At 49.2% G+C, this 71,753-nt stretch overlaps 1 protein-coding gene and 1 non-coding gene across 2 annotated transcripts; both read right to left on the minus strand.

Moving 5' to 3' along the window:
- Window positions 1-2,512: 2,512 nt before the first annotated feature.
- On the minus strand, window positions 2,513-2,585 carry TRNAV-UAC (transfer RNA valine (anticodon UAC)). Its single transcript has one exon. It is a non-coding gene; the product is annotated as a tRNA-Val (tRNA).
- Window positions 2,586-3,168: 583 nt separating this feature from the next.
- Window positions 3,169-5,512, minus strand: LOC127329352 (cytochrome P450 87A3-like). The gene is made up of 9 exons (XM_051355880.1): window positions 5,313-5,512; window positions 4,897-5,221; window positions 4,655-4,801; window positions 4,280-4,549; window positions 4,072-4,173; window positions 3,871-3,949; window positions 3,609-3,715; window positions 3,363-3,493; window positions 3,169-3,259 (listed from the first exon to the last, which is right to left on the minus strand). Exons 1-9 carry the CDS (start codon window positions 5,510-5,512, stop codon window positions 3,169-3,171), a joined length of 1,452 nt encoding a protein of 483 aa, XP_051211840.1.
- Between the last annotated feature and the right edge of the window lie 66,241 nt (window positions 5,513-71,753).

Consider the following 71,753-nt stretch of genomic DNA (forward strand, 5'->3'; position numbering starts at 1 on the left):
TATGTGTCTCTCAGTCGGCGGTGGTGTTGGCGCTGGCAATGAAGCTTTCAGGAGACGATGTTTGTTTTTTCGATAAAGGGAATATATTAATATCAAAAGATACCAATTACACTCAGCCTCTGCAACAACACACCACCCTAATGGCACTACGGATGCACATAGCCAAAAAATAGAAAAGGAAACTAAGAAACAAAAGTCCCGCTACAGTATCTCGGGCCTAACAACATCAATACATCCACCACCAAGACAACACCTGAAATACAGACTCTCCAAAAACGACGCCTTCAAGAAGGGAACAATGCTCTAACACCGTCATCGCCCGATCAAAGATCTTAGGTTTTCACCCTGAATATAGTCCCCGCTCTCAAAACAATGCCTCCAACAAAGTCATTGCCAGGCACAACCAGTTAAGGCCAGACCTTGGGTTTTCACCCTGAAAGGTAGGACTCTGAACTTCACCTGTGTTGTCGCCCCCACTTTCATACCGCTGCTGTGAAGCCCGGAACACCAAGCAAGTCCATCAACAGCGCGGAGACTTGAACCTCTCTTAGCTAGTCCTCCCATTTGGCCTTCATGAAATTCTCTTCTTCCGACTTTCATCATGGATCCATGGTCACTTGATGTCAACACAGAAAAAGAGCTTCGCGCCGCTCCCCCCCAGAACCAAAACAGTCGGAATAAAAGCATGGGTGCGCGCGACCGAATACCACCCGATCCAGCAAACTACATGCAAAAGATGCGCTGATGCATTCACCGGTGGAGCCTTCCGAAACTCAACACTCCGGCTAGATGAAAATGATCAGCTTCCGGTAGGTCTTCATCTTCGCAGAAGAAGAACCCTAGGACCACCACCTTCAAACCCGAAGCAGACGAACAGGTCCCCACGCGGCCACGCCGCCATCCGCTGACCAACGATGACGAAGGAGAATTCGATGGATGGCGGAAGCCGCAACCACACCATCCTCGCCCCGCACCTCTTCGCCCCTTCCTCGCGCTGCTAGCAGAAGCCGGCGATGGATCTCGGCGGGCACAAGATCCAACAGCCGCCGCCACCACCATCCATTGCCGGAGGCCGTGGAGGAGGAGCCGCCGCCGCACATCCAGGGACGCCGCCCTAGACGCGGAGCATGCCGAAGCCGGAGGTCGCCGCCCCAGCAGCCACCGCCGATCGCCGCCTCCAACAACCCCCGGGCACTTTTGCGCCGGGGCCCGCCGCCACCGTGGCCAGAGCCGACGGCAGCGTCAAAGGTAGAGAAACAGGGGGAGGGGGCGACGGAAGGAGGGAGATCTGGGGAGCGCCACGGGAGGGGTTAGGGGGGGGGGGGGGGGGGGGGGGGGGGACTTGAATGCTCGTATGTACCTCTGGCTCAGAGACGATGTTTGTGGTGGTGGTGTATGTGTCTTGGCCGCGTGCATCATATGTTGGTGCGCCGGCTCGGGTTCTAGGATGAGCTTTGCCTCGCCGCTGATGGTATCTCTTGCTTGTCTAGGGACATGAGTTCCCTCCGCTGACAGCGAATCCAAGATGAAAATGCTCTGACGTACATTGTGTTACTCATCTTCATTGGCGTAGTTCACCTTACGAGTTTCTTGCTTTCTATTTGGCGCTTCGGGTTAACCCGGTTTGCTTACGGTGTTTGCTGCCGGTGTCTAGTTCACTCTGCCCTCCTAGTCCTAAGGTGATGGTCTTTGGTCAAAGTGTCAAAGGTCAGCTTCGCTATACATGCGTGCAGGTAGCTAACGAGGCTGGTCAACATACTTGCACTACTCAACGTACACATACCTCTGCGTATATGTAGGCACTCTGCGTTCCACACGGCCAACACATTCATGTGCGCCGAAAACGTACACGCAAACACGGTGGAACGGCCTGAATTGTGTTGCAGGCCTGCACCTTTTGCAGATGGAGTCTCTTCACGACCAAGCTGCTACATCGGAAGTGTCCAGTGTCCACGAACATATCGATGGAGTTCTTTTTCATCTTTTTTGACCGGATTCTTCGAGTGAAGATTAAGTCTTTGACCGTATAAAATTCAGATGAGTTACCTTGCTACAGTCGCATGACAGGTGGAGACAAGCGATACTGCCATCATACGTATGTTTCATTGACTAATATTCATTGGGTCCGGGAGTGTTTTACTTTATTTATTCATTTATTTTTTGCAGGAAGGAGTGTTTTACTTGTTGGGTCCGTGACAAGGTTCGTCATCAATGGATGAATGGAACTCATCTCTGCGGAGTGTGGCCATCTGATTTTTTTGTTATGTTTTTGTTTTTATTTTGTTTTTTTAGGGCATGTTTTGTTTTTGATGAGGGGCTTTTTTTTTTTTGAGAGAATGTTTTTTGATGAGGGGCTCTGAACTTTTGTGTGCGCGTGTGCTTCCAGGCCTGACCAGGGACCAGTCAAAAAAAAAAGGCCTGACCAGGGAGACGTAACTCCGAACAAAAAAGAGGTCCAATGGGCCTGGCAAAGACTGTTTAACCGACTAACCTTAGAAGCGAAAAAATAATTTGCTGCTGCCCAGGATCGAACTGGAGACCTTCAGTGTGTAAGACTGACGTGATAACCACTACACCACAGCAGCTTTGATGTTTATTTTAACAGTTTTATTTATATGTACTATGAATTACATGTGACATGTCCGTGAGGTGATGATTTTAACAACTGTTACTAGAATATACTGGCCTATGGATATAATAGGTCCGACACCATGCCTTAATGCGTCCATGCCTTGATGCTACTCGGAGGAACTTTGATGACTTGTGTGTTAACTGATTCGTGAAGTTGTTCAAGCCACTAGCGAATAACTGATGACAAGGCTGCAATGGAGTGTATCCAAGTTATTCAATAGGAAGAGATATAATATATTTGGTTCATACTTTGTTTTGTGTCACCCTCTGCCATTGCTTCCGTTTGCACAAAAACGTTGGCATCCCCAATTTTTCATTTTATTTTGATTTTTCTGTAAGCTATTTGTTGGTGTTTTCCTGGCATGTTGAGGATTTTATTAACGAGCCCTCCATCTCCACAGGATCAACAAAAAAATGTGTAATTCTTCGCAACTGTTATTTTATCCGACAGTATACTAGAGTTGTACACCTGTGATAATAACTGATAAAAGCATCAAATGTTTTACTAATGCTATAAGGAATTCAAGCCAGCGCAGATTAGTTTTTCTGTCTGATTTGGATGTGGTAACCATCAGGAAATTCTAGCCCAGGAGTCCGTACTATCTTGCCACCACCTAATTGTATCCACCTGAAATATTTTGAAGAACACGGTGACAAGAGAATGGAAGAGATGTGAACAAGTAAAAAAATTTGAACCCTATGTCGGGTCGTATGAAAAACAACATGAGCACCTATATTTGGTGACAAGAAAATGGAGGAAAATTGCCATTTGTAGCTTGCTGAAGTCTGCTCCAACACAGAAACGGATACCTCCTCCGAATGCCATGAAGTTTCTTGACCCACGGTTTATCTCCATTTTGTCCTGTGTGCATATGGAACCCCTGTTAGCTAAAGTACGAATAACTTGTACGTGGTACAGTACCCTGTATGTGCATACAAGGGTGAGGCTGTTTGATCCTTCACGAATTGAGCGTTACCTTAAACCTTGAAGGGTTGAAGGTGACGGGATCTGGGTAAATTTCTGGATTCAAGTGCACTGCTAGAGGGCAGACCATCACTCCCCATCCTGCTGGTATTGTATATCCTGTCGCCAGTTTTTGCAATTGCAAAGCACTCAATTACTGTTCTATTTCTTATTTGGCAGAATGCATGATTTAGATCGTAACATCGGAATAAAATGTTTTGGTTTGTATACATAATGCATGATATATCGGTCTTGTGCAGTAAGGACGACCTCACCTCTGAACTGAACATCTTTCAGAGTCTTTCTGAAAATGCCAGGCGCAATGTTGGCTAATCGGACCGTCTCGCTTATGACCTGTAAAAAACAGGAGTTATAAATCAGGAGTAATGGTTTTGAGTGATTAGCAGAAATACATTTTTTTGTAAATGTCTGAGAGGAAAATGGATGGCATGTATCAGCATCAGGCTGTCTGCTACCTGGGATGTGAAGGTCATGGATTTGTACTCTTTCCATGTGACTGTATCACCATCAGACTCATTGCCTGCCTGGCGCTGGTTCAGAATCGTTTCATGCTCCACCTGCAACCAAGCCAAATTCTTATAACACGCTGCTGCTCTGCTAGGAAAATCATGCTGACCACGCGAGCATGCGGGGGCACACACACACACACACGTAAGTACTCACCGTGAGCTCATCCAGCACGTGGGGATGGTCGGAGAGGAGCTTGACGGCCAGCGTGAGCGCCAGCGACGTGGTGTGGAAGCTCGCGAAGAGGAGCAGAAACATCAGGTCCAGCGCCATTCCTTCCGTCAGGACCGGCTTCTCCTTGGTGATCTCTTGGACGACATAGTCGAGGAAATCGCCGTGGGGCCGTGCCCCTCCTCCGAGCGCCTGTGCCGACTGCTTCCTCTCCTCCAGAACTTGCCGCAGCACCTCCATTGCGCTCATCCGTCCCTGAAATTGATCCCGAAATTCCTTAATTAATCTCCAACTTGTGCACATATATATGGACTTCAAGAATCCAGATACACAAGCGAGTATAGTAGTTAGATTGATCACCTGCATGCATGCGTAGTAAGCAGTCCCTGGCAAGTAGAGCGGGAACGAGATGAGCCCTCGAACGAAGTCGAAGAAGCTCTTCCGTAAAACCTTGGACCTCGACGGCTCCAAGCCGAGCAGCTTGTTCGCGGAAAGCTCGAACACCATCTGCAATTAAACACCGTACGTGAGGAAGCGACAGGTCAGAGCTGAAAATTGTGTACTGGCGATCGAACCATAAACGAGATGGACAGGGGACTTACCGTGGAGACGGCTTCTTTGAGCTCGACGGCCGGCAATGTGGACCAAGTGCAGAGTGAGCTGCAGACGGCGTGCTCGACGTCGCGGAGGATGGACTCCCTGAGGCTCTCCGGGCCGAAGAACCTGAGCACCATATTCTTGAGGTACTTGAACATGGTGCCCTGCTGCTCGCCAACGTTGTCGCGGCCGAGGATCTCCACGAACGAGTCCGGGTACCAGCTCTGGAACAGCTCCCCCTCCTGCTGGAACACCATGTGGTTCAGCTCCTCGTCCGCCGACACCACCACCGGGTGCCCCACCAGGCTCGTCTTGAAGATCGGGCCGTACCTATCTCACACCCCAAAACGGAAATTGACATAAGAAACTGGCCAGCTAAATTCTCTTGGGCCTCACCCCAACAGAGAACGTGCAGGTGTACCACGCGAGCCGTTGCCGGATGAAGGGAGGAATGTCGAAGGAGGCGTCGGGGGAGAAGAACTGGAAGGTCTCGCCGACGAGCGGGAATCCCATGGAACCCGGCGGGAGGCGGCCGTTGCAGCGAGGGTTCCTCCACCTGTGCACCGCGTACAGCAGCAGCAGCGCCGCCGCAGTAAGGGCAGCCGCCGCGTAGTCGATCATCTTTCTAGGATGGAAGCGCGCGTGCTAACGAGGACGATCTATAGGCATGCCTCAAAGTTGTATGGTTTCTGCATTTCTCTTGTGATCCATCGATCGATCGGAGGCCAACCGAATCGGGCAACGGAGAGACACTAGCTAGCTTAGCGAGCACGGTGAATGGGTATGTAATGCGCGCGGGGCAGGATTTCGGGCGTGGTACAGGGAAGCCGTACAACGTAAAGGTTGTGAGAAGAACAGTGGTTGCTGAACTAGTTGCAGTCGGTGGGTGGCAAGGCTCGAATGTTCGGTTCGGCAGTAGGTTTGAAATCCAGTGCTCTTCCTATACGGGCTGGTAATAAAACTCTCCGAGTGTAAATGTGTAATGCACATGGGCTCGTTTGGACTGAAAATCCGACCTAGGCCGCAAGAGAACTGACCGAACTAGGCATTTTAAAGGGGGAATCCTACGCCATTCCTATACACCGACCGGCACCACACACCCTGATCGGGTATTGGGCCTGGCCCATTTCACCTTCTTTCTTTTTTTCGTTTTTCGTTTTTTGTTTCTGTTTCTGTTTTTTTCTTTTTTCTTTTTTCTGTTTTCTTTTTTGTTTTGTTTTCTTTTCTGTTTATTTTTCTTTTTGTTCAAAATCAAAAAAGTTCAAATCTGAAAATAGTTCAAATTTTAAAAGTGTTCAAAACGAAGAATGTTCAAAGCTAAAAATTGTTCTTATCCGAAAAATGTTCATTATCGAAAATGTTCAAATTTAAAATATGTTCATTTAAAAAATAGAAAAATGTACAAATTAAAAAAAGTTCAAACTAAAAAATGTTCAAACTTAAAAAACTTACAATTTGAAAATTGTTCAAATAAAAAAAATATTTTAAAATTAGTTCAAATTTTTTAAAAAAAATATTTTAAAATTTCTACAAATTAAAAATGTTCATCTTAATTTGTACATATTTTTTTAAAAATGTTCAGATTAAAAAAAAATTCTTACAAAAATGTTCAAACTCGAAAATTGTTCAAGTATGAAATTTTTAAAATTCAAAAATTGTTCAAAATATAAATAAATTCAAATTTAAAAATCGTTCAAATTTTAAAAAATGTTCAAGGTTTGGAATCAGTAGACAAACTTAATTTATGTGCAGAATTAGTCTATCATGCTCACCGAATAAATCTGTAGCCAAACAAATATAACGCCGATCGAACGAAATGCAAACATAACAAGCCCGATTGGAGATAACAACTTTGGGCCAAGCCCATGTACGCTCGCCCGGGGGTGTGCGGCACCTACGCTGTGCCGACCAGGTCGGTGTTAAGGAGCCCCCTTTTAAAGGGCAAACCTATTCAACGCTTATTGTGGGGGGGTCCTCCTCCCTCGCGCCCGCGCGCCCTCTAACCTCTACTTCGCTGAAGGATTTTCTTAATTGGGTCTCTATTGGCGGCCCAACTCGTTCCCGCTGGTTAGTTCTGTGCGCGCAACTTCATTCTGGGCCCTGTTTTGCGCTTTCGGGCTTCTGGTGCCAACATTGGAGGTCGCTCGGTATATAAATCGGTCGGAATTCATCTCAGTTTCCGAGGTGGGACTATTCTTCCGGGATGTGATTGGTAACAGCTGCCCCAATTCGGGATTTGTTGATTGGGCCCCGATTCGGGATTTGTTGATTGGGCCCCGATTCAGCACTTTGGTAACAACGGTTGATTGGGCCTCTACATGAAAAAATAACACGTAAACGCACGCTGGCTACTCGCTCGCTCTAATTTTTAGAAAAATACAAAAGCATGCATGCTCACGTCTCGTTAGACTGAAATAAAGTGCTGCTGCAGCGTACATGCACTCCATCATGTGCAGCGTATCGTACTATTTTTTGGCTGCTGTGTATCGGAACATGCATACAACAGCTAGCTATTACTTTTTTTTTATGGTAAGCCAGCTATGATTTAAAAATAACACTTGCTTCCTCGAAACGAAACTAGTGCAGCGCGTGTGTCGTTTTATGTAGCGGACCAGATGTACCTGATGCTAGACTAGTGCAGCGCGTATGTTGCCTAATAGCAAAATAATAGTACGATACGATCTGTTTCAAAAAAAAAATAGTACGATACGATCACACGCGGCGACGCGGAAGTATAGAAAAGAAAGACATATCAAGAATGGGACGCTACCGTGCAGATCTGACTACATACTTAATGATCTGGAGAGATTAACGCATATATAATTTTTACACACATGGAAATAAAAAAAGCGTGGATAGCTAGCTAGGCTAATCTGAACCAAATGAAAAAATACAAAAAATAGAAAGACCGGCATAAAACAGAAAAATAAAGCTAGTAAGTCTACATTAAATATTGTTCAACACATGAATCTCATGGAACGAGAATTTGTCGTCCGGAAAAACAAATATTGTTCAATATCATAGACGGTGGGGAACATGAGCCTGAACGGAGGGGAACAACTGCCTAGACGGAGGGGAACAAGATCGTAGAAGGTAGGAACAAGAGCCTGGATGAAGGGGAACAAATACCAAGACGGAGGGGAACAAACATCGTAGACGGTGGGGAATAGGAGCCTAGACGGAGGGGAACGACTGCCTAGATGGAGGGAAACAACATCCTAGATGGTGGGGAACATGAATCTGGACGGAGGGGAACAACTGCCTAGACGAAGGGGAACAACATCGTAGACGGTAGGGAACAGGAGCCTAGACAGAGGGGAACAACATCGTAGACGGTAGGGAACAGGAGCCTAGACGGAGGGGAACAACATCGTAGACAGTGCGAAACATGAGCCTGGATGGAGGGGAACAACTGCATAGACGGAGGGGAACAACATCGTAGATGGTGAGGAACAATAGTCTGGACGGAGGGGAACAACTGCCTCGATGGAGGGGAACAACATCTTAGACGGTGGGGAACAGGAGCCTGGACGGAGGAGAACAACTGCCTAGACGGAGTGGAACAACATCGTAGACGGTGGGGAACAACGACCAAGATGGTAGGGGAACAACAATCTGGATGGAGGGGAACAACGGCCTAGACGACGAGGAACAACAACCTAGACGGTAGGGAACAAACAGTTTAGACGGTGGGGAACACACCCTACCTAGACGACGAGGAACAACAACCAAGATGGTAGGGAACAACAATCTGGATGGATGGGAACAACAACCTAGAATGGCGGGAAACAATGACATAGACCGAGAGGAACAACGACCTATACGGAGGGGGAACAATAGTCTAGACAGCGGGGAACGACGACCTACACGGAGGGGAACAACGACATAGACGGCGGGGAACAACAACCTAAACAGTAGGGAACAAATAGTTTAGACGGTGCGGAACAACATTCTAGACGACGGGGAACAACGACGAAGATGGTAGGGGAACAACGACCTCGAATGGTGGGGAACAACGCCTTACACGAAGGGGAACAACCACATAGATCGAGAGGAACAACGACCTACACGGAGGGGGAACAACAGTCTAGACAGCGGGGAACAATGACCTACACAGACGGGAACAACGGCATAGACGGCGGGGAACAACAACTTAAATAAAAATTAAAAACATGAAAAAGAAAATTAAAGAATGTAAGAAATAAGAAATCAAAGAAAAAACTATAGTGTAGAAAAAGAAAGAAAAAAATAGCCGAACTGATTAATAAACATGTAAAGGAATAAAAAAAATTAGAAAAAAAAGTTAAAGAAGAAAGATAGAAAGAAAAAAAGAGTAAAAGAAACATGTATAAAAATAAAAGGAAATGGAAAACGAAAAAATCCTATCCAAAACTAGAAGAAAAACATACCTAATAAGAGGAGAAAAGAACGCTCAGGTCACAAAAAAACGAAGAACGAGCAGCCAAACGCGGCTACTAGAAACCAACTCACCCTACTAGCGCCTGGACACGAATAAATAAAATCACTGTGCTCAACCAACCAACATGGTGTCATCGTCCCAACGGCTAGCAGCTCTCTCGCAGCCAGAACACCCAGGATCGAATCCTAGGCTCCTCCGATATGAATCTCCTTTTTACGACCATACACTGCTTGAATGGGCCGGCCCACGATCGCGAGCCCTTCAGCGAAACGGTGCTCCGCAGCGCGCGTGCGCTAGCGATTCGCTCCCGCCTGAAGCGATCAGCGGCTGGGCCGGCCCATTAGCGAAGCAACAGTAGTTGGTTGTCAGCCGGTTTTCTTTTTAATTCTGCCGGTTTTGGAATGTTTCTATAAGCTTCTAACCCGGTTTTCATAATTCAGTGGTTTCTTCCGGTTTTCTGGGTTTTACTTGTTTTGTTTTTTACTTTCTTCTTTTCTGGTATTTTCTGTTTTCTTTTTTCTTTTTACATTTTCGAAATTTAAAAATGTTCAATGTTAAAAAGTTTGAAATTCAGAATTGTACAAATTAAAAATGTTTGAAATTAAAAATGTTCGAAATTAAAAATGTTCGATTTAAAAAATTTTGAAACTAAAAATATTCAAAATTTAAAAATGTTCAAACTAAAAAAATCAAAATTTAAAAAGGTTTGAATTTTTAAAATGTTCAAATTTTAAAAATTATTTTTAAAAATTATTTTTAAAAATTTCGAGTTCAAAAATTGTTTAAATTTAAAATGTTTAATTCTCGAATGATTTTTTAAATTTTATATTTTGAAAATGTTTTTCAAAAGGAGAAAACAGAAAATAGTAAAACGAAAAAGCAGTACCTTTTTTGGGCTGCGTCGGTGCGGCCCATGGTCACATGCTTCATGCGGGAGAGACCATTGCTCCCGCTTAAAGTATGGATTAGGCGCTCCCATTTTAAAGGTAAATCTTATTTGATGCCTCTGACTTCGGCAGATCCTATATGCCGCCCTGGTCAGCGGTTACGAAGCCCCCCACAAAGATGATGGGCCTGGCTTATTTTCCTTTTTTCATTTTCGATTTTTCTTTTATTTTGCTCCTTTTTTCTTTTATCTTTATTAATTTGTTTCTTTTCATTTTGAGATTCAAAAATATTAACATTTAAAAAAGTTTAAGTTAATAATAGTCAAATATGAAAAATGTTTACACTTGAAACTAAACTAGATTATGTTTGTTTAGAAAGTTTAAATTTAAAATATGATCATACTTTTAAAATATTCAATGTTGCAAATTTTTTATTGAAAAAGTTTAGTTAAAAGTGTTCAAATTTAAAGGAAATATAAAAATTAGAAATAAAAAGGAAGGAAAACCAAACAAAAGGCTAAAAATATAGGCCGGCTCAATACCCAGCCCAGGGTATGTGGGGGCGTGGCACTTCTTGGCCAAGTCACATGATGCTTACACGCAGACACATTGTGGGCCTCAGCTTTTTTATGTCGGAAAAACAATTAGGGAGGAAGAACATGATGCTGAAATTGTTAAAAAAAGACCAACATTTGTGAAGAGAAGATAACTCGCTCGCTCCGTACGCGATAAGTGGCGCGCTGTGGTGGCAGAAAATCCCTGAAAAATGGTCTCTCTGCTCGCCACGTGTCAATAGGGTAAGCAATGCGGGGACGAGGGAGGAGAGAGAAGAGAGGGGAAGGCTGAGTGATGTCAGTTTTTTTCTTTTTTTCCTAGATTCATTTTTTAAAAATGAAATATCGTGAGAATCGTAAGTCCAAATTACAAACCGTTTCGACTTTTGAGATCCTCTCGTCGAGATGTTCAGAACTAGATCGCATGTTGATAGGTTTCAAGATATTTTTTTCGTACTTCCTATAATACTATGGTTGTACTCGTGGTGTGTACCTAATCGTACTCATGTTTTAACTGATAATTAGTTCTATTTTTGGTGTATTTGATACAATTTTTCTCTTTACTCGGTAATTGTACTTACTCTTATGCGCTATTGTACATGTACTTCTGCATCAATACTTACTCGTGTGCGAATTGTACTTCTGTACCAGTACGTGCTCGTGTGCGTGATTATACTTCTGTATCAGTACTTGCTCGTGTGCGCAACTGTACTTCTGCATAAGTACTTGCTCGTGTGCGCACATGTACTCGCCCGTGTTTGCAGTTGTACTTGTACTCACTCATGTGTATTCATGTACTCGTTTCTTCTACGTACCTATAACCGTGTCTTATATGCAACTGTACATGTGTCTCTTTCTAATTAGTACTTGTACCTCGGTGTGCATGTGCTGGTCAGGCATGTATGCAACAGGTGGAGACACGCTACATGCTTCATACGCAGTGGCGGACCCAAATCAAAATTGAGAGGGGGCAAAAATATATTTATAGGTGAAAATTTTCTTTTTAAGTGGGGGCAAATCACCCTTTAGGAGTACTATTACAAGGAAAATTAGCAATTGGGGAGGGGGGGGGGGGGGGGGCAGCCGCCCCTTGCCAACAAGGTAATCATACATCGACGTCGTCTCCTCCACCGCCGTCTCCTCCACTCCCGGACTCGCAGTTCGGCATCGATGTCGCCGCCCGGGAAGAGCGGTGGCGCGCACACCGTCAGCAGCGGCGGGAGGCAATGCAGCAGCAGGCCCGCCAGCAGCGGGAGGCGGCGCAGGCGGCGGATCTAGCGGCGTTCTGCGCCCATGGCCCCGGCTGCGGCCGAGGCCGCGGCGGCAGCAGCGTGGCAGAGCAGCGAGCGCCACCGTTGCGGCGTCTGACGCCTCGACGGGACAGAGGCGTGACGGTGCGATGCGGGCGGAGATGGAGCGACGGTGGGCCGACGAGCGCCAGCCGCGTTGAGCGAGATGCGCTGTCCGAAATCGGCGGGAGTCGATCGAGCGCCGGCGGCGGGAGTCGATCGAGCGCCAGCAGCAGCTGGCGGCGGAGGAGCGTCGGCAGCGGGAGGCGGCGCTGGCGGCGATCTGGGGGAGGCGGGCGGACCAGTTGGCGGCGGAGGCCGACGTGTTGGCGGCGGCGATGATGGAGGCGCCAACAGATGTGGAGGACGATGCGCCAACGGAGGAGGAGGACGCCGAGGCGGAGGAGACCGAGGTGGAGGACGACGACGACGACGAGTTCGAGTGGTCCGACGACGACGGGCTGCAGCCGGACGAGACGACCGATCAGCAACACGCACTCATCGAGTCCTTCGAGTCGGAGAAGAAGCTCCAGGACAACGCCCGTGCCCGCGAAGAGGCGCAGATTCTACGCGCCATCGAGCTCTCCCTCCAGACGGCGCAGCAGGGGAGGGCGGAGGAGGACGCGCGGCGGGAACGGAGCCGTCGGGCCACCGCCGAACGCAAGGAGAGGAGGCGCGCGCAGGAGGAGCTGCGGCGTAGGGGAGGCAACGACGGGGCGGGGCCGTCGAACGCACCGTCGGGCGGTCAGTAGTGTAGGTTTAGATGAAATCTAGCAGTTTTCATTCAAACTTTGTAATATATAATCAAAATTGAATGAAAACCTTTATTTTCGTGCACCAAAATTCATTTGGGGCGGCGTTTGGGGGACGCGGCTGGGGAGCGACGTCCCCCAAAGGCGGCACGAACAAAACATGTCCCCCAAACGCTCAATCCAGCGCGGTTTGGGGGACGCTTTGGGGGACGTGGCTGGAGATGCTCTAAGTACATCAATTTGAAGGAAAGCCCCGCTGCATGGTTCATACGTACGTAAGACTACCCATAGTGGGAGTAACATAGCTAGTAACATCACACACCCCTAGGCATTTTGGTAACATGGCATGATAATTAATGAAGAAAGAGAATGTGGTGGTAACTAGCTATGTTACCATAACATCATACTTCTCAAGACAAGATGAGTCTACAATCTAATAAATATAACATGCATAATACTACACCCTACTATGACTAGTCTAAGTAACTATCCACTATGGAGGTACTAACATAGGGTAGTAACATGCACCATATTACTACTCTATGTTAGACCCTACTATGACTAGTCTAAGAGCATCTCCAGTCGCGTCCCCCAAACCGTCCCCCAAACCGCGCCGGATCGAGCGTTTGGGGGACGTGTTTTGTTCGTGCCGCGTTTGGGGGACGTCGCTCCCCAGCCGCGTCCCCCAAACGCCGCCCCCAAATGAATATTTGTGCACGAAAATAAAGGTTTTCATTCAATTTTGATTATATATTACAAAGTTTGAATGAAAACGGCTAGATTTCATCTAAACCTAGACTACTGACCGCCCGGCGGCGCGTTCGACGGCTCCGCCCCGTCGTCGCCTCCCCTACGCCGCAGCTCCTCCTGCGCGCGCCTCCTCTCCTTGCGTTCGGCGGCGGCGACGGTGCCGCTCCCGCCGCGGCGTCCTCCGCCGTCCCTCGCTGCCGCGCACGGAGGGAGAGCTCGATGGCGCGACGAATATGCGCCTCTTCGAGGGCACGGGCGTCGTCACGGAGCTTCTTCTCCGACTCGAAGGACTCGACGAGGGCGCGTTGTTGATCGGCCGTCTCGTCGGGTGCGGCCGTCGTCGTCGGACCACTCGAACTCGTCGTCGTCGTCGTCGTCCTCCACCTCGGTCTCCTCCGCCTCGGCCTCCTCCTCCTCCATTGGCGCCTCCTCCTCCACATCTGTTGGCGCCTCCATCATCGCCGCCGCAAACGCGTCGGCCGCCGCCAATCGCCCGCCCGCCTCCCCATAGCGCCGTAAGCGCCGCCTCCCGCTGTCGACGCTCCTCCGCTGCCGTCGCTGCTGGAGCTCGATCGACTCACGCCGCCGGCGCTCGATCGAGTCACGCCGTTCACGGAACAGCGCCTGCCGCTCATCGCGCTGGCGCCGGCGCTCGTCAGCCCATCGCTGCTCCATCTCCTCCCGGTACTGGCGCCGGCGCTCGTCAGCCCATCGCTGCTCCATCTCCTCCCGGTACTGGCGCTGTCGCGCCTCTTGTCCCGTCGAGGCCGCAACGGTGTCGCACTGCTGCTCCTGCCACCTTTGCTGCCGCCGCGGCCTCCTCGCTGCGTGAGCGGGGGCGGAGAACGCCGCTAGATCCGCCGCCTGATGCGCCTCACGGCGCTGGCGGGCCTCCTCCTCGAGTGCCTCCTCGAGTGCCGCACGCCGCTGCCGGCTCGTCAATGGAGGAGACGGCGGTGGAGGGAAGTGGCCATCGCCGGGGCGGTTCGCCATTGCCACTGGTGATGGAGGAGACGGCTGTGGAGCGACGAGGGCTGTGTTTGTTGCCGGCGGGGTGTGGTGGCTACCATTGATGAGCCGGGAGACCTTTTATAGACGCCGGCGTCGGGAAGAAAGCGCGGGAACAGACGAGAAGAGGCGGGAAGATCGCGCGGGAACGGGCGGTGGCGTGCGAACGCCGGCGACGCGTGGAGGCTGCGCAGCACCGACGAGACGTCTCGCCTGCCCCTCCGTCGCCATTAAGGCAAAGATGCCGGCTAGCAGCGCGAATAACTACCGTCGCGAGGTAGGCGACGGTTAGGTTAAAATTAATCGTGCGGCCGACGCGTCGGCCCCGCGTCGGTTGGCCTCGCTTTTCGTTGTGTCCGGCGTCCCCGGAGCGTCCCCTGTGGGACGGGGACGGGCTCGGGGCGCCGGACACCGTATTGGGGAGCGCCGGACAAAAAATGGCTTTGGGGGACGCGGCTGGAACGCTTTTTTCGTCCGGCGCGCCCCAAATCCCTTTGGGGGACGCTTTGGGGGACGCGACTGGAGATGCTCTAAGTACATCAATCAATTGAAGGAAAGCATGGACCTCGTACACACGTGAGAGACCTTCGATTCGTTCCTTCACGCGTAGTCGTAGGCTGGTAGATATGCATACGTATTTGTCAGGTTGCATCGCTTTCGAGAGTACAGCGCTTAACTGGGTGGAGTACCACGTGTGGCTGCCTTGGATCGGTTGTGTCGCTCTTCTCCAGCTAACACGTGTCGAGGCGAGCGCCCGTTCGCTCGTGTGAGGAGTCCTTCGCGAAGGTTGGCCTCCATACAGTGATACCCACATGATGCACCATAGAACATGAAGAAGAGCATATTTAGAGTGAAAGAATCTAGCGATTGGGTCTTATGATTTAGGGTGTGGGACAGGGATCGGTAGCATCAGAAAATAAGGGTGGACTTGGGAGAGGCCGAGGCGGTAAAGGTCTTTTTCTACTAACTCCATCACAAATATAAGATGTTTTAGCTTCTACTGGATTTATCTATTTTAGTATGTATTTAGTCTATTCTTAGACTGTAGATACACTAATTATGATGTGTATCTAGCTTAATTTGCTATGTATAAGACGTCTTATATTTGTGAATAGATGGTGTTATTGTTTTTAGTCTATTTTATTTTATTTTTGTTTTTATTAGAATTTTCTTTCCTTTACCTTTTTTCAGTTGCGCTTTTCCTTTATTTTTATAACATAAGTACATGAAGTATTTTTCGATCATTTGACTATGCATTTCCGAAAAATGTTTTTCTCAAACACATTAATCCAGGAATTTATAAAATGGAAATTTGAAAATTATACTTGCTAATGGGCTCCGGCAAAATACCTTTCTGAAATCTATTAAATTCGAGAATCGGGGAAAAGGTAAAAAATTAAAACCTTTTATTGGGTTGTGCTGGATGCGACTCATGTTAAAAGGACTCCAACAGTAAGCCGAGCTCCCACGAGAGATGCAGGAGCTACTATGCGGTGCGGGTGAGATCTATCGCCGAAGAGTTCAGGGGCCGAATAAGTCACAGAACAGAGCCCGAAAACATGGGTTGGTCCGTAAAAGAAGTTCACGGGCCCGAGAAACTCACCGCATGCCCCATATTAAAAGGGTTCGCGGAGTGGGTTCGGTTCGCAAACCCTACTTCCCTCCACCGTTCCTCTCCCTCCACCGCCGCCACTCACCGTTTCCGGCGAGCAATCCAGCTCGCTCCAGGCAGCGATCCAACACCCGCCAGTGCGCGATGGTGTCCCGTGGAGGCTCCGACGGCCCTGGCGCCCATCTTCTGCACCGACACGGTGCGGCGCAAATAGAACCGGAGCAATGGCGCGCGCAAGCGCAGCGCCCGCCGGTGGACGAGCTGGGGGCTCACGCCCCCAGGGAAGCTCGCGCGCTACGGCAACGCCGGTGAGGGATCCTCGTCCAGCCAGTCGAGCCACGCACCGCGGCTCCCCGTCGCGGAGAGAAGCAACGAGCACGAGCTCGTCCCCGCGCGGTCGTCGACCTTCTCCGCCGGGGAATCCATCCACGGCAGCAACGAGGAGGAGGCGGTCCTGGCGCAGACCAAGGCCGTCAGCGCGGCGGAGGCTCGCGCGCGCTTTCTCCTGGAGGAGGCGGACGCCGTCCGCCATGTCCGTGAATACGAGGTGGCCCACCGGGAGGCCCGCGTCTGCCACGTCAAGCTCGAAATAGTCGCCGAGGATGCGTGAAGATCGTCCACGACAGTGTCGGTGCCGTCTGCCGCCGACAAGCTGCACCACCACCGACACTGCCACGCGCCATAGGTCACTATATGCGTTGACCCAGCATACCACTGCATGTTGTAGTATACAAGTCGTTGATATGATCTTCATGAAGGGACTTCTTCACAAACATCACATCCCTCAGAGTGGTACAACAGAAACATTGCAGGTCATAACACTCCAGATATTATTACAAACATAGTCTTAACAAGTTGGTATTCTCACAGGTCCGATGAGAACACCCTAAGATACTACTTAAGTACTATTACAACTCACATATAGATGAAAGAGAGCTCGGCAACTTATTTAAGTATGCCACTATGCTGCTCGCCTCTAAGATAACTAAGGTATGTCACTACTCCTCTGCCTCATTGTCGTCGGGCCCGTAGACTATCACATAGTCTACGCCTTCCACTCCTCCGGTCAGATCAGGATCTTCATAGACCAGCTCGTAGCCTCCTTCCGGCGCACCATCGTTGGCCTCCACTTCCATATCATAGTCTAGCAAGGGTGTCGAAATAAAGTGAGTATAGAGGTACTCAGCAAGTTCAAAAGAGAAAAAATATTTGATGCACTAGCTACGATCGTTGAACAGGAAATCTCAGGTCAATGCATGTTTCGAAAATATTTCTTCAAAAGATTGATTTTATATTGAAAACTATGCCCGCAGTCTTCACAGGTTGACGAGAACTTCATGGAGTTCCTTTCCTGCCGCGTTCGCAGTTCCCTTCCCGGAACAGGCAATGACAAGCCACAATTTTGTACACTCTGCAGAGGTGCGTTACTTTTCCCATAAGAGACCTTATCCTTTCTGCCAGCCGCAGGAACTTGTCCCCGTCCACACTTCCTTGGTGTGAGGCCAGAAATAAGATCCAAGCCCACACCGCCTTCTCCGCGACCTCGCAGACCCACCCTTTTTGTAAGTCTGTCCTGCCCTTTATCTATGGAGATACCTACCCATGTGACAAGGTATCAACTTGTCAATGCCTACGGGTTGTAGACTAGGGTTTAGTTGGAAGTAGAGGGCAAGTAGATCTCGAAGGTTTCAGCCGAAAAGTACTCGACGATTATGAAAACTAGGGTTTGAGAGACAATGATTCGATGCTTTCTTTGTCCCTTGACTCCCCCTTATATAGGAGCGGAGCCGAGGGATTCGTATTGTACAAGTTACAGAGTCCGGGAAGGTTTCTAACTCATCCCACAAGATTACAAATAATGCTTCCTATTACAACTCTAACTTTCCTTAACAATATCTTCGGCTTCCGAATCTTCTTATTCTTCGGGTAGTGGGCCTTCAGTAAACCCTGGGTACTATCTTCGGCAGGCCCATTGGGGATGCCTATGTCAGTAGCCCCCGAGATTTTGCTTGAATCGTAGAGTCAAGGAAAATCTCCATTGTTTATTTTTACTCGACAACTTAAAACTTTTCTATATTTCTTCACATAAATTGCTATATTGTACAGGGATAATGGTAGTTGAGGCTAGTTCATCTGACGGATCAGGTACTAGTTAACTGCTATAGTGGCAATCCGCAAAAACCTACTTCAAGATCACGTCCCTGGACATGATCTCGGGATACTGGTGTAAACTTCGACAGGTGCCGCTTAAGGTCTTACCATTCTGTCGAGTCCTGGGCCATATTTATCGGGTACCTAACGCGTCCGTTAGGATTTTTCTTCGTATCTGTTGATACGGATAAAAGTAGCAAACCGACGTCAGAGACGGCGCCACGCCACACAGAACGGATCTGGGGTCTTACCTTCGCAAATTTGCGGCATTCAGAAATTGATCGCAACTTTGGCGTTCTGAGAATATATTGTCGAGTGCTTATTCGGCTGTTGGAATGGCACATTTTATTGAGTCAAAGATGACTTATATTGCTCTCCCGATGGGAGTATATGCAGAGTTATTTATAACTCGAAATATACTCTTTTGCTCTTCTCTCTTTCTTCTTTTCATTCTTTCTTTCTTTTTTTTTTATAATTTCATCGGGCACGCGAACAGCGTTCCCGATGGGAGTAGCCCCCGAGGCTACAACCAAGGACTTGTGCTTGGCTGTAGGCTTCACGTCTTATGCCGCTATATTTTCTTTCTCTCCCGAAGTTTTACAATTTCTCGGGTGCGCGAACAGCGCTCCCGATGGGAGTAGCCCCCGAGGCTATGAGCAAATATTTGTATTTGATCATAGGCTCTCGCCATTTCTATTTTGTCTTTCTTGATCTTTTCATTTTTCAAAGTAGCCCCCGAGCATTTGATCAAAAACTTGTATTTGATCAAAGGCTCGCCAATATTTTTCCATGTCGCCTTTTTTATGAAACTGTTGAGGCGAATTTTTTCCTGCAAAGGTGACGCTATTGCTGACGATAGCCACGATTTCGAGTCCGAAAATCGCGAGAAGTTTTCTCCCGCTGCCTTGCAGGCCCAAAGTAACCATTATCTTGACACGTCATGCAGGTGGGGGACACACGTCCTCCGCTTTTCCTGGCGCACGTACCGTAACTTCTCCAATGTTAAAATACTTTTTTACCCCTGTTTCCACGTGGTTATCATCTGCCGCACACTTTTTCCATCCAACGGTCCGCCGCTTCACCGCACCTCTATATAAGATCCCCTTCTTCTTCTTCCTCGAGCACTTCCGCTCGCGTCGTTCCCCTGCTTTCCTCTGCAAAACTTCCTCCTGCGCCCCACAACTCCCTAAGCTCATCTTCTCCAAGCTGCATTCCTGCGCCATTGTTGATGCCACCGCGTCGGTTGATCAAGCACAGCACGCCTGAATCATCAATGGCTGCCGTAGATCTGGGAAGCGCGGAGTGGGAAAGGTCCAAAATTTCCACCCAGGACATCAATCTCTTTAAGAAGCTGGGGATCAGCAAGAAGCCGAAGGCGCTGTGCTTCCCTAGTGAAGAAAGCTACCCAACCCCTCCAATGGGGTATCGGGTAAGTTTCGTCGACCATCTCATCCGCGGTCTTTCCGCCCCCATTCATCCTTTCCTCCGCGGACTGCTCTTTGTTTATGGTCTGCAACTTCACCACCTCACGCCCAATTCTATCCTCCATATCTCCATTTTCATCACCCTCTGCGAGGCCTTCCTTGGCGTCCAGCCTAACTGGGCGCTATGGAAGCGCATTTTCTTTTGTCGCCGTAATGGCTCTCCCAATGTCGCCTACAACATAGGCGGCGTTGTTATTTCCGTTCGCCCCACAGTCGATTACTTCGACGTCAAACTCCCTGACTCAGTTCAAGGGTGGCGCAAGAAGTGGTTGTACATTCAAGAGGAGAACCATGGATGTGCTGAAGACAACATCCCCCCTTTTGATGGTGCCGAGAAAATCCTTCGCCGCCGCTCCTGGGATGCAGAGGCTACCGAGGAAGAAAAAATATCGACAGAAGCCCTGATGACTCGCATCCATGAGTTGCAGAATACTCGCGGCAAAGAGCTGTCAGGTATTCAGATCACAGCGTATTTTCTTAGAACTAGAGTGCAGCCTCTTCAGGCTCGCAAATTCCCTCTCTGGAAGTACGCTGGCGACAAGGACGCAGATCGGTTGTCGGCGGATTTAGAGGTCAAGGACTTAGAAAAGCTTGTCCGAAAAATCTCCTCCCTCAGCAAAAAAGATCCTGTCCCTTCTTCTTGTCGTGTAAAATCGTACAGCGCCACCAATGCGCTTCCCAAGGTAAACTTTGTCGATTGATTTGTTATTGCCTTGCTATCTTCTTTGTAACTCCTTTTTTTGACATCTTCCTTTGTTTTTTATATAGAACCATCCAAATCTTGTCTCTCTTCCTCCCCTTCCTGAAGGTGGAGAAGTCGATGAAAGGGCCGTTGTCACCGACGACAACCAAGATGCCCCCTCTTTTGTGAATGAACCCGTAGATTCTCAAAAATCTACGGGATCTTCTGAAGGCACTGCATCGGCACAATCTCCTCCTCCTGCTGTTTCTCCAAGGAACAAAAGGAAAAGGGATGATGTCGAAGATTCCGGCACCTCCAAAGCCGAAGAAGCTGTTCCTTCACGCCAGAAGGCAGCTTATGATCCATACCTTGAGTCCCTCATCAGCTCGTAAGTTACCTTTTATTTCACTTTATTTTGTACTTGAATATTTTTATCTATCTTGCTTTTTATGCTGCCGACATTTAATCGCAGTGATGATGAAGAAGAAGTACCAGCTGTTGATGTGGCTGCTCGAACGAGTACGTCACATACTCTGGTTGTTTCGGAGACGCCAGTCGAAGGAGAGGAATCCTCGCCTCCTCAACAAAACGTCGGCGCTCCTACTCCTCCTTCGAGCCCTCTTGTCCCTTCACCAAAAAGGACAAGGGTTGAAACAATCCCGGAGCCTACCCTCCACTTGGGTAGCTCCTCTAGCCCTCTCTTGGATGATGTAAGTTCTTAATTTTCTTGTCACTGTCTATATTTCCTCTGTTTGCTTCTTTATGCCATCATATTTTTCCCATACCGACATTTTCTTTCTTTGTCCTTCTTTGACAGCCTATGATCAAAGAGCTTGTTCGCATCGGTGCCCAATTCATTGGGTACCGTGAGTATGCCAGCAAGACTGAAGGTAAGAATTCTTTGCTGGCCCTTGTTACTTCTTGCTCCTGTTTTGTCGCAATTTTGACGATTCTTAACTATTTTGGCAGAAAAACTTGCGGAAGCCAACAAGCTTGTCGACACGCTTGCTCAGAAATTAGAGCAAAGTGAAGCGGCTCGCAAGAAGGCTGAACTTGATGCTAGCAAGGCTAAAGCGGAGGCTGATAAGGCCAAGGCAGAAGCTGCTGGTGTCGAAGATCTGCAAAAAAGACTTGATGATGCCGAAACTGCTTTGACCGAGCACAAAGCCGCGCAGGCTACTCGTGAAAATTCGATCATCAAGTGCTTGAACCAGCAGATTCGGTGCTTTGTCGGTAATTTTTTCGATCCATTCTATTTTTCTTAGACTTGCTTTTCTTTACTTACTGTCGACCAACATATATTTTCTGCGATAGGTAAAACAAACCAAGAATTCGAGCTTGAAGATCCCGACAACGATCCTCTTCTTGACACGCTCTCTATCCTTGAGCTTAATGGAACCGAAGCTCGCGAAGGCATTGAACAGGCTGACGCAGGATTGTCACGGCTGTTCCCCTACTTCTTCCCGAAGAAAGCGGAACCCAAGACTTTCCTTGCTCTTGCCAAGGACTTCAACCCACCAGAGGATCTTGGACTGAAGATGCGCCACGAAAACATGAAGATTGCTGTCGAAAGTACTGTCGCCTTGGTTGCCGACAGCCAACAAACTATCGACTGGGCGAAAGTAGGCGACACAGAACAGATAGAGCAAACACAATGGCGATCGTTGATCAGGGCGGCAAAGCCCAACACGAAGAAAATCCTGGCCTATCTCGGAATCAAGCCATCTTCAACTCCTAGCTCATCAAAGCCGGAGGTCTAGTTGAATGCCCCTTCTTTTTATTTTTTCTATTTCTTTAGCTATTGTCGCCATATTAGCTTTGGCGACAATTACCTTAGTAGTCCCTTTGAAGAACCCCTTATGTAATATCCATGTAAATTTCATGAAGATCAATGGAATTCTGTCTTGCGCAATCATTTGATATTGAAATTTTCTTTTCCAGTTGATATTTGATAACTACTCCGCCAATCCTTGTTCTGCCGATACTTCGCCTGCTTCTTCATTCTCGAAGAAAACCCTTATCGAAGATTTTTCCAGTAAACATTTGTCGCAAGATTTGCAAAAACTTCGCCAACAACTCCAATCCATGAAGAAACAAACTCTTGCGATGATGGAACAATCTCGAAAAGCAGCAGAGAGAGAGAAAATTGCTCTCCAACAAGCAAAAGAGGCCATAGCTACCAGGGATGCTGCTGTGTCAGAAGCTGAGAAAGCCACTACTCGAGAAAATAGCATGCTCGAGCTAATGACTGAAGCTAGCGCGGATATGCTAGGTATGTTTTTCCAACCTCACACTGCTTCTTTTTTGTTTTACTGTGCCTCCCCTTAGATTTCTTGCTTTGTCGCTTAATAGGCTCGGTTCTCGACGCTGCCGCTGAAGATGAAAGAGTGAATGTCAGAACGAATCTTCTCGTCAATCTTTCTCTTAATCATGGCTGTCTGTTCTGGGCCACCCCTGAGCGAACCCAGCAAATTGTCAGGTTCCAAGATCGCGCTTGTCAGGTGCGCGAATTTCTCAATTTCTGCACGAGAACCTTAACCCTTGTTTACAAGACTTTATTTCCTCGAGATGAGGCTCCCGAAACTCTTCTTGGACTGATGGAGAAATTTAGAGATGCCCCCCGCATTCATAATTTTGTGCGAGCTCAATTGACTGCTAGAGCAAGGTTCGCCACGATTACGATACACATTTGCCATCCCAAGTTGGACCTGACGAAGATTGTTGCTGATTGCTTGGCCAAGAAATCGCGACGAAAAAATAACATTGACTCAATCAATGAGATGGTTACTCCTGTGGCTGAGGCAATGATGGATGAACTTCTTCGGATGGATTCAAAATTCTTCGTCAAGGGGACCTATGCTGAGCACAAGACAACCAAAGGTTTATCCATAGATAGTATATTAGGCCTAAACTGAGCTGTACTATATTGCGAGAAATTATGTCTATATCTTGTCGATCTCTTTTTGTTCCGAAGAATTTGTTTATATTGTAAAGTAGCCTGTATTGTTGGAGCCCCCGAGCCTCTGGCTGGGGTTTATACTGTTTTGCTATCTCAAAGATTTTTTCTCTTGTTGCGAGAAGATATATTTATTTTTCCGTCGATGGGTTACGAGCCCCCGAGTGTCTTGGTGGAGAAGTTCTATATTTTTGTTGCGAGGTTTTCAGACCAAAGCAATAGGATTTTGATGAGTATACTATATTTATAGTTGTTAGCTCCCGATGTTCTATTTAGCGAGGTATTCTTGTACCAAGGCGAAATATTTCGGTAAGTCTAGTTTATCTATATTGTGTATATTTTGTAACTTAAAGCCGTTGAGCCCCCGAGCGTGTCGAAGAATGAGAAGTATATCTCCACTATCTTTATTATATTGCAGCACCGCGAGCCCGCCTCATTAAAAACCTTTCCGGCCCCACTCGGTGCCCCGAAAAGGAAAAGAGTGCGTCTGAAAACTCGCGGGCGTTTCAGTACATTGTATTTTTACAGAGGAGGACTATATTTCGACTCTAAGCGTAGAACCGCCTGAGCTGCGCCACGTTCCAGGGGTTTTTCTCGGGAACCCCTGTCTTCTTGTCCTTGATTCTGTATGCTCCTCCGTCGATGACTTCCGTGACGACGTAAGGTCCCAACCATGGTGACTCGAGCTTTTCAGTACTTTGTTGGTTAAGCCGTAGGACCAAATCAGCGACCTGGAAAGATCTGGGCCGCAATCGTCGACTGTGGTAGTTTTTCAGGTCCTGCTGGTACTTGGTAACTCGTGATAGTACTTCATCTCGAGCTTCATCGAGTGCATCCATATCGTCCTCCCGAGCTTTTCGTGATGTTTCCTCATCATACTCTATTACTCTTGGAGAATCATGCTCTATTTCGATTGGTAATACTGCTTCGGCTCCGTGGACGAGGAAAAACGGAGTTTCTTGTGTCGCCGTATTTGGTGTTGTTCGGATGCTCCACAAAACACTTGGCAATTCTTCTGGCCAGGTATGTCGAGCCTTTTCAAGCGGTCCCAGCAGACGTTTTTTAATGCCGTTGCATATGATACCATTAGCTTTTTCGACTTGGCCATTGGTTTGTGGATGTCCTACTGACGCAAAGTGCAATTTAATGCCTACTTCTGCGCAGTATGCCTTGAACTCCTTAGCTGTGAAGTTGGTACCGTTGTCTGTGATAATGCTATGAGGCACTCCGAATCGAAAGACGAGGCCTTTCAAAAACTTTATTTCCGACGCTGCATCTGGTGAATTTATTGGCTTCGCTTCTACCCACTTTGTGAATTTGTCGACAGCAACCAACAGGTACTCATATCCTCCTGGCGAAGCTTTGTGCAACTTGCCCACCATATCGAGTCTCCATTGGGCAAAGGGCCACGACAATGGTATTGGCATCAGCTCTGCCGCCGGAGAGTGAGGTTTTGTGGCGAATCTCTGGCACGCGTCGCAGGTTCTTACTATCTCTTTTGCATCCTCGATTGCTGTCAACCAGTAAAATCCTGCCCAAAAAACCTTGGCTGCAATAGCTCGGCTGCTCGCGTGGTGACCACATATTCCTTCATGCACATCCTTTAGGATTATCCTTCCTTCTTCGGGTGTGACGCACCTTTGCAGGACGCCTGAAATACTTCGCTTGTATAACTCCCCTTTGACCACTGTGAAAGCTTTGGACCGTCGAATAATTCGCCTTGCCACAACTGGATCGTCGGGTATTTCTTTCCGAAGGATATACGATATGTACGCTTGCATCCAAGGAACTTCTACCATCATCACAAGCTCTTGGTCCTCTTCGTCCTCCACGGCTTCTTTGAGGGGCACTGAAGTTTTTTCTTCCTTTGCTTTTTTCTGCGTTTTCTTCGGCTTTGTGGATCTCTCTGCTATTTCTTCCCAAAATACACCTGGTGGGATTGGGAGGCACTGCGACCTGATGTTTGCGAGAACGTCGGCTTCATCATTGCTCAACCTACTGATGTGATTTACCTCGCATCCATCAAACAGCTTCTCAAGCTCATTGTACACCTCCTTGTATGCTATCATGCTATCATTGACTGCATCACATTGGTTCATAACTTGCTGAGCCACCAATTGTGAGTCGCCAAAGATTTTTAGTCGCGTTGCGCCGCAAGCTTTCGCCATCTTCATCCCGTGTATGAGGGCTTCGTATTCTGCTTCATTGTTGGATGCGTTTGGGAACGTCATCCGTAGGACATACTTCAACTTGTCGCCTTCGGGTGATATAAGTATCACTCCTGCGCCAGCTCCTTCTAATCTCTTGGATCTATCAAAGTTCATAGTCCAAGTTCTCGACAAATCTGGGGGTCCCGTGTTTTGCAGCTCCATCCACTATGCAATGAAATCTGGCAAAACTTGCGACTTGATTGCCTTTCTTTTTTCATACGTGATGTCCCAAGGGGAAAGTTCTATTCCCCAAAGGGAGACACGCCCTGTAGCTTCTGGATTGTTCAGTATATTTAAAAGAGGTGCTTCATTGACTACTATTATCGGGTGTGCCGAAAAATAGTGGCGCAACTTTCTTGCCGTTGTAATCACTCCATATGCTAGCTTCTGGTACTGTGGGTACCGCTGTTTGGAAGGCGATAAAACTTCACTGATGAAATATACCGGCCTTTGCACTCCATGGAGTTTTCCTTCTTCTTCTCTTTCAACGACTAACACCGTGCTAACCACCTGGGGTGTGGCTGTAATGTACAGCAGGAGGGGTTCCTTTTCCTTCGGCGCCACCAAGATTGGTGGTGTCAAGATTGTGCGTTTCAGATCCTCGAAAGCTCTGTCGGCTTCTTCGTTCCACTGGAATTTCTCCCCTTGCTTTATTAAAGCGTAGAACGGTAACGCTTTTTCTCCCAGCCTGCGACGAATCTGCTTAACGCTGCGACTCGCCCAGTTAGTTCCTGTATTTCTTTCAACTTTGTTGGCTTCCTCATTGTTACGATGGCTTGTATTTTGTCGGGATTTGCTTCAATCCCTCTTGCTGAAACTAGGAACCCAAGAAGTTCTCCTGCTGGGACGCCGAAGGAACACTTTGTCGGGTTCAGCTTGAGGCAGAATTTGTCGAGGTTGTCAAAGGTTTCCTTGAGATCCTCGATCAGCGTCGTCCCCTTTTTTGACGTTATGACGACATCGTCGATCTACACTTGCACATTTTTTCCAATCTGTGTCGCCAAACACTTCTGCATCATCCTCTGATATGTTGCTCCCGCGTTTTTCAAACCAAAGGGCATTGTTCTATAGCAAAACACGCCGTAAGGTGTGATGAACGCTGTTTTTACTTCATCTTCTTCTTTTAATCTGATCTGGTTATAACCAGAATATGCGTCCAAAAAGGAAAGACGTTCACATCCTGCCGTGGAGTCGATAATTTGGTCGATCCTCGGGAGGGGAAAGTGATCCTTTGGACAATGTTTATTGAGACACGTAAAGTCGACGCACATGCGAAGGACCTTAGTGTTTTTCTTCGGCACCAACACTGGATTTGCTACCCATGTGGCCTCTGTGTGCAGCTCCTTGATAAAACCAGCTTCTCTCAGTCGATCAATTTCTGACAGCATAGCCTTGCGGTTTGGTTCCGAAAAACGTCGCAAAGGTTGTTTGATTGGTCTCGCTAGTGGATCCAAGTTTAGGTGGTGCTCGGCAAGTTCCCTGGGTACTCCTGGCATGTCAGCTGGACACCATGCGAAGATTTTCCAGTTCTCACGGAGGAACTCGACGAGCGCGCTTTCCTATGCGAGGTCCATGTCGTTTGCGATGGATGTCGTCTTTTTTGGGTCTGTCGGGTGAATCTGCACCTCCTTAGAATTTTTCTCCGTGTTGAAAGTTGATTCTTTATTTGGCCTTCCAACGTCTGGCAGCACGTCGTAGTCAGTCATGAGCCTTGACGCCAAATACTCAGCTTGCATCCCGAAAGTTTCTGATATTCGATGAAAATCCTTATCACATTTATCGGCTAGGGCGAAGCTTCCTTTGACTGTGATTGGTCCCTTAGGTCCAGACATCCTCCACAATAGGTACGTGTAATGTGGTACCGCCATAAATCTAGCATATGCTGGTCGACCCAACAGAGCGTGGTATTGTGACGGAAAATCTACGACTTCGAACTCCAGCTTCTCGATTCTGTAATTTTCTCGGGTCCCAAAGTGAACGTCGAGATTAATCTTCCCCAGCGGATAACTTGGCTTCTCTGGTGTGATACCGTGGAATCTCGTGTCTGTTGGCTTCAGGTTTGCTAGGGATATGTTTATCTTCCTTAATGTATCTGCGTACATAAGGTTTAAGCTGCTGTCGCCATCTATAAACACGCGAGATACGTCAAACCCTGCGATGACCGCTGGTAGTATGAGTGCTGACTGCCCTGGTCAAGGAACTTGCTGTGGATGATCTGCTATGGTGAAGCCGATGTCTTACCCTGACCAATTAAGATACTCGACTGTTGGTGGAGGCATTTTTTCTGCCATGAACACCTGTCGTGAGATTACTTTCTGAGTTCTATTGGATGGCCTTCCCTTCTGAATCATCGAGACCGCTCCGTTAGAGTTAGGATCCACGTAAGGCGGTGGTGGAGGTGCTTCCGCTATTCTGAGCTGATGTCGATTGTCGTCCGTAATAGCGGGAGGAGGTGGCAAGTGAATCTCACTTCTGGGTTCTCAAGGATTTCTCTGTGCTGCCTGAGCATTAGCATGCCCTGCATACCTTAGCATTGCCTGGAAATTGCGACAATCCTTTTGCAGATGTCCTGACTGTCTTTTTCCGTTGCTGTCGAGGAAAAAGTGCATCTTACACGGCCCGTTCATCATCTCTTCGGGAGACACGAAAGGTCTCTGGAACCTTGGCCCACTATTTTGCCTATTGTTTCGAGAGTCATCTCTATTGTCGCCTCGTTGCTCGTTACTTCTCTGATACTCATCTCTGTTGTTTCCTCCTGCGCTTGCTCGGAAACCAGCCGAGATTTGTCCTGGAGCATCATAGCTCGAGTACTGCCGAGGAAATCGTCGCCTTGGTTGATAATTTCGACCGCGGTCTTCCTCTGGCGACCTGTGCCGTTTGTTGTGAATAGCATCTTCCCCATCTGCCCATCTATTTGCTATTTCCATTAGTGCAGATACTGTCTTTGGATTGGTCCTCCCCAAGTCCTCGACAAAATCTCCACGCCTGATTCCTGCGACAAACGCATCTATTGCTCTCTCGTCAGATATATTTTCTACCGAGTTTTTGATGCTATTCCACCTTTGGATATATTTTCTCATTGGCTCGTCTGGCTTTTGTCGGCACGCTCTCAGCTCCTCTAATGATGCAGGTTTTTTACATGTGGACCGAAAGTTCTTAACGAACACGTCCTCGAAGCTATCCCAGCTGTCGATAGATCCTGGAGGAAGTTTCTTTATCCAAGATCGTGCGGCTCCACTCAGATGCACCTGGATGCTTTGCATAGCTGTTGCTCTGGTTCCTCCTGTGAGCTTCACTGTCCCGAGATAATCAACTAGCCAATCCTCTGGATCTTGAAGGCCGTCGAATTTCTTGAAGTTATCAGGTAACTTGAATCCCGAAGGGACTCGAGTTTTTCGAACTCTCCTTGTGAAGCATGGCAAACCACACATATCCTCGTCGTTTAACTCTGGGGACTGCCGATGTTCCCTTCTGCTTTGTCACGCTCTGTCGACCCTTGCTTGTGCTGCCGTGTCCCTTGCTCCACTTGGTCCTTCGGGAGCTGCTGCTGTTGCTGCCGCAGGTCGTGGACTATTTTGCCTTGCTGTTCCTTCGGGAGGTGTTGATACAAACGCCGTCCCCATGGCTCCAACTCCTGCCATTGCCATGTTGTACAATGCCTCCCTTGGATCTCCTGGGGGTGGTCTGGATGCAAGGATGAAAGCTTGTGTCGCCATATACCCAGCTTCTGGTGTCTTGGGGATGATGTTCCCTCTCGTGTCTATCGACATAAAAGACATGTCGAGGTTTTGAACCAAGTGCTCTCTTTCTCCTTCAGGTACGTTTTGCAACCTTGATCTTGCTCTGTTCTGAGCTTCCCTGTGGCTATCACCCAAAGTTCTAGATTGTCGACTCAGCTCTGCCCTTCGCCTACTTGATGCAGAGGCTGCCTCCTTTCTTCTGTTTAGCTCAGCTGTCTGTTTTTCCAATTCCCTTGCAGCTCGTGCGAGCCTACATTGATATGCTTGTAATTCTTCTGGCGTGGTTGTGGTGTCCATTGGTTCTGAGCCATCCATAGCCCTTGCGGCTCTATCCCATGCTGCTTGCGGGAGTTGGACTCTGTCTCGCGGCTATGGCCCGATATATTTATTGCCTAGGCCTCGTTGCAAATCAGAGGGATCGACGTATGGATTTCCCAAATCGTCGAAAGCCTCAGATGTTTCCTCTTGATCACGACTTGGCTCTCCGATGACATAAATCTGATGATACTTTGTATTCAGATTTATGTTGGGTTTGGTGACACCATCATGAAGATTGGCGAAGACCTTGCCCACTGTAGTAGATTTGTCGATGAAGTCGTAGCTATCGACACTGCTTGAGCCATCGCTTATATAGGAGTCCGCAGATGACTCAAACGACATGTCGCTGAAGATCTTGGCAAGTTTTTCTCTTGCCCTGGTGCTGATGAAGCGTGACGATGAAGTTTCTTCCTCTCCTGATTCGGTTGACGATGTATAGCTTGAAAAATCGGAATCGACCGCCGACGATCCCGACGAAATCGGAATTTCGACACGATACGATCCCTCTTTCTCGATGCGAAAGTGAAATCTTCCGAGCGTCACCTCCATAGGCTCCTCCAGATACGCATATGCATCCAAACGGGAGGGCAGGTGAGGAACAAAATCGACAAGACCAGTTGTGATCTGTTTACCTCGATCCATCGCGTTGCTTGCGGTTGATGAAGTCGACGATCTTGAACGTGCCATCGAGATCGGATCCTTGACGCCTCTAGTCCCCACAGACGGCGCCAATTGACAAGGTATCAACTTGTCAATGCCTACGGGTTGTAGACTAGGGTTTAGTTGGAAGTAGAGGGCAAGTAGATCTCGAAGGTTTCAGCCGAAAAGTACTCGACGATTATGAAAACTAGGGTTTGAGAGACAATGATTCGATGCTTTCTTTGTCCCTCGACTCCCCCTTATATAGGAGGCGGAGCCGAGGGTTTCATATTGTACAAGTTACAGAGTCCGGGAAGGTTTCTAACTCATCCCGCAAGATTACAAATAATGCTTCCTATTACAACTCTAACTTTCCTTAACAATATCTTGGGCTTCCGAATCTTCTTATTCTTCGGGTAGTGGGCCTTCAGTAAACCCTGGGTACTATCTTCGGCAGGCTCATTGGGGATGCCTATGTCACCAGGCATTTGTTCTCACCTTTACCATTAAGGTAGACCATTCCGAACACTTCATATGCCCTATCCTATACACCATAGATAGACCGACCCGGACAACCCTTACAATCCTTCATAGACTCTTAATAAGTCTGCCCTTTCCTGTATCTAATGGTAGACCGTGGCAAACCTCTATCCCCACCTTTACCAAAGATAGACCGATAAAGGCAACCCTTATCATTAGTCCGTTGGCATGCGAGAGGGAAAAGATACAACTGGCTTCCCTAGAGCCATTATAGATCTTATGGTCAACGCGAAATGTACGACGCTAGAATCACTAGACGGCATTGGTGATTAGTCCTAAATAAATAGAACCGTTGCAATGGAACCTCCACCATGTCAACACATACCATGGTTCCATTGCCAGCATATAGTCATATTCATAATTGGAAAAGTAACATTTCATTTTCAATGCAGGAACGATAAGTATATAGATTTGCGGTAAATTGATAGAAAATACTCAAGATGACATTAGCAAGGGTGAACTTGCCTATGGACTGCGAGATAGTGCAGTTCAATGTAGTGGATGGAACCTGGACCTCGGGTTTCTGTAAATAAGCATCATTGTCCGGTAAGGACAATGTTATAAAATCCAAATAATGCATGCATAGAAGTATTATTTTATGTTGAATCCCTTACCCCAATATTAAAATTTAGGTTTAAATTAATGATTGATGCCTTTGGCAGTAATTTGTAATTACTTTGAAGTCGTTAATATCATTTTCTTTTGCAAAGAAAAGAATTTAAGAGTAATAGAATTTTCCTTGTAGAAAAATAGTTATCTCAAAAATAATTTGAAATAATAAGGTTTTCCTTTTATTTAAGGAATAAAAGAAATATAAGTATTAGAATATTTTCCTTTGGAAAATATTTTTGTTTAAAAGAATTGACTTGGAATATTTTAAAACAAATATTTGAACTCATTTGAGATTTTTCCTTGATTTTTATATACAAGGAAAATTACAAGTTAAGATTCCAAGTTTAAATTTAAATTCAAAAATTCCAAATTTTGATTTTTTTCTTCTAAACTTTGTTTCTTATTTTATTTTTGTTATGAATAAGTTTTAATTCACTAATCCAAATTTTATTGGATTTTTAGAGGTATATTTTATTATTTAAATTTTGGTTAAATTTTAGGGTTATTTTAAAATAGAAAGGGACCAAAATAGCCCCTCGCCCAATTGGGCCAACCCACTTACAAGGCCCATTTGGAGAGCCCGTTAAGGCCTGTCCAAATCGGTTCGATGGGAACCGATTCGGCCCACCTCTCTCACTCACTCGCTCGAAACCCTAATCGCCCGAGGCGATTCGCGTGGCGACTGCATCGCCGCCATGGTCGCCTCCGTGCTCCGGCCAGCTTCGGCCGAACCAGGGCACGCAGTGGAGCTCGAACGACTCCGCGCACGACGGTGCGTCTGCTCATCTGTGTAGATCCGTCGATCTCGTCCCCGTCTGCTCGTGCTAGTGTGCGACGCTCGCAGACACCGACGGATTCGTGGCGATCCCCGCCGATCTGCTCTTCCTCGCCACTCCTGGGTGTTCGCCGCCTTCTCTGGTGCCGTACGTGGCCTGGCACGGGCTTGGCCGCGGTTTGGCGCTGCCGTGGCCGGGCTGCGCCACCGTGCCTCCATTGTTGACACCTCCTATGCCACCAGGTACATCTCCCTTGAAAGAACATTTCCCGCCCTTTTGGGTTTTGTGTGTTTGATGTCAACACTAGGTATATATTTATGTGTGTTGATGTAGACAGGTACAAGTTATCAAGATATATGTTGGATCGTGAATTGGTATGACTGTTCTGAAGCTCTACAGGTTTTTTTGTTTCTGGCGGAAGTTTCGGCCCCAGCAGGCGGAAGTTCCGCCCTGGTTTGTTCAGCAGAAGCCTCTCAGCGCATCCTGTGTTCAGCTGTTTTCTCCCTGACCGGAAGTTCCAGTGGATTTGGCCGGAAGTTCCGGTCAGCGGAACTTCCGCCCAACTTCCGGACAAGTTCCGGAATTCCGTTTTTGAGGCTCTGTGTTGTCCAGTATAGTTTTCGCAAGTTTCCGGAACTTGGCCGGAACTTCCGGTCACCGGAAGTTCCGCCCAAGTTCCGCCCCATCTTTTGTTGAGCAGGACAACTGTCGAAGGCGGAAGTTCCGGCCCTCATGGCCGGTACTTCCGGTGGAAGCCGGAACTTCCGGCCATCCTGGCCGGAACTTCCGGTGTAAGTGGATTTCGTCCCCAACGGTCAGATCTGAGAGCTCCACTCATATAAATAGCTTTCTTCTCCAAAGGGACAAGTTGCTCAATCATTGCAAGAAAAATCTGCCAAGCTTCACCACCATTAGAGCCACCTCAAGAACACAAGATTTGCAAGATCTCCTTCCTCCCCCAACCAAAGCTCTTGATCTTTGGAGATTCGAAGGAGAAGACACCGATCTACATCCTCACCGAAGCGATTCTCATTTCCCCCTCTCTTGTTTGAGGGATCTCATGCTAGTGTTCCTATTTGGTTCCCTAGTTGATTTGTATTGATGTATTGTTGTTGATTGTTGTGTTGTAACAGATTTGGGAGCCTCCAATTCGGTTGTGGATGTGTGCTCCAAGAACCTTGTAAAGGCCCGATTTCCGCCTCGAGGAAATCCCTTAGTGGAAGTGGGCTAGGCCTTTGTGGCGTTGCTCACCGGAGATCTGAGTGAAGCCTTCGTGGCTGTTGGTTTGGCTTTCGTCGCAACCACACTCCTCCAAACGTAGACGTACCTTCTTGCAAAGGAAGGGAACTACGGGAATCATCTCCGTGTCATCGCATGCTCCACTCTCGGTTACCTCTATCCTATTCTATCTCTTATATTGCTTAGCTATATCTTGCTTAGTTGTTAGCCTTGTCATATAGGTAAATTCACTTAGTTGCATATCTAGAGAATTTACCTTTGTGTCAAGCCTAAATTGAAAAAAAACTAAAAATTGGTTAGCACCTATTCACCCCTCCCCCTCTAGGTGCGGCATACGATCCTTTCAGTTGGTATCAGAGCCTCGGCTCTTATTTCAGGCTTAACCGCCTAAGAGTATGCTGGACGATGGACCTTCGGAAGGGGAGACTAAGATGGTCACCATGGATGATATCAATTCGTTGAGGTCATCCATGGATGCTCAAATGGAAAGCATGAGAAAGATGATTTCCGAGATTTTGACTCCCCCCCGTCCCGTGGCTCCCATCAAAGAGGGTAATGCCACGGGTGCGTTAGAAGTGGGTGATGCCTCGGTATTACCCTCCTCTACCACACCCGTGGATAGTGATAACATAAACACTATCAAACCTACCATTGCATCTCCTAGGGGAACTAGTGGTGATGAGAGCTACAATCGAGTACCTCCACCTTTTCAATCACCCGATATACCGGTTCCCCATCCTCATATAAACATCCGGGGCGACCCACCTAAGTTTTCCGTTAATGATTACGATACTTGGCAATTTGAGTTTAGCTCTCATGTTCGCAGTGCCTCCAATGAACTTTCGAGAATCATCGAGGAAGACTTCAAGCCTTACAACCCCAACAAGTTGACTAGAAGAGAAGCGGTTGATAGTCAACTCAACAACACCGCCTTGCACATGATTCAAACTGTTGTGGGAACAAAGGAGTTGTCTCGTGTTCGGCATTTCACCACCTCCAAGGATGCTTGGGATGGATTGGCCGCAAGTTGCTTTGGAAGTGTGAGAGCACGAGAAGGAACAAGTATAATGCTCTTCGGAATAAAGCCGAAGGATTCTTGAGGCTACCGGATGAAGATCATGAAGACATGTATGGAAGACTTCTCACCGTTGCCGGCTCCTTCAAAAATGTTGGAGCCACTCACATTAATGAATCTTGGATCAAGGAGAAGTACATTGAGTGCATGATGCCGTTTGAGCCTATTGATGTCAAGACTCTTGTTGGAAGAGAATGCTATGCCTCTCTCACCTCTCAACAAGCCGTGCACGAGATGCAAGCTCTCAAGGTGCTTGAGCAAAACTCTCATGATTCCCGCAATCGTGCCATTGGGATGACAAAAGGGTCCAACCTTGCCTTGGTGGCCAACCCTGTGCAAGAAGTTATTCCTCAAGAATCTTATAGGGCATCTTGGAGCATGACCTATCCGGAAGACTTGGAACACCACTACCATGACCACATGGCATTCCATGCAAACACCTTTTGGATTGATCCTTCCAAGGCCAAGGAGGACAACATCAAGAGAAACAACTCAAGGGGTCCCTCAAGCTCGGGCCCAAGAACAAGATCTTGCTACAATTGCAATGACAAGCGCCATTTCATTGCCGAATGTCCCTATGAGAATAGGGAGACTCATGGTGGAAGGCTCGTCCCCAAGGACAAGAGCAAAGACTCAAAGGGCAAATATTCAAAGCCCCCCAACAAGAAATTCTATAACAAGAACAAGAAGGGCAAGAGGCCCTCAAGGATTGTGCTAGTGGATAATGAAGAATACTCTTCCGATGAAATTGCAAGTGCTAGTGATGATGAAGAGGAAAGCTCAAGAGAAGTGGCCGCCATTGTCACCACCAACATTCCCTCTTCCTCTCTCTTTAATTCACCCAATGAGAACCCTCAACGCAAGAATGCACATTGCTTCATGGCAAGGTCCACCTTGGACACATCTATTGTGCTATCAACTCAAGAAGAGTATACCTCCGGAGATGAAGATGTTGATGATGAAGAAGATGCAACCTCAAATGGATTGGTTGCCCTTGCCTCCCTCTCTACTAACTCTTCATCAACAAGTGAATCTCCCAATGAGGTCATTCATGTGGAGGAAGAAAGTTGCCTCATGGCTAAATCTTCCGAGGTATCATCTCCTAACCCCTCTATGCCTAACATTTCTAATGATCTAGGGGTTGACCCCGCTAGTCTAAAAGTGAAACAAGAAATGCTAGAGTTTGATGATTTCATTAGTAACCTACAAGGTAACACTAAGAAGCATGTTTCAAGTCTCATGGTACGTATGGCTCAACTAAATGATACTCTTGAGAAAAAGTGCCAAATAGAGAGAGAAGACTCTCTAGAAATACATGCTCTTAAAAATGCTCTTGAGGAATGTCAAGAAACTATAGCATCTCTTGAAGAGAAGCTAGAAAATCTTGAAGAACCTCAAGATAAACTTAACAAGCTCACTAAAGCTAGAGATCTTGCTAGAGCTAAGACTAAAGTGCTTATAAAGGAAAAGGCCAAATTTGGTGTTGATCATGAGAAACTTGTGAAGGATCTAGATGAACTAGACAAGGCTCACAAAGCCTTGAAGAGTGAATACTCTCTCCTCTCCGAGTCTTATGAGCAACTTCAAATTAGGCTTGCTTCATATGACATACCTAGTACCTCTACTCCTTCATGTGATCATGCAAATATTATTGAGGAAAATGCTAGGTTGAAGGATGAACTTGCTAAGGCCTCCTCTCCCCAAAGTAAACTTTCCTTGGATGATCTTTTGAGTAAGCAAAGGTCAAACAATGGGAAGGAGGGACTTGGTTATAATACCAAGGCTAAAAAGGCAAACAAGAAAAATACCAAGCCCGCACATGAGAAAGCTAATGGTGAAACCCGAAAGGGCAAAACCATTAATGATGATGGTGCGGGAATAGATAACCCTCACTATGTTCTCTTTAAAGATTATTATGGTGATGTTTATGCTAAATATGTTGGTCCATATGATGGTTATGTTGCTTGGTCTATTTGGGTTCCAAAGACCCTTGTTGCTAACAAAAGAGGACCCATTGAAAAATGGGTACCTAAATCCAAGAATTGATCTCATGTAGGACTATGCCATGAGGTTCAAAATGGGTACTTGATAGTGGATGTACAAGTCATATGACCGGCGGCAAGAACCTCGTCAAGGAGTTGAGGCCCAACATAAATCATATCACCGTCTCCTTTGGCGATAATTCTACATCCAAGGTATTGGGTTTTGGCAAGGTTGTGGTTGCACACAACATTACTCTTGTGGATGTCATGCTTGTCAAAACCCTTGGTTACAATTTGCTTTCTGTTTCCGCCCTTGGCAAGATGGGTTTCGCCGTCTTTATTGATAATGATATTGTGGTCCTCTTGTGGAGCAAGACTCTAAAAGTCGCATTCGTTGGGTATCGCGAACACAACTTGTATGTGGTGGACTTTTCGGGGACCACCACGACAAGTGCGATGTGCCTATTCGGAAAGGCGGATGTGGGTTGGTTGTGGCATCGCCGCCTAGCCCATGTCAACATGAGAACTTTGCAAAGTCTTCACAAGGGGAACCATATTGTGGGACTAATGGAAAATGTGTCTTTTGCCAAAGATCGTGTTTGTAGGGCTTGTGTTGAAGGCAAAATGCATGACTCTCCGCACCCAAGCAAGACCATCATCTCTTCCAAGAGGATCTTGGAGCTCCTTCATGTGGATCTCTTTGGTCCCGTTACTCATGCAAGTCTTGGTGCGAAGAAACATTGCTTGGTGATTGTCGATGACTACTCAAGATACACTTGGGTCTACTTTCTCAAGACGAAAGATGAGACTCAACAAATATTCATTGACTTTGCTACCGAGGTGCAACGCCAACACAACCTCCTCATTATGGCAATAAGAAGTGACAACGGCTCCGAGTTCAAGAACTACACACTCAATGATTTTCTTAGTGATGAGGGGATTCGCCATCAATATTCCGCTGCTTACACCCCTCAACAAAATGGTGTTGCGGAGAGGAAGAACCGGACTCTTATGGATATGGCAAGGTATATGATGGCGGAGTATAAATCCCGCTATAACTTTTGGGCCGAAGCCATCTCCACCGCTTGTCACTCCTCCAACCGGCTCTATCTCCGCAAGGGCTTGAACAAGACTCCATATGAAATACTCACCGGGAACAAGCCTAATATCTCATACTTCAAGGTGTTCGGGTGTAAGTGTTTCTACAAAATCAAAGGGGTTCGTTTATCTAAATTTGCTCCTAAAGCTTTGGAGGGTATATTTGTTGGTTACGGTGCCGAGTCTCACACTTATAGAATCTTTGATATAGCCTCCGGGATTATCATTGAATCTTGTAGTGTGAGGTTCGAAGAAAATGATGGCTCCCAAGTGGGGCAAGTTGATGTATGTGCAGGTGATGAAATATCTCAAGATGCCATAGTAAGAATGGGTGTGGGATTTTTCCGCCCCGTTGAGGGACACGGTGTGGCGTCTCGGGAAGGACTATGCTCTACCACGGTGGAGCCCTCATCTTCTCAACATCAACAAACCCCATCAAGTGAAGCAAATGATGCACCAACCCAAGAACAAGAACAAAACCCTCCCACTTGTGTGCAAGATCAAGGACAAGATCAAGGTCAAGATCAACCAAGAATTCATGATGGTTCCGGCGAGTATCCATTTGATATTTGCTCCGCACCAAATGATGTCCAAGATCAAGCACATGATGTTGAGCACTCTCAAGAAATTGTAGTTGCTCAAGTTGAAGGTCAAGACGGGGACCCAAAAGATCAAGTTGATCAAGTGATACCTCCAAGGCCAAGAAGAACCAAGGAGGAGATCGAGGCCCATCGTCTAGCAAGAAGAGAAAGGAACCTTGAGCTTCGTGACCACACTTATGATAAGGTTCTTGGTGATATAAGGGCAAAGGTGTCCACAAGAAGGCAATTGGCTAACTTTAGCAATCATCATGCTTATATCTCCTTAGTGGAACCAAAGAAAGTATTTGAAGCCCTTGAAGATTCGGATTGGTTGGAAGCTATGCACGAAGAACTCAACAACTTCAAGCGCAATAAAGTGTGGACCTTAGTAGAGAAGCCAAAGGGGTGCCGCAATGTTATTGGCACTAAATGGATATTCAAGAACAAGCAAGATGAGTTTGGAAATGTTGTGAGGAACAAGGCAAGATTGGTGGCTCAAGGGTTCTCTCAAGTTGAGGGAATTGACTTTGGAGAAACCTATGCTCCCGTGGCTCGCCTTGAGTCCATCCGTATCCTTGTTGCTTATGCATCGCATCATAACTTTAAGTTACAACAAATGGATGTGAAAAGTGCATTTCTTAATGGTCCTTTGCATGAAGAGGTTTATGTTAAGCAACCCCCGGGGTTCGAGGATCTCAACTTCCCTAACCATGTCTACAAGCTTGATAAAGCTCTTTATGGTCTCAAACAAGCTCCTAGATCTTGGTATGAGCACCTTAAAGAATTATTGGTAGACCGTGGGTTTGATGTTGGGCTAATCGATCCCACTCTTTTTACTAAGAGGGTCAATGGGGAGCTTTTCGTTTGCCAATTATATGTTGATGATATTATCTTTAGCTCTACTAACAAAGCTTTCAATGATGAATTCTCAAAGCTTATGACCGATAGGTTTGAGATGTCTATGATGGGAGAGATGAAGTTCTTCCTTGGTTTTGAGATCAAGCAATTGATAGGAGGAACCTTCATCAACCAAGCAAAATATCTCCAAGACATGCTCAAGAGGTTCAAGATGACCGAGATGAAAGGTGTTGCCACTCATATGGTTACCAAATGTCATCTTGCACTTGATCCCAATGGTAAAGAGGTGGATCAAAAGGTATATCGCTCCATGATTGGATCCTTGCTTTACCTTTGTGCATCTAGACCGGACATAGTGTTGAGTGTTGGTGTGTGTGCAAGGTATCAAGCTTCTCCTAAGGAGAGCCACATGATAGCTCTCAAGAGAATCTTTCGATATTTGGTTGATACCCCAAGATATGGTATTTGGTACCCCAAAGGATCAAGTTTTATTCTCAATGGGTACACCGATGCGGATTGGGCGGGAGACAAGGATGATAGGAAATCAACCTCCGGGGCTTGCCAATTCCTTGGTAGGTCCTTGGTGTGTTGGTCATCTAAGAAGCAAAATTGTATATCTCTCTCCACCGCCGAAGCCGAATATGTTGCCGCCGCAAGTGGATGCACTCAATTGTTATGGATGAGGCAAACTTTAAAGGAATACGGTGTCATTTGTGACAAAGTGCCTCTATTATGTGACAATGAAAGTGCCATCAAGATTGCCTATAATCCGGTGCAACATTCAAGAACGAAGCATATTGAGATCCAGAATCATTTCATTAGGGATCATGTTGCCCGTGGTGATATTGAGCTTATCTATGTTCCTACCAAAGATCAACTTGCCGATATATTCACGAAGCCTCTTGATGAAGCAAGGTTCACTTATTTGAGGAATGAGCTAAATATCATTGATTCAAGGAGTATAGCTTGACCATCTTGCAAACACACCTTCGTCTCAAAACTTTATTTGGTTTAGATGTGGGCATGGAAATAGGGGGAGTGCGGTTTAAATTATTGAGCTATCCCTCCCCCCATAATGCCAACATTAAAGATTTCATTCTCGTTATATCATATGTTGATATGTGAGCTTAAATGATGAGTATTGGTTTGGACCCAAGATATATCTTCGCGGTGCCATACCATAACACTCATATATGGTGGCCTAGGCCACCACACTCTTCTTCGTGAAGAGTTGGAGTTATTTGGATCTTCATTGGATTTTATTGACATCTCTTTGTTTATGGGAAATCACTCATTTTTGGTCTTCATTTGCATTATTTGCAAAAATGAGTGATCATGTACCATCTCACAGTTTGCGTATCTGTCCTAAGCCTATCTCATCTAAGCCATATCCTTCACCTTCTTCGAGTGCACCTTGTTCCTATCAAAAACCTGTTCCTAGCACAGTTTTCATGTTCACCGGAAGTTCCGGTCGTTCCGACCGGTACTTCCGGCTGGAATCGTTCCGCCAGATCTGCCGCTGTTCCTGTCCAGTCTGTGTGGTTTCTGAGGGACCAGAAGTTCCGGCTCCAACGAGCGGAACTTCCGCCCTTAAGAGACCACTATAAAACTGGGCCGAAACGGGGTGTAGTTCCTGCCCCTTCACTTTTCCCCTTCCAAGATCTATTTCGAGTTCATCTCTCCCTGTGGCGGCTGCTGCTCCCTCCGGCCGGATCTCCCTCCTCCGGCGACCCCCGCCGGATCGACTCCGTGGATCGGCATCCCCTCCCTCTTCTCCTCCATGGCTCCCCCCGGTTTGTGCCCTCTCCCTCTCTATGTGTGGGTAGACCTCACTAGATGAACTATAGGGTGATGGCGTGTAACTCACACGTTCGTTGGGAACCCCAAGAGGAAGGTATGATGCGCACAGCAGCAAGTTTTCCCTCAGAAAGAAACCAAGGTTTATCGAACCAGGAGGAGCCAAGAAGCACGTTGAAGGTTGATGGCGGCGGGATGTAGTGCGGCGCAACACCAGGGATTCCGACGCCAACGTGGAACCTGCACAACACAACCAAAGTACTTTGCCCCAACGAAACAGTGAGGTTGTCAATCTCACCGGCTTGCTGTAGCAAAGGATTAACCGTATTGTGTGGAAGATGATTGTTTGCAGAAAACAGTAGAACAAGTATTGCAGTAGATTGTATTTCAGTAAAGAGAATTGGACCGGGGTCCACAGTTCACTAGAGGTGTCTCTCCCATAAGACAAACAGCATGTTGGGTGAACAAATTACAGTTGGGCAATTGACAAATAAAGAGGGCATGACCATGCACATACATATCATGATGAGTATAGTGAGATTTAATTGGGCATTACGACAAAGTACATAGACCGCCATCCAGCATGCATCTATGCCTAAAAAGTCCACCTTCAGGTTATCATCCAAACCCCCTCCAGTATTAAGTTGCAAAGCAACAGACAATTGCATTAAGTATGGTGCGTAATGTAATCAACAACTACATCCTTAGACATAGCATCAATGTTTTATCCCTAGTGGCAACAACACAACACAACCTTAGAACTTTCTCACACCGTCCCGGTGTCAATGCGAGGCATGAACCCACTATCGAGCATAAATACTCCCTCTTGGAGTTACAAGCATCTACTTGGCTAGAGCATCTACTAGTAACGGAGAGCATGCAAGATCATAAACAACACATAGATATAACTTTGATAATCAACATAACAAGTATTCTCTATTCATCGGATCCCAACAAACGCAACATATAGAATTACAGATAGATGATCTTGATCATGTTAGGCAGCTCACAAGATCCGACAATGATAGAACAATGGGGAGAAGACAACCATCTAGCTACTGCTATGGACCCATAGTCCAGGGGTAGACTACTCACACATCACACCGGAGGCGACCATGGCGGCGTAGAGTCCTCCGGGAGATGATTCCCCTCTCCGGCAGGGTGCCGGAGGCGATCTCTGGATCCCCCGAGATGGGATCGGCGTTGGCGGCGTCTGCGGAAGGTTTTCCGTATCGTGGCTCTCGGCACCGGGGTTTCGTCATGGAGGCTTTAAGTAGGCGGAAGGGCAAGTCAGGAGGGGGCACGGGGGCCCCACACCACAGGCCGGCGCGGCCAAGGGGGGCCGCGCCGCCCTAGGGTTTGGGCACCCCGTGGCCCCACTTCGTTTCGTCTTCGGACTTCTGGAAGCTTCGTGGCAAAATAGGCCCCTGGGCGTTGATTTCGTCCAATTCCGAGAATATTTCCTTACTAGGATTTCTGAAACCAAAAACAACAGAAAACAAAGAATCGGCACTTCGGCATCTTGTTAATAGGTTAGTTCAGAAAATGCACGAATATGACATAAAGTGTGCATAAAACATGTAGATAACATCAATAATGTGGCATGGAACATAAGAAATTATCGATACGTTGGAGACGTATCGGCATCCCCAAGCTTAGTTCTGCTCGTCCGAGCCGGGTAAAACGATAACACAGATAATTTACGGAGTGACATGCCATCATAATCTTGATCATACTATTTGTAAAGCATATGTAGTGAATGCAGCGATCAAAACAATGTATATGACATGAGTAAACAAGTGAATCATATAGCAAAGACTTTTCATGAATAGCACTTCAAGAAAAGCATCAATAAGTCTTGCATAAGAGTTAACTCATAAAGCAATAATTCAAAGTAAAGGCATTGAAGCAACACAAAAGAAGATTAAGTTTCAGCGGTTGCTTTCAACTTGTAACATGTATATCTCATGGATATTGTCAACATAGAGTAATATAATAAGTGCAATATGCAAATATGTAGGAATCAATGCACAGTTCACACAAGTGTTTGCTTCTTGAGGTGGAGAGAAATGGGTGAACTGACTCAACATTGAAAGTAAAAGAATGGTCCTCCATAGAGGAAAAGCATCGATTGCTATATTTATGCTAGAGCTTTGATTTTGAAAACATGAAACAATTTTGTCAACGGTAGTAATAAAGCATATGTATCATGTAAATTATATCTTACAAGTTGCAAGCCTCATGCATAGTGTACTAATAGTGCCCGCACCTTGTCCTAATTAGCTTGGACTACCGGATCATCACAATGCACATGTTTTGACCAAGTGTCACAAAGGGGTACCTCTATGCCGCCTGTACAAAGGTCTAAGGAGAAAGCTCGCATTGGATTTCTCGCTATTGATTATTCTTCAACTTAGACATCCATACCGGGACAACATAGACAACAGATAATGGACTCCTCTTTTATGCATAAGCATGTAACAACAATTAATAATTTTCTCATTTGAGATTGAGGATATATGTCCAAAACTGAAACTTCCACCATGGATCATGGCTTTAGTTAGCAGCCCAATGTTCTTCTCTAACAATATGCATGCTTAACCATAAGGTGGTAGATCGCTCTTACTTCAGACAAGACGGACATGCATAGCAACTCACATGAAATTCAACAATGAATAGTTGATGGCGTCCCCAGTGAACATGGTTATCGCACAACAAGCAACTTATTAAGAGATAAAGTGCATAATTACATATTCAATACCACAATAGTTTTTAAGCTATTTGTCCCATGAGCTATATATTGCAAAGGTGAATGATGGAATTTTAAAGGTAGCACTCAAGCAATTTACTTTGGAATGGCGGAAAATACCATGTAGTAGGTAGGTATAGTGGACACAAATGGCATAGTGGTTGGCTCAAGTATTTTGGATGCATGAGAAGTATTCCCTCTCGATACAAGGTTTAGGCTAGCAAGGCTTATTTGAAACAAACACAAGGATGAACCGGTGCAGCAAAACTCACATAAAAGACATATTGAAAACATTATAAGACTCTACACCGTCTTCCTTGTTGTTCAAACTCAATACTAGAAATTATCTAGACCTTAGAGAAACCAAATATGCAAACCAAATTTTAGCATGCTCTATGTATTTCTTCATTAATGGGTGCAAAGCATATGATGCAAGAGCTTAATCATGAGCACAACAATTGCCAAGTATCACATTACCCAAGACATTAATAGCAATTACTACATGTATCATTTTCCAATTCCAACCATATAACAATTTAACGAAGGAGAAACTTCGCCATGAATACTATGAGTAGAAACCAAGGACATACTTGTCCATATGCTACAGCGGAGCGTGTCTCTCTCCCATAAAGTGAATGCTAGGATCCATTTTATTCAAAAAAACAAAAACAAACCGACGCTCCAAGAAAAGCACATAAGATGTGATGGAATAAAAATATAGTTTCAGGGGAGGAACCTGATAATGTTGTCGATGAAGAAGGGGATGCCTTGGGCATCCCCAAGCTTAGACGCTTGAGTCTTCTTGATATATGCAGGGGTGAACCACCGGGGCATCCCCAAGCTTAGAGCTTTCACTCTCCTTGATCATGTTGCATCATACTCCTCTCTTGATCCTTGAAAACTTCCTCCACACCAAACTTAGAACAACTCATTAGAGGGTTAGTGCACAATAAAAATTAACATATTCAGAGGTAACACAATCATTCTTAACACTTCTGGACATTGCATAATGCTACTGGACATTAATGGATCAAAGAAATTCATCCAACATAGCAAAAGAGGCAATGCGAAATAAAAGGCAGAATCTGTCAAAACAGAACAGTTCGTATTGATGAATTTTAAAATGGCACCAGACTTGCTCAAATGAAAATGCTCAAATTGAATGAAAGTTGCGTACATATCTGAGGATCACTCACGTAAATTGGCATAATTTTCTGAGTTACCTACAGGGGAAAACAGCCCAGATTCGTGACAGCAAAGAAATCTGTTTCTGTGCAGTAATCCAAATCTAGTACTTACTTTTCTATCAACGGCTTTACTTGGCACAACAAAACACTAAACTAAGATAAGGAGAGGTTGCTACAGTAGTAAACAACTTCCAAGACACAAAATAAAAACAAAGTACTGTAGGTAAAAACATGGGTTGTCTCCCATAAGCGCTTTTCTTTAACGCCTTTCAGCTAGGCGCAGAAAGTGTGTATCAAGTATTATCAAGAGACGGTATGTCAACCTTACCTTGGGCTTTACCCTTACCTTTCTTATTGTTTTTCTTTCCCTTTGGTTTAGGAAATATATGATTTCCCCCCGGTATAGAGGTGAATTTCAGAGTGCCTTCTCCCACATCAATGACTGCTCCCAATAGTTTCAGCAGGGATCTTCCGAGTGTGATTTTTCCTGTTTCAACAACAAGATAATCAATGGATATTGTTCTTCCAAGAATGGTTGTATGCACACCTGCGGCTATTCCCTTAGGAATTATAATAGAGTTATCAATGAGAGTTATTTCTTCTCCTCCTTCATCGACTCCCCAAAGTTTCAAAGATTTATAAATGCTTTCAGGCATAAGGCAAAATTCATACATAATATCACAGTAGGCATGAAGAGTTCGATCACCGATAACAATTTTAACAGTAGGATCCCACAATGAAAGTTTAGAGTTCACTAAAACTTGTTCAAGACGATTACGAACGTGGCAATAGTTATCATCCAAGCGAGATGTACTTATCTCGAGATTGTTTAATCTACTATATATGCTAGTGAGGGCTGAATCAAAGTTATTAGCTGAATCATGTGATGCAACCAACTTCTTTATGGCATTAAAAGCTTGATCCCCATTGCAATGAAGGAAATCTCCTCCCACTAAAGTATCCAAAGCATATCTATAGCGAACCATAAGACCAAAATAAAAATTACTAAGGAGCAAACTTAGAGTCATTTGAGGTTCAGTTTTACGATAAGAAGTAAAAATTCTAGACCAAGCATCCTTAAAACTCTCCTCATCCCCTTGTTTAAAAGTGAAGACTAATTCTTCAGGCGAAGAAGTAACAGGTTCAGAGCTAGACATGGTAACAAAAGTAACTAATTTTTTTGTATTTTTAATATAGAGTGCAAGACAATAAATAAAGCAAACTAGATAAAGTAAATGCAAGTAACTAATTTTTTTGTGTTTTTGATATAGCAAACAAGATAGCAAATAAAGTAAAACTAGCAACTATTTTTTTTGTATTTTGATTTAGTGCAGCAAACAAAGTAGTAAATAAAACTAAGCAAGACAAAAACAAAGTAAAGAGATTGAGAAGTGGAGACTCCCCTTGCAGCGTGTCTTGATCTCCCCGGCAACGGCGCCAGAAAAAGAGCTGCTGGCGTGCAGTTGACGTGGGAGATAGAAATTTTTGTGGTGTAACTTTTCTTTAGGTCCCCGGCAACGGCGCCAGAAAAAGAGCTTGATGGCGTGTAACTCACACGTTCGTTGGGAACCCCAAGAGGAAGGTATGATGCGCACAGCAGCAAGTTTTCCCTCAGAAAGAAACCAAGGTTTATCGAACCAGGAGGAGCCAAGAAGCACGTTGAAGGTTGATGGCGGCGGGATGTAGTGCGGCGCAACACCAGGGATTCCGGCGCCAACGTGGAACCTGCACAACACAACCAAAGTACTTTGCCCCAACGAAACAGTGAGGTTGTCAATCTCACCGGCTTGCTGTAACAAAGGATTAACCGTATTGTGTGGAAGATGATTGTTTGCAGAAAACAGTAGAACAAGTATTGCAGTAGATTGTATTTCAGTAAAGAGAATTGGACCGGGGTCCACAGTTCACTAGAGGTGTCTCTCCCATAAGACAAACAGCATGTTGGGTGAACAAATTACAGTTGGGCAATTGACAAATAATGAGGGCATGACCATGCACATACATATCATGATGAGTATAGTGAGATTTAATTGGGCATTACGACAAAGTACATAGACCGCCATCCAGCATGCATCTATGCCTAAAAAGTCCACCTTCAGGTTATCATCCGAACCCCCTCCAGTATTAAGTTGCAAAGCAACAGACAATTGCATTAAGTATGGTGCCTAATGTAATCAACAACTACATCCTTAGACATAGCATCAATGTTTTATCCCTAGTGGCAACAGCACAACACAACCTTAGAACTTTACATCACATGTCCTGTGTGTCAATGCAGGCATGAACCCACTATCGAGCATAAATACTCCCTCTTGGAGTTACAAGCATCTACTTGGCCAGAGCATCTACTAGTAACGGAGAGCATGCAAGATCATAAACAACACATAGATATAACTTTGATAATCAACATAACAAGTATTCTCTATTCATCGGATCCCAACAAACGCAACATATAGAATTACAGATAGATGATCTTGATCATGTTAGGCAGCTCACAAGATGTCGTGGTATCGTCACGGCATATGCCATAGGGTGGCTAATCGAAGTGGTTCCTGAGGGATCTCACGGTGGTATCCGGATGCGGGTATGGGCACGAGCGACACGGCGACGTACCCAGGTTCGAGGCCCTCCGATGGAGGTAAAACCTCTACTCCTGCTATGAGTGTATATGATGATCACACAGTACAATGGTGCTCCTAGAGCTGTGTCCGGCTGCTCCTGGGAGGCTAAGGGAGACGATGGTCTCTCTCACAGGGCAGCGCTAAGGGTGGAATGAAGTGAGAATGATCGATCCCCTGCACGAGAGGGGGTAGTGCGGCTTATATAGGCGCCGACACTTTACATATAAGACCCTATAGTTTATCGCCGGCTTGGCCGGCTCCGGCTCCGCTCCTTCCCGAGGCGGTGACGTCGGGAGCCGTTGAGGCATTGTGGCCTGTGTCCCATCCGGCTGCCACGGTCAGCGGTATGGAGAGGAGGTGTCCCTGTCGCCGTCGACCCACCGTAGCCAGCACGGATCGTCGTAAGCCCCGACGGCCTGTCCGGCGCGTGGCACTATTGCTCCACGGTGCCCGCGCTACGGAAGATGGAGTCAGCGTGGACTTTAGGAACCCGGATCACCAACCCGATTCCTTCCGGTGCAAGACTGTGACCTCGAGTCGGTCTCGAGGTACAAACCCCGATCGGATATGGCTTGTAGAAGCCGGCCCAGCTACGGCATTGGTGGCGTAGCCAGGCCGACTAGGACCTAGAGCCGCCGGCTTCGGACCAGCCGGCCACGGCGCGGCCGGCTGCTCCTCAGCCAGCCTTTGCCGCGAGCCGGCCAGTGGCCAACCGGCTGCTCCGCGTCCATTGCCCTATCCGGGGTCTTCCCCCCGACATTAGCCCCCGAAGCTGGCAAGGTCCTGCGTTTAGAAGGACCTAGGCAGGTTTTCCTGGCTTCTCGAATATATTTGACGGCACTTGGAGGGGCCGACTGAGAATTTCCATTCAGCCGGCTGCGCCCTCATCCGGCTCGTTCCTGCCGGCTGCTTCTAGCCGACCGCTTTTTATACTTGTGCAGCTTTTGTTTTCTCGCAAGTTTTGGTGGCGTCTCCGCCTTGTTGACGACTTTTAGTCCGGGTTGAACTTATTGTCCGGCTCCGGCTTGCGGCGCGCCGGAGCCTCCGCCGCCTCGGGTCCTGCGCCCGACTTGACCGGTCTGACGCCTGGCGCCGCGGTCGGTTCGTCTGGTCACATCAATGTTCCTCCGGATCCGGTGCGGTAGTGGGGAGCGTGGTGTGGCCGTTTTCGGTAACCGTTGCGGTCGTGGGAGGAGTTACAGCGCAGTAAATCCCGATCGTGGCCCACGATTGCCACGTGGCCGCGCAACTGACGCGCCAGGCGGCTATAAATGCCCCCGGTAGCGGTACCGAGGCGCCCTTCTTCTTCCTCGCACTCTTCGTTCTCTCGCTCAATCTTTCTCTTTTCTTCGCTCGAGCGTTCCGTCGCACGCCAACACTCCTGGCGAACTCCGGCGAGCAGCTGCCCCGACGTTCTCCCGCCGGGCCGCCGTCGCCACTCCACCAATCCGGCGCCACGGGGCCGCGCGTTTCCACAGAGCGTCCTCAGCCGCCGCCGTCGCCGCCGCCGTCGCAAGGCTCTTCGTCGCCGTTTCGCCTCTCGTGGTCAACTTCTTCCTCTTCCTCGACAATGGCCTCCGCCAGCGGATCGTGGAGGGGCTCATACATGCGGGAGGACGACATCGAGCGGCTGGTGCGCCTCCGCCGGATCCCGTCGGCGGTGGTCTGGCGGGCGCCCGGCGAGGAGACGGAGCCCGAACCGCAGCCCGGCGAGCGCGTCGTCTTCGGCGCGCATCTTGATCGCGGGCTGGGCCTGCCGGCTTCAACCTTCTTCCGGCAGTTCCTCGACAACTTTGGCCTGCAGCCGCACCACCTGCCGGCCAACGCGTGCGTCCTCCTCAGCTGCTTCGTGGCGTTCATGGAGGCCTACGCCGGCTTGTGGCCAGACATCGACTTCTGGAGCCGGCTGTTCTACTTGAAGGCGCAAACCACCGAGGGCCGCCTGCGGGCCTGCGGCGCCGCCTCGATCTACACCGGCCTGGTACGCCCTTCCCCAAGATCCCCACCGTTGACTCGGTGAAGAACTGGCAGATGTCGTTCTTCTATGTGCGCAACGAGGGGCAGCTCGTCGACCGGATCAACCTGCCGGAGTTCAATCCGGCTCCTCCAGTCGGCCGGATCAACTGGAGCTACAACGCCCGCACGTCGGATCCGGACGCCGAGGTGAACCAGCTCTGGGACTTCCTGGGGGCAGCCGTCGAGAATGGGCTGACCGCCGAAGACCTTCTCTGCACCATCGCCGAGCGCCGGGTGCTGCCGCTCCAGAGGCGCACCCACAAAATCGGGCACATGTCCGGCCGGTTCGACCCGAACCGGACGTCCAAGGCGGTGCTCTCCAAGGCCCAGGTGGCCAGCCGGGTGAATAACATCACCAAGGCAAACATGCCGGACGACTGGAACTACGGGCTGGCGCCCCGCGACAGAGACCACCCGCCCGAGCGGGTAAGTTTTGTGTTTTCACCGGCTTCCGGCTTGCGGCTGCGAGGCCGACTTCCTTTTGCTTTTGCCGACTTCCGGCTTGTTGTTTGTTCATGCTTTTTCTGTCTTTCTAGCTCTTTGAGCGCCAGAATGCCGAGGACGGCGACCTGGCGACGAGGAGGTGGACGCCGGATCACGTCGATCCAGCTGACCAAGCCGGCGACCAGGCCGGTGACGACGACCTGCTGCAGGCGCCTGATCTAGGCGGCCAGGGGGAGCACAATCCGCCCCCTTCACCGGAGCAGCAGGAGGACGAGGAGCCGGCGACGTCCGGCACGGGGCCGATCCCGGCCGTGCCTCTGCGCGCGAGGCCGCCAAGCACCACGGCGACTTCGGCGCGCCAGGGGAAGAAGCGGGCCAGCGAGCCCCGCTCCACTGCCGCCTTGGAGGTGAAGGCGAAGAAGCTCCGCCGGCAGCAGCCGAAGAAGGTTCCGGAGCAGGCCGGGTGAGTTTTCTTTCTCTTTCTTGTTTGATTCCTTTTCTTTCCTTACTTTTTATGCTTATCTTCTCCTTGTTTGTCCGGCTAGGGCTCCCATCAAGTTTGCCCAGGGCGGCGGCTCCCGGCAGGCTCCGCGCGTCGCGTCGCCGCCCCTGCGCCAAAGGAGGGAGCCGACGCCGCAGCCTTCATCGCGCGCTCCTACGCCGCCGCCGCTGGCGGTCTGCGCCTTCCGCAGGGCGCCTTCCTTCGCCGTGCCGCTGGCCTCAGCGCCCGATCGCGGCACGCGGGTCGAGCCGACTCGGCAGCCGACGCCGGATGACATGTTCCCACGCCGGACTCGCCTTACGGACCCAGCTGCCGGGGCCGGCCGGGGCATGCCGCCTTCACCGGAGCCGGAGCCGGCAGAGCTGCACCGCCTGCGACTGGAGCTGGAGCCGGCAGGGCTGCGCCGCCTGCGACCAGAGCCGGCACCCCGCCAAGCGTGGTGGTGCTGGATGAGAGCCCGGAGGGGGCGCCTCAGGCACCGGAGACAGCTGCGCCGGCTGGGCCATCTGCTGCGCCCGGAGCGTCGCCACCGCCGGAGCCGACGATAGAGGAGCCGGCCAGGCGGGAGCCGGCGCGCACGGAGGGCGCCAACTCGCGCGCGCTGGTGAGGACGGAAGCCCCCTCGGCGCCGCAGCAAGGCCTGCACGTGGCCAAGGGAGCTCTTCTTCTGCAGGTGCCGTCCGCCTCCGACTCCAGCCTTGGCTCGGCTGCCACCATGGAGCAGGCGTGGCTCCGCGCCGACTCCTACGAGGTGACCAGCCGGGAGGGGAACCCCGGCCAAGCATCGATGGAGATGTTCTTCTCCAGCCTGCAGGCCCACCTCAAGGCCAGGGCTGCCGAGACCGCGGCCAGCGTTGCCAAGGTGGAGGAAGCCGGCAAGGTAAGCTTTATCTGTTTTTGATTTGGTTATCATCCTGGTAGCCCTCCGAGGCATGGGCCGGCTGCTTGGAGCCGGCCCGGGTTTCGCCTAGCTGACTGACTTTCTTTTTTCCTTAGGCTGTGATGGATCGGCGCACCACTCTGTACAACCGCGCCGTTACCCATTACCACAAGGCCAAGCTGGACCGGGCCGACTTGGCCCGCGAGCTGGAAACCGTCAAGGGTAAGTTCTTGCTTATTCCGACTCGATGTCTTCTCTCTTTTTAGTCTTCGTTGGCTGACGTTTCTTTCCGGCTGCCTCGCAGTTGAAGCCGCCAAGGTCCCGCGGCTGGAGTCGGATCTCCGGGCTGCTCGCGCCCAGTGCGCCGAGAGCGAGGAGGCGGGCCGTTCTTCAGCCGCCAAGCTCAAGCTAGTTGAGCAGGAGCTGACACGGCTGCGCCTGCTGGAGCAGAACCACCTCACTGAGCTCAACTCCCTTAGGACGGCGGAGAAGGAGAAGGTGGAGGATCTGAGCCGGCGGCTGACGGAGGTGGAGAAGCAGCGACTTGCGCTGCAGGAGGAGGTCACCGCCAAGTCCACGGAGCTGACGGCTACCGCCAAGCGCTGGACGGATGAGATTGGCGCGCTTGATCGCGGCTTGGTGGGTGAGTGCATCTCTATGTTCCTTTCCCTTTGCCGGCTTTCGGCTGTCGGCTGCCGGCTTTCGTTGGCAGCCGGCAGCAGAAACTTCTGATTCCTTTGTTATCTCCATCTTCGGGCTGGTGGCAGTCGGTTCTTGCTGGCTGCCGCCAGACTTTTCCTTTTGTCTTAGGACTTCGAAAATTTGCATTTTTCAGCTTATTTCGGCTTCGATGATTTCTGACTTGCTTCTTCTTGCAGCGGCCTTCCCGGAGACGCAGGACGCAGCTTTGGCAGCCGTTGGCGTTGCGCGCGAGGCCAGGAGGCAGGAGACCGGCGAGGGCAGCTCGGAGTATTTCTCCATGGAGGATCACATGGCGTCCATGGCTGCCCGCGTCGAGCCCATCACCAAGCTTGGCTGGGAGCTCCGGAAGGCGGTTGAAGAGCTGGCGCCGATGCTGTGGCCTGAGGAGGCGGTGCCGCAAGATATCTCCAGCCTCACCTCCCTGATGGAGCGGGCGCCGGATCGCTTCCTCGACTGGAAGGAGTCGGCCACGCGCGCTGGTGCCGACATGGCGCTGTCCTTCGTCCTCTCGTGGTACAACGAGGTGGACCTGGGGCAGCTTGAGTTCCGGCGAGCCGGCGTGGAGGACAAGCTCCCAGCCGAATACAAGGCCGCCCGTCTTGCTCGAGCCAGCGCCATCGCCGACTTCGTCGACAAGGCCCTCTTCGTCGCGGACCCGAACCCTCCTCCATCCGATGAGGATTACATGGAAGATGAGGAGGCGGAAGACGCGCCCGAGGACGACCCGGCAGCCGGCTCCGCTGACGCCCCTCCGGCTTAGTTTACCTGCTTTTCAGTTGTTCTTTTGCCAAGACAGTTTATTAAATCCCCGGGATGCCGGGTGCACATGTATGAATATTATCGCCCTTTAATTATGTCGCATTTTAATGTGTTTGTTAATCATTTGTGTGCCGAGTTGCTTTCTTTCGACTCATTCGCTTTTTCCCATCCGCCCCACTCTTTGGCTGTGCCCTTGCCGGTCGTACGTCCGACTTGCGATCCGTCGCCGGATCAAGGGCGGGCCGCTGGGTGAGGCCGACAGTATTTCAGTCGAACGAGCTGAATTCGGCAATCCGGCACTTCTATGAAAAGTTGCAAGTCAACTCGCTTTTACTCTTTCCCTTAGTCGTTTTTCGCGTGTCGGCTCCCTAGGCCTTACTCCCGCCAGCCGGACAGCCGGGTTGCGGTCTGTAGCTGGATCGGAAGCCGGCTGTCGGAAACCGGATCACGTTACTGAGCCGACCGCGTGAGAGGGTTCAAGCCAATTGGCGAAACAAGGTAAAGTACGCGAAAAACTTGTCGGAAACGGCGCTCTTGGCGCGTGCTTTTTCATAGCTTACAAAGGGGATACAAGGGATACATACATTCCTGCTCTCATGTGTAAAATGGGCGGAGTAAGTTGACATTCCAGGGACGTTTAGTCTCCTCGTCAGCCTTGTCCGGCTTGTTTTTCTTGGCCTCTTGGGCATCTATGAGATAGTAGGAATCATTGCCTACTGCCTTGCTCACGATGAAGGGACTCTCCCATGGGGATGACAGTTTATGCTGTCCGGCTGTCCGCTGGATCAGCCGGAGCACTAGGTCTCCTTCTCGGAATGCTAAGGGCTGGACCTTCCGGCTGTGATAGCGTCGGAGGCTTTGCTGGTAGATGGTAGATCTGGACGCAGCCAGCAGCCGGGCCTCTTCAACCAAGTCAACTCCATCTTCGCGAGCTTCTTTGGCTTCGGCTTCTGTGTAGAGCTTGATCCTTGGCGCGTCATGCTCGATATCAGTCGGCAAGACGGCTTCGGCCCCGTATACGAGGAAAAATGGTGTGAAGCCGACTGAGCGGTTTGTCGTTGTGCGCAGGCTCCACAGCACATTGGGCAGTTCTTCGATCCAGCAGCCGGCTGCTCGCTCAAGCGGCTCCACCAGCCGGGGCCGGATGCCGGCTAGGACCAAGCCGTTAGCCTTCTCCACTTGTCCGTTGGACTCTGGGTGCGCCACAGAGGCTAGGGCCATCCGGATCCCCATTTCCCCGCAATAGCGAGAGAAGATGCCTTGGGAGAAATTGCTGCCGTTGTCAGTGATAATGCTGTGGGGGTAGCCGAATCTCACGATGATTTCCTTGAGGAATGTGACGGCTGTGGAGCCATCCAGCTTCTTGATTGGCTTGGCTTCGATCCACTTGGTGAATTTGTCAATCATCACCAAGAGATGTGTCATGCCGCCCCGCGCCGTTCTGAATGGGCCTACCATATCCAAGCCCCATACGGCAAATGGCCATGTGATGGGGATGGTTTTCAAGGCGGAAGCCGGCTGGTGTCTCTTCTTTGCGAAGCGCTGACAGCCGTTGCACTTCTTCACCAACTCTTCTACGTCCCTGAGCGCAGTCGGCCAGTAGAAACCGTGCCGGAAGGCTTTGGCCACTATGGCTCTGGATGAGGCGTGATGTCCGCACTCTCCTTGGTGGATTTCCCGTAGGAGTTCAATCCCTTCAGCCGGCTCGACGCACCGCTGGAACACCCCACTTACGCTGCGTTTGTACAGCTGGTGGTTGATGATGGTATAGGCCTTGGCCCTTCTCTCAATCTGCCTGGCCTGGACTCTATCATCAGGCAGCACACCGTCGGTGAGGTAGGAGAGGAAATCTTGTGCCCATGAAGGTACGCATCTTATCTCGAATACGCTGACCAACAGGGCCTCCTGCGTGGGAGCTTCCGGATTCGACTGCATGGTCGCCGGGTTCGGCTTGCTAGCCGGCGGGTTCGGCTTGCTAGCCCCCGAGTTTGGCGATGAAGCCCCCGGGTTGGACTGAGAAGTCCCCGGGTTCGGCATGGTAGCCGGCGGGTTCGGCTTGTTAGCCCCCGACTTGGGCGATGAAGCCCCCGGGTTCGGCTGAACAGCCCCCGGGTCAGCCGGCACGAATATTGAATCCGAGTCCGGTGACGGTATGATGGACGGCTTCTTGAGAACCGCCAAGGTGATGCCCGGCGGAATGGCTTGCCGGGTTGAGCCAATCTTGGACAAGGCGTCAGCCGCCTCGTTGTTTGCTCGTGGCACGTGGTGGAATTCGCAGCCGTCGAAGAAGCCGGATAGCTGCTGGACATGGAAGCGGTATGAGGCCATGTTGGCGTCCTTCGCGTCCCGATCGCGGATGCTTGCTTTGTATGACCAAGTCGGAGTCGCCGAAGCAGAGTATGCGACGCACGCCAATCTCCTTGGCCAGCTTCAGCCCATGAATGAGCGCTTCATACTCCGCCACATTGTTGGATGCGGCGAAGTGGATCTGCAGGACGTAGTCCAGCCGGTCTCCCTTGGGAGAGGTGAGGACGATGCCGGCTCCCAAGCCGTTGCGCATCTTCGAGCCGTCAAAGTGCATCTTCCAGTGTGTGGAATCCGGCACAGGCGGCAGGTACTGCATCTCAGCCCAGTCGACGAAGAAGTCCGCGAGGATCTGCGACTTGATGGCTGTGCGTGGCTCGTAGAGGATGGTGTGGGCGGCTAGCTCCAGGGCCCACTTGGCAACCCGGCCGTTGGCATCCTTGCTGCCGATGATTTCCGCCAAGGGCGCTGTGGCAACCACCTTGATGAGGTGCTCTTGGAAGTAGTGCTTGAGCTTCTTGGCCGCCATGTAGACGCCGTAGGTGACCTTCTGGTAGTGGGGGTAGTTTTGCTTCGACTGGGAGAGCACTTCGCTAAGGTAGTAGACTGGACGCTGGACCAGCTGCTCCCTGCCGTCTTCTTTGCGCTCCACCACCAGGACAACGCTAACCACTCGATTGGTGGCTGCGATGTACAACAGCATCGGCTCCATTGAAGCCGGCGTTGCAAGGATTGGCGCGGTTGAGAGCACGCGCTTCAAGTCACGGAAAGCCTCCTCCGCCTGCGGTGACCAGACGAACTTGTCCGCCTTCTTCATCAATTGATACAGGGGCAGTGCCTTCTCCCCCAGCCGGCTGACGAAGCGGCTCAAGGAAGCCAGGCAGCCAGCGAACTTCTGGACGTCCTTGAGGCACTGCGGCAGTTCCATCTTCTCCAGGGCACTGATCTTGTCCGGGTTGGCTTTGATCCCTCGCTGAGAGACGAGGTAGCCAAGGAGCTGGCCAGACGGCACGCCGAATGTACACTTGGCCGGGTTGAGCTTCATCCGAAATCTTCTCAGATTGGTGAAGGTTTCTCTCAGGTCATCAAGGAGGGTAGTCGTCTCCTTGGTCTTTACAACGACATCATCCACATATGCGTGAACGTTTCTGCCGATTTGATCCTGCAAGCATTTTTGCATGCACCTTTGGTAGGTGGCGCCTGCATTTTTCAAGCCGAATGGCATAGTCGTGTAGCAGTAAGCCCCGTACGGGGTAATGAACGAAGTCTTTATTTGATCAGCAGGATTCAAAGGAATCTGGTGGTAGCCTGAATAGGCATCTAGGAAAGACAACAGTTCACAGCCGGCAGTCGAGTCTATGACTTGATCTATGCGCGGCAGGGGGAAGGGATCCTTCGGGCACGCCTTGTTCAGGCTGGTGTAGTCGATACACATGCGCCAGGAGCCGTTCTTCTTCAAAACCAGGACCGGGTTCGCCAACCAGTCCGGGTGCAGCACTTCCATGATGAAGCCGGCTGCCAGCAGCCGGGCGATTTCTTCACCGATGGCCTTCCTTCTTTCTTCGGCGAAGCGCCTGAGAGGCTGCTTCACCGGCTTGGCTTCAGGCCGGACGTGAAGGTAGTGCTCAGCCAACTCCCTCGGCACACCCGGCATGTCTCTTGGAGTCCATGCGAAGATGTCCCGATTCTCACGGAGGAATCTGGTGAGCTCGCTTTCCTATTTCTTGCTCAAGCCGGCACCGATGGTGACGTATTTGTCCGGCTGCGCCGGGTCCAGCAGGATCTTCTTGGTGTTGTCGGCCGGCTGGAAGTGAGTCGTCCCAGCCGGGTTGCCTGCAGCCGGCATGTCTGTCTGCGCGGCCTTGGCGAGGGCGACGGCGTCGTGGATGAGCTGCTTCTCGGTGGCGATGACCAGCGTCTGGGCCATCTTGGAGCTCTGCGTGGCGCAGTCCATGGAGCGGCGATAGTCGCCGGCTACGGTGATGACCCCCTTGGGGCCAGGCAGCTTCATCTTCAGGTACCCATAGTGAGGTACCGCCATGAACTTGGTCAGGGCCGGCCTGCCCAGGAGCGCGTGGTAGGGACTCACGAGGTCCACCACCTCGAACTCGATTCTCTCGGTGCGGAAGTGATCCGGCTTCCCGAACATCACCTCCAACGTGATCCGGCCGATCGGCTGGCAGCAGTGGCCTGGCACGATGCCATGGAAGACGGTGGGGGTGGGGCGCAACTCGGCCTCCTGGATGCCCAGCTTGCGGGCGGTGTCGCGGTAGAGGATGTTGATGCTGCTGCCGCCGTCGATGAGGACGCGCGAAAAACGCACGCTGCGCCGGGCTGTGCCGATGGTGGGGTCGAGGACCATGGCGTAGCTGCCCGGCTTCGGCAGGGACAGCCGGTGTGTCACGGCGATCAAAAGTGATGGCCTGCTCGACCGGTTAGGCACTGGGGGACCGGCGGTATGACCGTGTTGACCTCGAGGAACGGCTCGCTGGCTCGTCTTGTCCTCGGGCTCGGAGGTGAAGATGATGTAGGTAGCATCTTCGGCCAGATATCGGCCGCCATGGTGCACTTGGTTAGCCTCGTGGTGCTCGAGGTTGGCGTTCTCTGCGCCGGCTTGGCCACCCGGCCCGCCGGCTGGTGGGGGCGGGGGTGGAGGCGGGAGAGGTTCACCGCTTGTCAGCCGCTTCATGAAGTGGCAGTCGCGGGTGGTGTGGTTGGAGGGGTTCTTGCCGCTGTGGTACTTGCACGGCGAGTCGAGCATCTGCTCGAAGGTGTACTTTGGCTTCCACTGCCGGTCTTGCTTCTGGCGGCGGCTGCCGCCTGCCGCGTTGTCTGCCACGGCGGCTACGTGGGCGGAGCCGTACCGGCGGTCCGGCTGGTCGCTGTGACGCTTGCCGCGGTAGTTGTCCCGCCGGCTGCCATGAGAGGCGCCGTCTGCCGGCTTGTGCTCAGCCGACTTGTGGTGGTCCCGCTGGAGGGAGCCGGTCTTTGGGTCGGCGGCGCCTTGCCGGCTTCTTCAGCCAGCGCGTATTTATCCGCGATGGCCATCAAGGCGACCATCGACTTGGGGTCACTACGGCGCAGCTTGTGCCACAGCATGGTGTTTGGCCGGCAGCCTCCCATGAAGAAGGCGATGGCCCGGATCTCGTGCACGCCCTCGCAGAGTTGCGCATCTCGCACCGGCGCGTCGGTACGCGCGATCCGTCTCGTCCGGGCCACTGCTTCCACATCTCAAGCTGCGAGGGCGACCCGGCCGGCGGTAGGTGCCGGGGAACTTTCTGTCGAAGGCCTCTTCGAAATCTAGCCAGCCGTTGATGCTGCCGGCTGGCAGGTTGTTGAGCCAGGTGCGGGCGGAGCCGACCAGCATCAGGGGGGAGTAGCGTACCGCCCACCGCTTGTTGCCTCGAGAGATGCTGACTGCGGTGGAGTAGTCCTACGCCCGATCCTCCGGCTTGGCGGTGCCGTCGTACTTGGGCGTGTCGCGGGGGAGCTGGAAGCCGTCGAGCACGGGCTCGTTGGCGATGCGGGGCCCGAAGCACTTGGGGCAAGCCGGCGCCTCCTCTTCCGCGATGCGGGATTCGACCAGCCGATCGAGGCGGTCTCTCGCGTCGGTGGGCTCGATGCGGGGGCCCAGCCGGGAGCGTGCCGGCTGGCGTGTGCCGGCTGCTTCTGGAGCCGGCCGGTGCTGACGGCGGGGCTTGGAGTCTTGCTCCTGGTTCCGGCTTGGGGGAGGCCGGCTGCGGCTGCTGCCGCTCGGCTGGTGGCTCGGCCGGCCCGAACTTGCGTGCGTTGCCCGGGAGTCACGGTGCCGGCTTGGCCGGGGAGGCGGACTCGGCCGTGTCCCTGGCGCCTTCCTGTCGTTACTGCGCAGCGCCACGAGCGTGAGAAGCTGGGGGGCATTGACATACACAGGGTCGGCCGCTGCTTGTTGGCTGCGTTGAGCAGCTCAGTCACCCGCATGGTTTGGCGGCGTAACTCTTCGCCTTCAAGGCGGTTCAGCTCTTCTGCGGCGGCTTGTGCCGCGCGCATGTTCTTGTCGGGGGTGTTGTAGACGGGTAGCTCCGCGGACAAAGTCGGCGAAGGAGCACCGTCGCGGGCGATCTCAGCGCCAAGGTCGCGGCCCCTGCGGCGGATCTGACCGGCTCGGCTGGGACCGTCGCCGCCTGGAGTGAGGCCGTGGGCGCGGTTGTACTCGCGCTGGGTGATCTCCATCTGGCGCTTAGCAGCAGCCAGTTCTTCGGTTTGCTTGAGGAGGAGCTGGCGGTGCGCCTCCAAATCCGCCTCGATGGTGGTGGGGTCGCCGCCAGGCGTGAGCGGGGTGCTCAGCTTCGCCCGGACTTCGTCCAGCCGGGACGGTGGCGGTGGCGCCTTTGGGCCCGAGCCGGAGGCGTTGGGGTCGACGTTGCGCTCCAGGTTGGGGCCACGGGTGCGCGGGTTCTTGGTGGGGAGCTCCTCGCCAGCCATCATGACTTGCACGACGACGGGGCTGGCGGGAGCGCTGCTGCCGGCTCGCGGAGGAGGGCTTGCGCAGCGCAGGACCTGCCGCGGGTAGCGCGGCGGTGCGACGGTAGCGACGTAGACGTCGTGGCCGCCGAAGGAGATGACGCTGCCGCCGGCTGGGAAGGGCCGGTCAGCGAAGCAGCCAGCGTTGTCGCTGACGCAGTCGAGGGAGCCGAATCTCCAGATCAAGCCTGAAGCGACTCGCTCGCCGGTGGTGATGGTGAGGCCCGTCCGGATGAAGACACCGGCCGAGGATGCTGAAGGCCCCACGGTGGGCGCCAAATGTCGTGGTATCGTCACGGCATATGCCATAGGGTGGCTAATCGAAGTGGTTCCTGAGGGATCTCACGGCGGTATCCGGATGCGGGTATGGGCACGAGCGACACGGCGACGTACCCAGGTTCGAGGCCCTCCGATGGAGGTAAAACCTCTACTCCTGCTATGAGTGTATATGATGATCACACAGTACAATGGTGCTCCTAGAGCTGTGTCCGGCTGCTCCTGGGAGGCTAAGGGAGACGATGGTCTCTCTCACAGGGCAGCGCTAAGGGTGGAATGAAGTGAGAATGATCGATCCCCTGCACGAGAGGGGGTAGTGCGGCTTATATAGGCGCCGGCACTTTACATATAAGACCCTATAGTTTACTGGCCGGCTTGGCCGGCTCCGGCTTCCGCTCCTTCCCGAGGCGGTGACGTCAGGAGCCGTTGAGGCATCGTGGCCTGTCCCATCCGGCTGCCACGGTCAGCGGTATGGAGAGGAGGTGTCCCTGTCGCCGTCGGCCACTGTAGCCAGTACGGATCGTCGTAAGCCCTGACGGCCTGTCCGGCGCGTGGCACTATTGCTCCACAGTGCCCCGCGCTTTACGGAAGATGGAGTCAGCGTGGACTTTAGGAACCCGGATCACCAACCCGGTTCCTTCCAGTGCAAGACTCGCCAGCCTCGAGTCGGTCTGAGGTACAAACCCCAGTCGGATATGGCTTGTAGAAGCCGGCCCAGCTACAGCATTGGTGGCCGTAGCCAGGCCGACTAGGACCTAGAGCCAGCCGGCTTCCGGACCAGCCGGCCACGGCGCCAGCCGGCTGCTCCTCAGCCGGCCTTTGCCGCGAGCCGGCCAGTGACCAGCCGGCTGCTCCGCGTCCATTGCCCTATCCGGGGTCTTCCCCCCGACACAAGATCCGACAATGATAGCACAATGGGGAGAAGACAACCATCTAGCTACTGCTATGGACCCATAGTCCAGGGGTAGACTACTCACACATCACACCGGAGGCGACCATGGCGGCGTAGAGTCCTCCGGGAGATGATTCCCCTCTCCGGCAGGGTGCCGGAGGCGATCTCCTGGATCCCCCGAGATGGGATCGGCGTTGGCGGCGTCTCTGGAAGGTTTTCCGTATCATGGCTCTCGGTACTGGGGGTTTCGTCACGGAGGCTTTAAGTAGGCGGAAGGGCAAGTCAGGAGGGGGCACGGGGGCCCCACACCACAGGCCGGCGCGGCCAGGGGGGGCCGCGCCGCCCTAGGGTTTGGGCACCCCGTGGCCCCACTTCGTTTCGTCTTCGGACTTCTGGAAGCTTCGTGGCAAAATAGGCCCCTGGGCGTTGATTTCGTCCAATTCCGAGAATATTTCCTTACTAGGATTTCTGAAACCAAAAACAGCAGAAAACAGCAACTGGCACTTCGACATCTTGTTAATAGGTTAGTTCCAGAAAATGCACGAATATGACATAAAGTGTGCATAAAACATGTAGATAACATCAATAATGTGGCATGGAACATAAGAAATTATCGATACGTTGGAGACGTATCATAGGGCATACTCTAGGCAAAATTATGGTAGAACATCTCTAGATGCCTTTCCCCTACTAGATCGTGCATAGGATGTCGTGGTAATGCGGTTCACCAAGCCATTGCCGCAGATCTGGTGAGAAACTGCCGCTGTTTTCGAACAGCCGGAAGTTCCGGCCCTTCACGCCGGAACTTCCGCCCCGGGGCGGAACTTCCGCCGGTTCTCACCGGAACTTCCGGCCTGGCGAATTTTTCTGCTGTTACCCAATATCCTGTGTAGGCTCTGGTTTTGGCCTCCTTGCTTGTGTGCACTCATTCATCATTCCTATCATATTGATGCCTTTCCAGGTGGTTCCAAGAAGAGAGGCAAGTCTCATGTGGATGAGATTGAGGAAGAACTTGAGCAAACTAGACCATCCAAGCTCACCGCTCGTCAGCAAGCAGCTCAGAGGCACAAGTCACCTGCTGTTCGAGGCAAGAACATCCATGTATCCGTGAAGAACATGCAATATCTTGAGTACAAGGAGCTCCTTGACATGAACCCTTACCTCACCCCTCGGAGCAATAGGGTTACGGATAAGCGGTTCCACAACAAGACCCAAGAGGAGATATTCTATGAGGTCTATGTGCCATTCAAGAAGGGGGTAGCCCCTCAACATGCCATTGACACCGGGAAGATGGCCGCTACTAAGTACTTTGAAGAAGCCTATGCTATGTGTGGAGAGTTTGGGCTCTATCCCATTATGGAGCTCAACAAGGAGTATGATATCGGGTTGATTCAACAATTTTATGCCACCGTCCACTTTGAGCAAGATGAAGCTAGAACATTTTGGTGGATGACTCATGAGAGGCTCCTTGAGTCGAACTTGGCAAAGTTTGGAGCCGCCCTTGGATACCCTCACTACCAGGGCGTAGATGCAAATGGTTGGAGGTGCCATGATAGTTCATGGGCTCAAACAAGGGAAGTCTTGGAGAATCTCTACATCCCAGGTTGAGGTGTACCGGGCAAGAGTGCGGATCTTCTCCCTACTTGGGACATTATGCTTAGAGTCTACCGGGAAACCATTGGACCAAAGGGTGGCAACCTTGATGAGCTACATTTATATGAAGTGGATCTAATGGCAAACTCATTTGCTAAGAAGGGCACCGGTGAGAAACTTGATGTGATGGACTACATCTACCATGAGATGTGGTCATGTGTGATGGAGAAGAAGCTTCCCTCCTATGCTCCGTACATTATGAAGCTCATTGAGGACACTTGGGTTGATACTTGTGAGGCTACACTCCTTCACTCCATTCCTCTCAATCTCACATCCCATGAAGTGAAGTCATTGAGGACCAAGCGCCACAACTCTCCTCTTGAAGATGTTACCCCCATGGATGAGAAGCCACCTAGCTGGGCTTCCAAGCTTGCACGCCGCATGAGACAGATTTTTTGCCTCACCTCTGCAGTCAACCACCGTCAGTATCAGCAGCATGTCGAAGCCAAGAAGTCCAGGGTTCGTCAGAAGAGCATCATGAGGGCCCTTGAGGTGGAAGTGTCTCCTCCCGGATCCGAGGAGAATATCACTTCGGAGGCTGAGTGGGTTTCTCGGCATGGTGTTCCTCTTCCTCCGGATGGCCTTGAGATCGAGTCTCCTCCTCACACTCCTCCCTACCCCGGCGCTTCATCGAACCTCCCTCCTGGCTGGGCTAACGCCGACCCTTGGGACGTGTAGTTTCTCCTATACCTTTTTGGTGCTTTGGTGCCAAAGGGGGAGAGTGAGACCTTATTAGGTTGCTCTCCGTTGGGTATTTGCATGGGGGAGTCACAAGCTCGTGTTGGCTTTGATTTTTATTGCTTGTGATTCTATTTATCCTTGTGGTGTCGAACTATGTTCTTAGCTATTTGGTTTGTAAACTCTATCTATGTGCTTGGAACCTTATCTTTGTGTATGGTAACTCCGTATGTGAGTCTTCCTTGGTTATCTATGTGTGAATGATCTTATTATCCATATGCTTATCACTATGTTGTATTGCTAACCCATGGAAGACGGATGCAAGATATAGGGGGAGCTTCTTTTGTACCAATGCTCATATCTAGGGGGAGCTCCTCTATATCTCTCACATTGTTGGTTTACAATTATTCATTCCTTGCAAATACTTGTGTTGTCATCAAACACCAAAAAGGGGGAGATTGAAAGAACATTTCCCGCCCTTTTGGGTTTTGTGTGTTTGATGTCAACACTAGATATATATTTATGTGTGTTGATGTAGACAGGTACAAGTTATCAAGATATATGTTGGATCGTGAATTGGTATGACTGTTCTGAAGCTCTGCAGGTTTTTTTGTTTCTGGCGGAAGTTCCGCCCTGGTTTGTTCAGCAGAAGCCTCTCAGCGCATCCTGTGTTCAGCTGTTTTCTCCCTGACCGGAAGTTCCGGTGGAGTTGGCCGGAAGTTCCGGTCAGCGGAACTTCCGCCCAACTTCCGGAAAAGTTCCGGAATTCCGTTTTTTGAGGCTCTGTGTTGTCCAGTATACTTTTCGCAAGTTTCCGGAACTTGGCCGGAACTTCCGGTCACCGGAAGTTCCGCCCAAGTTCCGCCCCATCTTTACTTGAGAAGGACAACTGTCGAAGGCGGAAGTTCCGGCCCTCATGGCCGGTACTTCCGGTGGAAGCCGGAACTTCCGGCCATCCTGGCCGGAACTTCCGGTGTAAGTGGATTTCGTCCCCAACGGTCAGATCTGAGAGCTCCACTCATATAAATAGCTTTCTTCTCCAAAGGGACAAGTTGCTCAATCATTGCAAGAAAAATCTGCCAAGCTTCACCACCATTAGAGCCACCTCAAGAACACAAGATTTGCAAGATCTCCTTCCTCCCCCAACCAAAGCTCTTGATCTTTGGAGATTCGAAGGAGAAGACACCGATCTACATCCTCACCGAAGCGATTCTCATTTCCCCCTCTCTTGTTTGAGGGATCTCATGCTAGTGTTCCTATTTGGTTCCCTAGTTGATTTGTGTTGATGTATTGTTGTTGATTGTTGTGTTGTAACAGATTTGGGAGCCTCCAATTCGGTTGTGGATGTGCGCCCCAAGAACCTTGTAAAGGCCCGGTTTCCGCCTCGAGGAAATCCCTTAGTGGAAGTGGGCTAGGCCTTTGTGGCGTTGCTCACCGGAGATCTGAGTGAAGCCTTCGTGGCTATTGGTTTGGCTTTCATAGCAACCACACTCCTCCAAACGTAGACGTACCTTCTTGCAAAGGAAGGGAACTACGGGAATCATCTCCGTGTCATCGCGTGCTCCACTCTCGGTTACCTCTATCCTATTCTATCTCTTATATTGCTTAGCTATATCTTGCTTAGTTGTTAGCCTTGTCATATAGGTAAATTCACTTAGTTGCATATCTAGAGAATTTACCTTTGTGTCAAGCCTAAATTGAAAAAGAACTAAAAATTGGATAGCACCTATTCACCCCCCCCCCTCTAGGTGTGGCATACGATCCTTTCATCCCTGCTTCTCCTACCTTCTCTGATCTCCCTATCCATGCTCGATCTATGCCTAGAATCCTACTGCGTATGCTGCTGCTGCTCTATGTTGTGTTGCTCTATGTTGTGCTCAATCCATCGATTCATGCCTATATGATGTGCAAATGGTCACTGGTCCTTGTGTATATGCCTAATGTTCTTGTTCATATGCTTACTGGTTGATTCATATGCTTATTGGTTTGCTTCAGTGACACTTGTGGTGTCAGTGATGCTCACCCATGCTCTGTGTAGGCTTCAGTTGATCCATTTCTTGGATCCCTGCTTGTCTCTGATGCTATGCTATGCTTTGTGCTTGCTCTAATTGATCCATTTGATCAATTAAATGCTAGTGGCTGGTTACTGATGGATTCCTTTGCTAAATGGATGGTTTGCTTGCTGATGCTGCTACTCATGCATGCATATGCCCCTGTGTGTGTGCTGCTGCCATCCATAGCTCCCTGGACTTGATCCAGTAGCTAGGATGCAATGGTACCTGCTGTTGTTGCCTCACAGTGATGCTACTGTATAAGTATTGCATGGATTTGTTATGTATTCATGCCTGGATGGATTAATTATTGATGAACTGCTTATGCAGTGTTGATTCAACGACTTGCTATGCATGATTTGATATTTCCATGATCAATTAGGAAATAAATGAAGTCTGAATCTTGTACTGGATAATGATGACTTAATGTTTTGCATTAATTGGATGGATTTGTGTTTGTTGTGACCTCGGTAGCATTGCTACTAACTGGTTGCTCACATAGTTGGCTAGATCTTGTTGGCTACTCACATTTGCTTGCATAATTGGGAATCATAATTAATATGAATGTCATTATGCTTGCATGTGAAGAAAAATATAGGGTTTCATGATGGTTATTTGCTTAGGTTTCACTGGGTGGTTCTTGGTAATTGCTATTCCTAGTAAATCATCTACTGGTGCTATCTGTGCATGTGTGCTTGCTTGTGTGCACAAGATTGGTATCTGGATGATTCTAGCTCTAGTGGTTTCCTCATCTGCTAGTGATCCTTGGTGAAAACCAAGTGATGATCATGACCTGTGTCATGCATAACTGATGGATTGGATCCATTGGATCCACTCCAGGAATTTGATATACCTTATTCCAGCTCCTAGAAAGAAATATTGTGTTGTTGCAGTGCTTCTGGTGGATTTATGTTCACAGCCCTTCACCTCTAGCTCTTGGTTGATCTCCTCCTTATGTCACCATGCTTTCTGGTGATGGGTTGGTGGTTTTGGATGATTGGTTGAGTTCTGTGATGGTTGGTGCTGTTTTTGAGCAAGAACATGATGAACTCTATCCTATTTCACTCTTTGGTTGCCTGGTGAATGGTTATCTGTCGACTGTGCACCATTTCTAGGGTTTGTGCTCTTTTTATACCCCTGATACTTCTCCTCTGGCCATGCCACACAAGCCTGGCTTGCCCTGGTGACTAGGCTTTGCCTTGCCTTGCTGTTGCTTGCACAGCAACCCATGAGTTGTGTGCTCAAATGGTGAAACTTGAGCCCCTGTACAGGCTCAGGTTTGGTCTGCTCCATCTTATCCTTGTGTTGTACAGGATTTCGGACAAGCACAAGTGTATGTGACACTTGGTTCCTTTCAAAACTGAATACTGACTTTCTATTTACCCCTGTCTAGTATTTCTCTTTGTTCTTTGCAGGTTTTGAAGGTGAATATGACTACATAAGCATTTCTTCCAAGTCATAAATTTAGTATTTTAGTTTAGGATCAAATAATGTAATCTTCTTTTTATTTATGTTTATTTTTAATTAAGTTCTTGTATCAGGGATATTGTAAAGACAATGTATGTGTGTATGTCTATCAATAAAGCTCAAGGTTTAACTATGAGCTCATTTGTATTTGTATAATTCAATTTTTAAATATTTATTATATTTATATTTCAATTGGCAATTCAAAGTCATTTGAATTATGAGTTGTATTTGAATTATGAATTCATATTTCATTTTCAGTAATGCTTATTTTTTATTCTTTGAGTGTATAAATTCAATTTAACTTGTTAAATGAAATCAATTCCAAAATCAACTAGATACAAAAGAGTTCATGTCAAAATTCATAACTCAACTTGCCTAACGCTAATTGCAGTTGAGAGAGAACCTCGATCTCTCTTAGATTTAGTTGCAATAAGGCACGGAAATTTCTCTCGTTTTCCGATGAAATGCACATCCCGTTCCTAAATCTACCCTTCGATGTTCCTATATTCCGGGTTATCACACTATACTGGCCGCATTTTGCTTTAGCTAGGTAGCGCTTGCCGGTATACCAGTAACGTAGCTTCAATTTGTCAAACTATGTAAGTTTCGATGCTCAATCGGAGCATCTATTTCATGGCAAACTATGATCATCCCTAATTTACCGTGCCATTTCGAATTCCGTTTTTGAGTTCCACTTTTACGGTTTCTAATATGTGATAATGGTTTTCCAGCCCGTAAACACGAGTTCGGTGGACTAAACTCGCATTTTTCAGTTCACGTGTTTACGGGATCCGCTAGAGAAGCTCTAAAGCAAGTAATTTGTGGGAGTAGTACTATACCGGCCCATTAACAAGTGCAAATAAAAAATTCATGTTTTTTCCAACCCCTTGGAGCATCTCCACCTGTGCCTCTCAACTAGGCACCGGCAGCGGCGCCGGGACAACCATATGGGGTGCGTCAGCACTGCATCCTCTATTTGGGGATGTTGTTCCCACACAGGCGCCAGGCCTGGATAGGATTTTTTTAGACAAACTGACAAACTAAACATTTTTTATAGTTTTATTCTCATGTTATTTTGGATCAAGGAATTAATAATATTTTAGCAGAGCGAATCCGGGTTCGCTTCGCGAGCACTAAAACATTATTTATTTCTTGATCCTGAATGGCATGTGAAATCGCTTCAGCTCTAGCCTACTAACCGTCCGGCTCTATGGAGAGGTGGACGATCGCCCGCTGCTGCACCACCTGCTCTCTCCGCTGCTTCTCCGTCGTCGATCCCCCGCTGCTCTCTCCGCCACAAATACCAAGTAGGCCGCTCTATCCGTGGTCGTCGCCTCCTGACGCAGCTACTGCTCTAGCTCCTCCTACCGTCGACGCTGCTCCACCTCCTACCTTCGTAGCCGCAGCTGCATCTCCTCCAAGCGTCTCTGCTTGTAGACTTCCTCCTGACGTTGCTGCTCCTCCCGCACGTCCCGCCGCCGAGCAAGCTCCTTCCACTGCTGCTGCCTCCGTACCGCCTCCTGGTGCTGTCTCTCCGCCTCCTGCGGCTACCGCTCGTCCGTGACAAATGCATCTACGGTCACCGCTAGCGCCGCCTCCTCCCACGTCTCGTACTCTGCGAGCTGCGGGTCCTCCTCCATGGCTTCTACGGTTGCCGCTAGCACCGCCTCCTCCCACGCATCGTACATTGTGGGTTTAGATTTTTGCACGACTGAAGTGAGAGGAGGGGAAGGAGGGGTTAATATAGACCGGCGACGAGGCGGGGAAACCTCCCGCGTGGCACCATGGCGGGAAATCTCCCACGCGGCGCCCTAGCATCACTGACACCGCGGTCCCATCGCAAAAGCGAGGCGCCGGCGCGCCCGATTCGCGTCCTTTGCGAAGGGGCCGACACGGGGTTGCCGGCGCTTCTATTGGGCTCGAAAACTAACCGACGCTTTTTGTGGCGCGTTAGTGTGAGCCCATTTTGGTCGCCGGCCCCAAAACACTATCGGGGCCACTATGCGGCACCCTGGTGGAGATGCTCTTACCACTTTTTAGATACATGAAGTTTAAAATTTAAGGATTTTTTAAAATAAAATTCTAAATATATTTTTAAACTAAACATTATTTAATCTCGAGTGTTTCGAATTTGAATTTTTATAAATTTGTTTTCAAATAAAATACATTTTTCAAGCCTGCACATTTTTGAAAAGTGAACATTTTTTAAAAGAAGATTCTGGATATTTTTGAAAATGAAATATTTTATGAAATTTGAAGAGAGAAAAATATCCAAAAACCTAGAAAAGGACAAAATACCAGAAACGAAATTGTCAAAAACTTAAAAATTACCTTGGGTCGCTGCCATCCGCACCATGTATATAGGATTTTCGGGGAGATGATCCTGTGCTGGGACTACCAAGGGTGCGCGAGCCTCATTCAAGAATTTGTCCATTCAAAGTCGTGCGAGAGGAGGCCGACTCCTCCCTGTATATAGTAGGTCTTCTTGTTCTACCCATGTGGAGTATGGTCTTATGCCATTAGCCTAGAGCAGAGTTGCAGATCTTCGCGGCCAGGTCTGTCGATTTCTAGGGTTCATTCTTCTCACGTCCTTGCGTCTCTGGTCGAAGCTGGAGGTGGAGGATATGTGCACTGCTCCTTCCAATAAGACCGTGGTCTTGTGCCATATTCTGATCTGGATCCAGTTCAGAAGCATGGTGGCTTTCTCTAGCCCTTTGGCGGCGAGGGGAGAAGGTGGCCTGGTGTTTCCCTCTCTGGAGCTGGAAGATGGCGGAGAAGTTCGGCTTCAGTTACTCTCTAGAGAGTTCATCAGCTGGGGACCGATGCCGGCGTCGATACCTTGCCCTACATCATATGGATGAAGGGCGGCTCTCTACCAGGAGTTCAATCTCCATCTGGAGGCCTTGTTCATGGGCAAATCGTTGGAGCTCGCCATCAACCCACCTCCAAGTGATTTGTCCCTGGAGGTGCAGAGATGGTCGGCGATTTCGACTCTTCCTGGGCAAGAAGAGAACAACGAGCATCACTCTTTTGGACCTCGGTGCGGCTTGTGCCTGGAGGCCGCCGTGGTTTAGTCTATTTTTATTTAAAATAAAGGCCGTGCAGGAACCTCTGCCACTGGATATGGGACTTTGCTCGGAAAATACATCGGTGCACATGAGTGTCAGGGCACCTTATACATGAAAAAAGTCAGTAGTAAAGGAGGCCAAAAATCAAATATTTTTTTAGAATCAAAGATGATCATGTATTGTTCTTGTATAAAAAAATTCACCATGGAATGATTTTCATTGGTGCTTGGCTAAAAAAAACTTTAAACACCCTATGTATAGGTACTATTCACGCTATATTCGTCATAATTTTTTTCCCTTTTGTCTGAAGTAAATGGGAATCACTTGTTGACCAAATAATTTTATATAGTACAATACTTGATCATCTTTGATTCCGAAATAATTTCTGAATCTTTTGACTTTATTTGAAATTACTAATTCTTTTGGGTGTATACAACCCCGTCGATGGCCATGATCGAAAAGATCGATCGATCAGGGCCCCCAAATTTCAGGGGCCCCCGATTTTCTGCAGCCCAGGCCCAACAAAACACGACCGATCAGTTTGCCTTCTCGATCGGCAACCGAGAGCTCCATAAACCAAGACGTTCTACTTCTTAGCTGCTGCGCTGCTATTCCGCCTCGTGCCGGCATGGGATACTGGGCGTCCGGCCGTGCGCGTGCCCGCCGCCTCCGGATCCCGTTCCCGTGATGTGTCCTTGCCGGCGAGTCGGCGACCCGACGTCAGGTTCACCAAGACACCAATCAGCGGTCAGATCAGTTCACAAACTTCAGTCTTCACCGATCAGCGATCAGGTTTGTTTAACTAGCAGTGCCATGTCCTGAATTTCACTCATAAGAAATAAGGACAGATTCAATTGCTATTAAACCAGTGATGCGTTAAACAAACCTGAATCTAAATAACTTGCTGCTCACGAACTTGTTGCTGTTTCAGACTTTCAGTTTAGAGCTGCCACACAGTAGTCTGTAGTCAACAACTAGTCATGAACTCATGATGCCTTATTTTGTATTTTTGCTAATTTGATAACTCTGTCGCAAAAGAGTGCTCTAGACCTAGTTGTCATGAAAAAGTTTGAAACAAATTCTGAAAATCAAACTCTCGTTGATAATGCAGTAGAGGGTGAGGCTCATACCGCAGAATTTGATGAAGGTGACGATGGTAATAGTGGCGATGAATGCGCTGATCCTAGTATGGAATAGTGCACATAGAACTTATATAGTTAAGTGGACTTGTGATATCATTTTGCTGGTAATTGAGTTTGAATTAAAAAAAAGAGCCCCATTTCGTAAGTCGCACCGGGCCCCATTTCCTGGAGACGGGGCTGGTTGTATATAGAGTACCCAAAAATTCCCTTCCGATTTTACTCATATCTCTCTTGTCCTCCCGCTTCTTCTTGCAGCTGGGCAGTAGATGGGCGCCAGCGGGAGCAGATAATTTTCTTCTTTCGTCAGGTTTCCTTGAAACAGATCGATGCTCCGGAATCTCCTGCGGTCCTGCCTGGCTCCAACGAGCCATTGTCCCTGAATGCTTTCCACTCCTGCTAGCAGACATTTGTTTGGTCAGATAGCACTGGATGTCCCCGGCACAAAGTACTACGGTTGTTGCAAAGCTCAATTCCTTTTCGTTTCATATCATACAACGGTTTTGTTAATACAGTAACTAGTGTCGCAGTCTTGCAGGATAATTGATCGTGAGACTCATTATATTTCATGTCATGTCAGTGACAGAGATTCTTAACCACTACTGGCATCCTATGTAGATCTTGCGATATCATTGGCTCATTGTCATTGCTACCACTAAACCAGCCGACTGTTTACATGCAGAGCCTGGAGAGGTACAGGCTCTATTATGCAGTGTTAGGTGAACTTGACACTTTAGCTAGCTGTAAGCTGCCCAGAAAATTACAAGACGAATCTCAGATGAGAGGGACCTCCGGTAATGTCCAAAAGTCTATATGTCAATTCAATTCAGTAGATACCCAACAACTAATCAACCGACCATCTTCCTTCTTATGCTCCTGAGAGATACTTTTCTGAGAGACTTCACCCTCCTGATCAAATCGTCTAAGGCCTTTTTTTTTTGTTGTTGTCATGACCGGACGT

Source organism: Lolium perenne, chromosome 2, assembly GCF_019359855.2.
Source record: "Lolium perenne isolate Kyuss_39 chromosome 2, Kyuss_2.0, whole genome shotgun sequence".
Lineage (NCBI taxonomy): Eukaryota > Viridiplantae > Streptophyta > Magnoliopsida > Poales > Poaceae > Lolium > Lolium perenne.

Bases quoted from the DNA above. Each gene is read 5' to 3' on its own strand.
- LOC127329352 (XM_051355880.1), bottom strand. From the start codon at position 5,512: ATGATCGACTACGCGGCGGCTGCCCTTACTGCGGCGGCGCTGCTGCTG. The intron at 3,950-4,071 runs GTAGCAGACAGC...TGTTTTTTACAG, and splicing joins CCATGACCTTCACATCCCAG to GTCATAAGCGAGACGGTCCG. The intron at 3,716-3,870 runs GTGAGGTCGTCC...AACTGGCGACAG, and splicing joins GAAAGATGTTCAGTTCAGAG to GATATACAATACCAGCAGGA.